Source organism: Aspergillus brunneoviolaceus (genome assembly GCF_003184695.1).
Source record: "Aspergillus brunneoviolaceus CBS 621.78 unplaced genomic scaffold BO95scaffold_82, whole genome shotgun sequence".
Lineage (NCBI taxonomy): Eukaryota > Fungi > Ascomycota > Eurotiomycetes > Eurotiales > Aspergillaceae > Aspergillus > Aspergillus brunneoviolaceus.
The window spans coordinates 1-63,833 of record NW_020290812.1 but is presented as its reverse complement, the minus strand read 5'-3'; the positions used below and the strand labels follow the sequence as shown (position 1 = coordinate 63,833).

General features: G+C 55.3%; 25 protein-coding genes across 25 annotated transcripts; 13 read left to right on the top strand and 12 right to left on the bottom strand.

Moving 5' to 3' along the window:
• Positions 1-591: 591 nt before the first annotated feature.
• On the top strand, positions 592-1,290 carry BO95DRAFT_373657 (Scytalone dehydratase; the record flags this gene model as incomplete). The annotated part of the gene is made up of 3 exons (XM_025583062.1): positions 592-616; positions 704-801; positions 883-1,290. 3 exons carry the CDS (start codon positions 592-594, stop codon positions 1,288-1,290), a joined length of 531 nt encoding a protein of 176 aa, XP_025437771.1.
• A 937-nt stretch (positions 1,291-2,227) lies between these two features.
• On the bottom strand, positions 2,228-7,716 carry BO95DRAFT_435932 (type I polyketide synthase; the record flags this gene model as incomplete). Its single annotated transcript, XM_025585203.1, has 3 exons — positions 2,228-3,478; positions 3,527-7,280; positions 7,331-7,716. The coding sequence occupies 3 exons, from the start codon at positions 7,714-7,716 to the stop codon at positions 2,228-2,230; spliced, it is 5,391 nt and encodes a 1,796-aa protein (XP_025437770.1).
• A 379-nt stretch (positions 7,717-8,095) lies between these two features.
• BO95DRAFT_373669 (putative metallo-beta-lactamase domain protein) lies at positions 8,096-9,096 on the top strand (the record flags this gene model as incomplete). Its single annotated transcript, XM_025583066.1, has 2 exons — positions 8,096-8,251; positions 8,314-9,096. The coding sequence occupies 2 exons, from the start codon at positions 8,096-8,098 to the stop codon at positions 9,094-9,096; spliced, it is 939 nt and encodes a 312-aa protein (XP_025437769.1).
• Positions 9,097-9,323: 227 nt separating this feature from the next.
• On the bottom strand, positions 9,324-10,171 carry BO95DRAFT_467990 (SDR family oxidoreductase; the record flags this gene model as incomplete). Its single annotated transcript, XM_025589327.1, has 2 exons — positions 9,324-9,458; positions 9,509-10,171. The coding sequence occupies 2 exons, from the start codon at positions 10,169-10,171 to the stop codon at positions 9,324-9,326; spliced, it is 798 nt and encodes a 265-aa protein (XP_025437768.1).
• Positions 10,172-10,599: 428 nt separating this feature from the next.
• On the top strand, positions 10,600-11,119 carry BO95DRAFT_507102 (nuclear transport factor 2 family protein; the record flags this gene model as incomplete). Its single annotated transcript, XM_025591228.1, has 2 exons — positions 10,600-10,806; positions 10,865-11,119. The coding sequence occupies 2 exons, from the start codon at positions 10,600-10,602 to the stop codon at positions 11,117-11,119; spliced, it is 462 nt and encodes a 153-aa protein (XP_025437767.1).
• A 334-nt stretch (positions 11,120-11,453) lies between these two features.
• Positions 11,454-11,950, bottom strand: BO95DRAFT_373666 (uncharacterized protein; the record flags this gene model as incomplete). The annotated part of the gene is made up of 2 exons (XM_025583065.1): positions 11,454-11,684; positions 11,744-11,950. 2 exons carry the CDS (start codon positions 11,948-11,950, stop codon positions 11,454-11,456), a joined length of 438 nt encoding a protein of 145 aa, XP_025437766.1.
• Positions 11,951-12,367: 417 nt separating this feature from the next.
• Positions 12,368-13,297, bottom strand: tpcM (methyltransferase tpcM; the record flags this gene model as incomplete). The annotated part of the gene is made up of 1 exon (XM_025589938.1): positions 12,368-13,297. One exon carries the CDS (start codon positions 13,295-13,297, stop codon positions 12,368-12,370), a length of 930 nt encoding a protein of 309 aa, XP_025437765.1.
• Positions 13,298-13,433: 136 nt separating this feature from the next.
• On the bottom strand, positions 13,434-14,844 carry BO95DRAFT_507094 (uncharacterized protein; the record flags this gene model as incomplete). Its single annotated transcript, XM_025591227.1, has 1 exon — positions 13,434-14,844. The coding sequence occupies one exon, from the start codon at positions 14,842-14,844 to the stop codon at positions 13,600-13,602; it is 1,245 nt and encodes a 414-aa protein (XP_025437764.1). The 3' UTR covers positions 13,434-13,599.
• A 1,426-nt stretch (positions 14,845-16,270) lies between these two features.
• BO95DRAFT_456741 (uncharacterized protein) lies at positions 16,271-18,583 on the top strand (the record flags this gene model as incomplete). Its single annotated transcript, XM_025588431.1, has 4 exons — positions 16,271-16,510; positions 16,560-16,988; positions 17,138-17,602; positions 18,464-18,583. The coding sequence occupies 4 exons, from the start codon at positions 16,271-16,273 to the stop codon at positions 18,581-18,583; spliced, it is 1,254 nt and encodes a 417-aa protein (XP_025437763.1).
• A 4,412-nt stretch (positions 18,584-22,995) lies between these two features.
• BO95DRAFT_435925 (MDR/SDR family oxidoreductase) lies at positions 22,996-25,986 on the bottom strand (the record flags this gene model as incomplete). The annotated part of the gene is made up of 8 exons (XM_025585202.1): positions 22,996-23,472; positions 23,554-23,877; positions 23,984-24,198; positions 24,388-24,443; positions 24,517-24,767; positions 24,810-25,241; positions 25,283-25,667; positions 25,913-25,986. The coding sequence occupies 8 exons, from the start codon at positions 25,984-25,986 to the stop codon at positions 22,996-22,998; spliced, it is 2,214 nt and encodes a 737-aa protein (XP_025437762.1).
• A 798-nt stretch (positions 25,987-26,784) lies between these two features.
• BO95DRAFT_485624 (alpha/beta hydrolase) lies at positions 26,785-27,626 on the top strand (the record flags this gene model as incomplete). Its single annotated transcript, XM_025590410.1, has 1 exon — positions 26,785-27,626. One exon carries the CDS (start codon positions 26,785-26,787, stop codon positions 27,559-27,561), a length of 777 nt encoding a protein of 258 aa, XP_025437761.1. The 3' UTR covers positions 27,562-27,626.
• A 1,449-nt stretch (positions 27,627-29,075) lies between these two features.
• On the top strand, positions 29,076-29,683 carry BO95DRAFT_435923 (uncharacterized protein; the record flags this gene model as incomplete). Its single annotated transcript, XM_025585201.1, has 3 exons — positions 29,076-29,359; positions 29,499-29,572; positions 29,646-29,683. The coding sequence occupies 3 exons, from the start codon at positions 29,076-29,078 to the stop codon at positions 29,681-29,683; spliced, it is 396 nt and encodes a 131-aa protein (XP_025437760.1).
• Positions 29,684-30,799: 1,116 nt separating this feature from the next.
• BO95DRAFT_467980 (uncharacterized protein) lies at positions 30,800-34,721 on the bottom strand (the record flags this gene model as incomplete). Its single annotated transcript, XM_025589326.1, has 10 exons — positions 30,800-30,823; positions 30,892-31,622; positions 31,698-31,992; positions 32,057-32,542; positions 32,609-32,892; positions 32,946-32,997; positions 33,052-33,188; positions 33,244-33,722; positions 33,782-34,351; positions 34,414-34,721. The coding sequence occupies 10 exons, from the start codon at positions 34,719-34,721 to the stop codon at positions 30,800-30,802; spliced, it is 3,366 nt and encodes a 1,121-aa protein (XP_025437759.1).
• A 583-nt stretch (positions 34,722-35,304) lies between these two features.
• BO95DRAFT_507070 (uncharacterized protein) lies at positions 35,305-36,150 on the top strand (the record flags this gene model as incomplete). Its single annotated transcript, XM_025591226.1, has 2 exons — positions 35,305-35,682; positions 35,736-36,150. A coding segment is annotated over exon 2 (369 nt), but the record flags the coding sequence as incomplete, so codon positions are not given.
• Positions 36,151-38,257: 2,107 nt separating this feature from the next.
• Positions 38,258-38,930, top strand: BO95DRAFT_507067 (uncharacterized protein; the record flags this gene model as incomplete). The annotated part of the gene is made up of 1 exon (XM_025591225.1): positions 38,258-38,930. A coding segment is annotated over one exon (615 nt), but the record flags the coding sequence as incomplete, so codon positions are not given.
• Positions 38,931-39,284: 354 nt separating this feature from the next.
• BO95DRAFT_275263 (uncharacterized protein) lies at positions 39,285-40,513 on the top strand. Its single transcript, XM_025581611.1, has one exon. The coding sequence runs from the start codon at positions 39,602-39,604 to the stop codon at positions 40,283-40,285; it is 684 nt and encodes a 227-aa protein (XP_025437756.1). The 5' UTR covers positions 39,285-39,601; the 3' UTR covers positions 40,286-40,513.
• Positions 40,463-41,634, bottom strand: BO95DRAFT_456739 (PIG-F family protein; the record flags this gene model as incomplete). The annotated part of the gene is made up of 3 exons (XM_025588430.1): positions 40,463-40,616; positions 40,723-41,009; positions 41,125-41,634. 3 exons carry the CDS (start codon positions 41,632-41,634, stop codon positions 40,463-40,465), a joined length of 951 nt encoding a protein of 316 aa, XP_025437755.1.
• A 540-nt stretch (positions 41,635-42,174) lies between these two features.
• On the bottom strand, positions 42,175-45,586 carry BO95DRAFT_373658 (putative Rho GTPase activator (Sac7); the record flags this gene model as incomplete). Its single annotated transcript, XM_025583063.1, has 5 exons — positions 42,175-42,228; positions 42,364-42,438; positions 42,565-44,975; positions 45,030-45,182; positions 45,427-45,586. 5 exons carry the CDS (start codon positions 45,584-45,586, stop codon positions 42,175-42,177), a joined length of 2,853 nt encoding a protein of 950 aa, XP_025437754.1.
• Positions 45,587-48,717: 3,131 nt separating this feature from the next.
• Positions 48,718-49,360, top strand: tim9 (protein transporter TIM9). Its single transcript, XM_025587554.1, has 2 exons — positions 48,718-48,789; positions 48,913-49,360. Exon 2 carries the CDS (start codon positions 49,054-49,056, stop codon positions 49,246-49,248), a length of 195 nt encoding a protein of 64 aa, XP_025437753.1. The 5' UTR covers positions 48,718-48,789; positions 48,913-49,053; the 3' UTR covers positions 49,249-49,360.
• A 1,378-nt stretch (positions 49,361-50,738) lies between these two features.
• On the top strand, positions 50,739-52,384 carry BO95DRAFT_447156 (bifunctional alcohol dehydrogenase/S-(hydroxymethyl)glutathione dehydrogenase). The gene is made up of 6 exons (XM_025587553.1): positions 50,739-50,831; positions 50,897-50,911; positions 50,976-51,090; positions 51,144-51,279; positions 51,332-51,969; positions 52,019-52,384. The coding sequence occupies exons 1-6, from the start codon at positions 50,811-50,813 to the stop codon at positions 52,231-52,233; spliced, it is 1,140 nt and encodes a 379-aa protein (XP_025437752.1). The 5' UTR covers positions 50,739-50,810; the 3' UTR covers positions 52,234-52,384.
• Positions 52,385-52,525: 141 nt separating this feature from the next.
• On the bottom strand, positions 52,526-52,940 carry BO95DRAFT_447155 (uncharacterized protein). The gene has a single exon (XM_025587552.1). The coding sequence runs from the start codon at positions 52,844-52,846 to the stop codon at positions 52,607-52,609; it is 240 nt and encodes a 79-aa protein (XP_025437751.1). The 5' UTR covers positions 52,847-52,940; the 3' UTR covers positions 52,526-52,606.
• A 31-nt stretch (positions 52,941-52,971) lies between these two features.
• On the top strand, positions 52,972-54,144 carry BO95DRAFT_321296 (putative 1-aminocyclopropane-1-carboxylate deaminase; the record flags this gene model as incomplete). Its single annotated transcript, XM_025581799.1, has 1 exon — positions 52,972-54,144. A coding segment is annotated over one exon (1,173 nt), but the record flags the coding sequence as incomplete, so codon positions are not given.
• Positions 54,145-54,231: 87 nt separating this feature from the next.
• On the bottom strand, positions 54,232-56,065 carry BO95DRAFT_274884 (inositol-3-phosphate synthase INO1). Its single transcript, XM_025581609.1, has one exon. The coding sequence runs from the start codon at positions 55,903-55,905 to the stop codon at positions 54,307-54,309; it is 1,599 nt and encodes a 532-aa protein (XP_025437749.1). The 5' UTR covers positions 55,906-56,065; the 3' UTR covers positions 54,232-54,306.
• A 1,821-nt stretch (positions 56,066-57,886) lies between these two features.
• On the bottom strand, positions 57,887-58,390 carry BO95DRAFT_467970 (uncharacterized protein; the record flags this gene model as incomplete). The annotated part of the gene is made up of 2 exons (XM_025589325.1): positions 57,887-58,026; positions 58,075-58,390. The coding sequence occupies 2 exons, from the start codon at positions 58,388-58,390 to the stop codon at positions 57,887-57,889; spliced, it is 456 nt and encodes a 151-aa protein (XP_025437748.1).
• Positions 58,391-60,129: 1,739 nt separating this feature from the next.
• Positions 60,130-62,988, top strand: BO95DRAFT_274945 (LIM domain-containing protein). The gene is made up of 3 exons (XM_025581610.1): positions 60,130-60,361; positions 60,420-60,548; positions 60,614-62,988. The coding sequence occupies exons 1-3, from the start codon at positions 60,250-60,252 to the stop codon at positions 62,767-62,769; spliced, it is 2,397 nt and encodes a 798-aa protein (XP_025437747.1). The 5' UTR covers positions 60,130-60,249; the 3' UTR covers positions 62,770-62,988.
• Positions 62,989-63,833: the final 845 nt, after the last annotated feature.

Below are 63,833 nucleotides of genomic sequence, written 5' to 3'. Positions count from 1 at the left end.
GAAAGGAAAGCCTCCCGTCCCGCCAAGTCGAACTTCCACCCTCTCTACATGCAAGCAAAGGACAACCGCCTTGGAGATGACAGCCAGTCTGTCAATAGAGATACAGTTTGATCGCAAGCCCTCGTGGCTAGGTGATGATGTATTCCTGATTCTACGAACCCATTTACATATTAACCCACGGAGGCAAACCAGTCGACCAGAAATGCCATGCTCACACAAGGACTCGGGCCAGCATCGACCGCCACGGTCGACCAGACTGCAATTGTACCTAGAACCCCTACTTCCTCAACGCAAGCCAGGGGAAATTCCTCTGCGGCCAGAAACATGAAACCCGGTGCAACCAGCCTCGGGCCAATACCATTGCACCACGCGAAAAGGGATTGGTGGGGGTCGCCAAACCAGAAATGCCCCGAAACCCGAGAACGAATGCGAATCACCCGAGCCTCGCTTCCCGACGCAGCATCCATCCACCACCAACCACCATCACCACTTGATACAAGTTCCCACAGAGTGGGAAGGTGTGTACCTCAATCTGAAAAACCACACTCGCACTCCCTAAGCCCAAGGATACAGTCCACGATGACAATCACAATGTCCAAGACCCCTACGTTCGAAGGTACTTCCCAACAACCACACCAGGTCACATGACCTCCTCCACCCTAACCCCCCGGCCCAAATCGCAGGATACTGACCAACCCCCCAGAGATCACCAGCTGCCAGCGCGCCCTCTTCGAATGGGCCGACAGCTACGACACGAAAGACTGGGAGCGTCTGCGGGCAAGCGTGGCCCCCACCCTCCGAGTAGGGCTTGCCCCTTTCCGAGCCCCCCTTCCTAACCACTGCAGCCAGTAGTTCCCACCCTCTGATTTCTTTTCCCTGTAGATCGACTACCGGTCCTTTCTCAACAAACTCTGGGACGCGATGCCGCGCGACGAGTTCATCCGCATGGCCTCCGACCCGCGCTTCCTGGGCAACCCGCGCCTCCGGACGCAGCACCTGGTCGGGCTGAGCGCGTGGGAGAAGACGGCCGACGACGCCATCGTGGGCCGCCATCAGTTGCGCGTCGCCCATCAGCGGTACACGGACGAGACCCTCGCCGAGGTGGCGGTCAAGGGCCATGCGCACGGGACGGCGACCATGTGGTACGCCCGCGTCGAGGGGGAGTGGCGGTTTGCGGGCGTGTGTCCCCAGATCAACTGGACGGAGTTTGACTACGATCAGGTGTTTGCGGAGGGGAAGGAGCATTTTGGGGAGGAGGGCGGCGCGGACTCGGAGGAGAATGGGCATTGAGGGGGACGGGTTGTGTGTGGATGGGTGGATGAATCGATGCCGGGATTGATGGCGCGAATGATCTTCTGCAGGTACCAGGATGAGGATGGCCAATGGTGGGTGATGATGTGTTCTTATTGAGGATGTGGCCGTCTGGACTGCGATTGCTGAATTCATTCATGAAAGCCTTATTCTTGAATAAGAAAGTTCTTCCTACAGGGCCCTTTGCGAGCCGGCAGCTACATAAATTATTACATAACTCTACTATCTGACTTTTCTCTAGAGGCTACATATAATCTAAGGTAGGGGAGAGTAGAAGAGAATAGAAACTAAAAATATCGAACTGATAGTAAGGACACAAAACATAAAATTATAGCCTAATTAGTACCGACTGTCCGTATATGTACATGTATTTTTCTGTTTCCCTACTAAAACAAGATATCGCATTGTTCGCATTCGAGGACTTTTATAAAGAAAAGACTATACCAAAAGAAAAATATGCTCAGACTCTAAAAGTATTTCTTGAAGAATACTGGTAGATCTTAGACGAGAAATTCTCGGAAAAGCAGATTCACAAGTATTTACAGCTGGGAGCCTAGGTCTTCCAATTATTCCCAATATAACAAGTACACCAGTGAATCAGAAACAGCTCTATAGAATATAGTTCTTGGTTATGACAGCAACCAAATCTACTAGGATGAAGATGTCTGCTATACAGCCGCCCGACGCAGCCACCAACCCACCAACACTTCATCATCCTGAAAGGATTTGGAGATAGAGGAAGTTGATCGTGAAACTATGCTGAGGGAATTAGGAATAACTAATGACCATTGGACTTTCAAGGCGATATTACACGCTCCGATCTGGATTCTGTAGATATATTGCAAATGATGCACAAACTGTCGCGCGGGAACCCTCACACATTCTTACCACCGAGATCAAAAAGCAAATGTTCGGTTTAACTATAATACTCCTCCAACCACGACCGCAGAGCTCCGATGGTAGGATACTCCAAGAACAGACTCCCGGCCACCACAATCCCCAGTTCCTCGCGGAACTTCTCGGCGATCACCAGACTCATCAGGCTGTCCACACCCAGATTGGCAAATGCTGCGTCGTCGGTGAGATCGGATGGGTCGAGACCGGCTTCGGTGGCAATCAAGGCCAGAGCCTTGCCGGATGTGCTGTCGGAGTCGACGGCCGGGGCAGCAGCAGCGGCCGCCGGTGCTGGTGTAGAGGCAGGGGTCGGTGCTGACGGATTGACCTTTGGGGTAGCCTCTACCACCGCGAGCGTGGGCTGCGAAACAGGAGCAGCAGGCGCCGGGGCAGAGACGGCAGGACCGGCACCCCCAGCAGCAGCATAGGACTTCGCGATCGAGGAGTCCGGCGCGGCGAAGAACCGGTTCATGAGGATGCGGGGGTAGCGACGGAACTGGATGCCGCCCACCATCCCGACGATCACATGGTCCTGGAAGACATACACATCCCCCAGATACACGGAGGGATCGTCGGCGGTTGGGATCATCTTGACATAGGACCGGTACCGCTGCCCGGGGACCAAGGGCCGCGCGAAGCGCATACTGTCCCATCCCGGGGTCACGCAGAAGGTGTTAGCCGTGTCGCTGGCGTCAGAGACGTTCATGATGAACCCGGCCAGATGCGCCACGCTGTCGATGAAGTACGGAGGCACGATGTAGCTCCCGCCGCCGGAGACGTGCTTGAGGGTGACGTCGGCGAAGGCCTCGAACTCGTGCATCACGACCGCTTGCATGCCCCGGTACTTGTCGGCGTACTCGACCAGGTTGTTGCCGAAGAGGGTGTACGCCATCTTGTGCGAGAAGCGGTTGGCGGTCCCCTCCGCGGCGAGACGCTCGAGGGTCTCGATGCGGCCCTGCACCAGGTGCGCGAGCGGGCTCCATGATAAAAGCCAGTCGTCCGCATCGCCGTACACGACGCGGCAGGTTGCAAAGGGTTCCGAGACGGTGCCGTCGTTGGCGACGCTCTCCCAGACGAAGTCGGCGGCACCGGCGTGGATGTCGGCTGTTGTCGCGGTGACGCGGAAGTATTGCGGGACCTTGGTGTTGCTTTGGGCCACGAGGCCCTTGGTCACCTTCAGGTTGGTGATGTTGACATGCACGGTCTTGGCCGTGGGGATGAGCTTCTTGTAGAGGTATTCACCGAGGGTGTATACGATGTCGCCATGGATGGACTATGTGGTCAGTAGAAGCCCGAGGCAGAAGGTCTGATAAGCACTTACAGACGTAACGACACCGCAGTTGTTCATCTTGTGTCCGTGCGCCGCGGCAAGGAGATCAGGCTGCATCAAGTCAGACTGCATGACGACCTTGCCGGACGATCCAGAGAAGTTCTCCTCAATGATCTGCTGCACAGTGGTGGTGCTGAGACTAGAGACCGGGACAGCCGGGGCCTGTCGATTGATACCCTTCTCCACATCGTAGAAGGTATTGCCCTTGGTGAGCGCCCAGTCTCCTCTATACTGAATCCAGTAATTTTTCTCGTTCCAGCTGTAGGTGGGCAGATCTAGAAGACGCAGCGCCGCCTCAAAAGGCCGATGGAACTCATCCCAGCGCACCTGCAGCCCCGCGGTGTGAAGCTGCCCCAGACTCGCTGCGAGAGTGGTCCAGTTGTCCTCCCCACGGCGGAAAGAGCCCACCGTTACCGGAGCAGGGTCGAAGCTGGCTTTGATAAATGCCACACAGACCGGGTGCGGCCCGACCTCAACCCAGACGGTGTCCTTGTCGACGATCGAGGTCTCCTGCGCGTTCTGCATGGCAGACAAGAAATCGACTGTTCCGCGCGTCGCTCGGCGCAAATACTCGGCATTGAGGGACTTTTCATCAAAGACAACTTTACCCAGCAAGGGGGAGACGATGGGCAGCGTGGGTGGGCGGAAGATGACGCTCTTTCTGGCGGTCTCCTCGAACAGGTCCAGGATGGGGTCGGTCTGGGCGGAGTGGAAAGCAAATGGGACATCGAGGAAGATGACCCTGTAGCCTTGTTCTTTGAGAGGGACCGAAACGGCTTCCATCTGCTCGGTGGTCCCCGACAGAACAGTCTCCTTGGGCCCATTCACGCATGCGAGGTCATACGGCAGGTCCCTGACCGCATCCTCAATCTCGCGTCGCGACGCCTTCACGGCCATCATCTTGTGCGTGCCGGCAGTACACAAGGACTCCAGCATCTGAGCACGCGACCCAACCAGGAAAATGGCGTCGCTTGCGGAGAGGACACCGGCGATGACGAAGGCCGCGTACTCGCCCAGACTATGTCCGGCGACGACTTCGGGTTTGATACCCAGTGTCTCCCAGTATTTGGCCAAGGCAATCTCCACGCTGGTGTGAGCCACTTGGGTGATGACGGGCGACCAGGCGTGGTCTTTGGGATAACTGCCATCGACGGCTGGGAGGAACGAGGGAAAGCCGTGCTGTTGACCCAGACGGTCAAGGCTTTCGAGCTGGGACCGGAAGAATGGGGAGTGGTGGTACAGCTGCAGGTTCATCGACTTGTCGGCGGCGCCTTGCCCGGTGAAGACAAATGCGACCGGCGGTGCTCCGGTTGTTGGAATTGGCTTCATGGTGTCGACCCCGTCCAGCTCGGAAATAAGTTGTTGCTTCAGGCTGCTCACGTCTGTAGCGGTAACGGCCACACGATGGTTGTGGTGATACCGTCTGGCTGTAAGGGAGTACGCCAGGTCGGCCATACTCACATCTTCATATTTCTCAAGGTAAGCAATTAGTCGCTGGAGATTGCCCTTGAGGGAAATTTTACTCTTTGCAGAGACGGTAAAGACATGACTGGGTCGCGGATCGGATCCAAGTCTGTCTCGCACTGGACCTTCCTCCAGCACAAGCGTAGTATTACCACCAGCTGCACTGAAGTTGTTCACCACCGCAATGCGTTTCTTCTCGGACGTCCTAGACCATGCAGTGGTCTCGAAGGGAATATGCAGGTTGCGCCGGTCCATATCTTTAGGAAAGCCCGGGTTGATGTCAGTTTTGATGCCGACATGAGGCGGAATTGCACCTTTTTGCAGCATAAGCAGGACCTTGATAAGCGCCGTCACACCCGCAGCAGCCTCTCCGTGGCCAACATTTGCCTTGACAGCACCGATATGAAGCGGCTGTTTGGCGGTTCGCCTTTTGCCCTTTATAGGGGCAAACACGTTGGTGATGGACTCCATCTCTTCGGCATCACCTGCTTGAGTTCCCGTGCCGTGGAACTCCACGTAGCTGACGTCAAGCGGGTCGATGCCGGCCCGCGCCATGACTTGCCGATACAGATCGGACTGGTGGCCGGCGTGAGGATGCGTGATGGAAACCGCATTGGCAGAGTGATTGGTCGCCGCCGCTGGAATCACGCCGAGGATGTTGTCGTTGTCCGCCAATGCATCGTCCAGCCGCTTCATGACAATCGAGCCGACACCATCGGCGCGACAGTACCCATCAGCCGTGCAGTCCCAAGTCTTGCAGGCGTTGGGCGTCTTGGTGAGGAAGTGGCCGTTACAGAGCCCGGCGAACGCATCCGAGTTGGTGAGCACATTCAGACCTCCTGCGACGACAGTGTCGACGTCGCCTGCCCAAAGTGCAGTGCAGGCCGCCTGGATGGTGGCCAGACTCGAGGAGCAGGCCGTGTCGCAGTTGAAACTGGGTCCCGCGAATTTGAAGAAGTAATTGATGCGCCCGGGACCAAAGGCGCGACATCCACCGGGGATGAAGTAGGTGCTGATCTCTTGACCCGTGTTGACCTCCCGATAGTCGTCACTGGCCTGGCCGTACCAGGTGCCGATGCGGTTGAGATTTGTCGCTGGCGTGCGGTTTGCCACATACCCGGCTCGCTCCAGGGCTTCATACGCGGTGACAATAGCCAAGCGCTGCATGGGGTCGGTCTGTTCCGCTTCACGGGGCGACATGTTGAAGAACGGTGCGTCGAAAAGGCCCGGCTCGTCGATGAAGCACCCGTACGCCGTGTGGCTGGTATTCATCCTCTTCCCAGTAGGATCGTGATGCGAGTCCACATCGAAGCGATCGGCGGGGATTCTCCGGTGTACGTCCAGTCCAGCTTCAAGGAGATCCCAGAACTTCTCTGTGTCCGTGGCACCACCTGGCATGCGACAGGACATGCCGACGATCGCAATCTTCGACTGCATGGAGCTTCCGGGCGAGTACTGTCCGTGGTCGACGTCGGTCCCGACCCACGCCAGAAGGTCGTCGGTATCGACCGGGAGATCCGTCATGGCGGACGTCAACGCAGTCGACAGCTGCTGGGCTGGAAGAGAGTGACGGAAGACCTTGATGTTGACATCGTGGACGTCGGTCTTAGCGACCCGCTCGGCAACACCACGAAGAACATTGTCCCACACGATTTGCTTGGTTAGAACCTCGAAAATCACCTGCTCAAATAGCTCTGCAGCACTGGAGGCAAGAAACGGCTGGCCGGAGCTGGTGGACATGACGGGCACGACGGGTTTATATCGCGCCGGTAGCGAAGGCGATCGGACGACTGCCTGTGCGTCTTCACGCGTGTAGAGATGCGCTGCATGGCATAGCCCTCCATAGACCGGGAGGTGCGCAAATTTGCGATCACGAAACGAGGCGTAATTGCGGAAAAGCGCCTTGAGCCGAGATGGGGGTCCGCTCACAGTGACCGAGGTTTCGCTGATCGCACTGACAAAGATCTTGCTGGCTGATGGGGTCCGCTCCTTGGCTTGGATGTCATCCAGCTCTGCCTGAGCTTCGTCGACAGTCATTCCATGGACAACGTATGCCCATGACTCGGAAGACTCCGCATCAACGGCCTCTAGGTTATGCGAGACGTCGGCCACGAACACGCCGAGGCGAAAGGCAATGCGCAAGACTTCCACACCAGCCGTGACTGCATCGTCCAGGGATGTGGAGACTGAAACGGCTGTCGAGACCAGTATACCCACACCCAAGCCAGTCAGTAAGCTGTTGGTCTCTGTTGCCCGGTCCTCTGGATAGAGCTCGCAGTGCCTGATCAATTAGTCTAGCACAGGAAGAACCAAAGGGAATGAGAGGCGTACCCAATGTACATCCCCAGCTGCAACACACAGAGCAGCACTCCATCGATAGATTGAGCAAGCGGTCCCTTGCGTAGCTTTGTCTCACCAGCCAAAGTCGTCACGGACTCGAAAGCAGGAACCAGCTGCCCCAGTTCCACGCGTAGCTGGCTGACCTCATTTCGCAGCACCCTCGTGGCTTCACTCAAGAACCGAGCCAAGATGGGATGACTGCTGTGCTTGCTGTGACTGTGTAACCGGCGCAGAAGGGCCGAAAGGTCATCTGTGGGAAACTCGTTGCTGAAGTACAGGACCTTAAGCTTGGTGGGTAGGTCTTGCGCCTCTGCTGGGGGGGTATAGGTTACCATGTCGAATGAGGCTGTTGAAGACGACGACGAGGGAGCCGACATGCCCTTGCTACCTGTACAAGCGGCAGCAAATATGTAAGTGTAGCGAGGTGTAGGGTAGATATCAGGCAAAAGAAGAGTGGAGAGTGTCTAGCGCGCACCAAAATGCAAAGGAGAGTGAATCAAACTGATTGATAATGGAGCCACATCGACTTGGATTCCCAGGATAAATAGTCCAGTCACTCCATGTATCTCCAAGTACTTGCCACCACATAGACTAGCAGCAGAGACAAATAGCCCGACTCCCGAGTCGGGATCCGGACAACGGAATACGCAGACGCAGCACCCCCGACGGGTTATACAAATGAATCTTGGGAATTTCCGGTCTGAATTGTCGATAACGCTTCCAAGCCAGACCAGACCATCGCATCCCAAGATCAAAATGGGTGAAGGAGGCTACCGACAGATCAACAAGACCCTGAACGCCTGCGCGTTCGATGACTATCTCGTCACCCAGCAGTCACGACTGCCCAAACTTCTGGATATCGAACAGCTCAGCCCGCGGGTGCTTCGAGTCCTTGGCCAGAATGCGGGAAAGGTATGCCCCTCACCGACCCCCCCCCCCCCCCCCGAGTTGATCGAACCTAATGGCCGGTGGAGTTCACGTTGCAAGGCACGAATACCTATATCGTGGGCACAGGCCAGCACCGCCTTCTCATCGACACCGCACAGGGCTACCGTGAGTGGGCCGATTTGATCGACGTCACACTCTCGAACCGATCGATCTCGCTGTCCCATGTGTTCCTCACCCATTGGCACGGTGACCATACCGGCGGCGTTCCGGATCTCATCCGGATGTATCCCCACTTGGTGGATGGTATCTACAAGAACTCGCCCGAGCAGGGCCAACACCCCATCGAGGAAGGCCAAATCTTCAAAGTCGAAGGTGCGACCCTCCGCGCAGTTCACGGACCAGGCCACTCGCATGACCACATGTGCTTTGTCCTTGAGGAGGAAAACGCCATGTTCACGGGCGACAATGTCCTTGGCCACGGCACGAGCGCCGTCGAGCAGCTGGGCCTCTACATGGACACTCTCCGGAAGCTGCAGGCTCAAGGATGTAGGACAGGCTATCCCGCCCACGGTGCCGTCATTCCCGACCTCAATCTCAAGATCGCCACCGAACTGGCGCAGAAGACCCGTCGGGAAAAGCAGTGTCTTGCTGCGCTGGGTCGGATCCGGAAGGAGAGGTCCACGGGGCAGTTGGCCAGTGTTACTGTTGGTGAGCTTATTGACGTAGTTCATGGCACTCGGGTGAATGAGGAAGTACGGAAAATGGCATTAGAACCGTTCATGGAGGAGGTCTTGAGGAAGCTGGCAGAGGATGGAAAGGTGGCATTCCGGGTGAGGAAGGGGGTCAAGACTTGGTTTGCTCTTACTTGACATTCTTGCCTTGACTTTTGCATTCTTTCACCGAGGCTTAGAGCTATGTTTCATGATCCAGAATCATTATCCGGGTCTCAGTCGTGTTGGGAAGGTTGACAGCCCCGCCTGGGACGTGTATCCTACCGATAGCTACAAACCATGCCTACGCAGTGTGACAATCGTAAAGTTCGTGCATCAGTGCAATATGAAGCTTTATTGGCTATCGAGCTCTAGAGACAAACTATCTAAGCAGCACCACCATCAATTCCAAGAACCTTCCCATTCACCCATTCGCTCTCGCTCGAGGCCAAGAAGCACACTACCTTGGCGATATCGACGGGATACCCGCACCGGGTCAAAGGCGAGACATGAGCCACAATCTATAATGTTAGTCTCTGTGAACAAAATGGCGCGGCTTGACGAAACTCACATCCAGGATCTGCTCTTTGGATAGCTTGTCCGCGTTGGGCAGATAGTCCTTGGCCGTCTCATGGAACATATCGGTGACGGTGCCGCCGGGGGCAACCGCATTGACGGTGATCTTCTTGTCGCCACAGTCTTTGGCCAGGCAGCGGACAAAGGTGTTGATGGCCGCCTTGGACGCGGAGTAGAGCGAGTGCTTTGGCACGGTGAACGAGTCGGCCGTGTTGGAGCTCATCAGAATGATCCGACCATTCTGGTTCAAGTGCTTGTACGCTTCGCGGGCGACGAAGAACTGGCCCCGGGTGTTGACGCTGAAGACGCGATCAAACTCTTCCTCGGTGACCTCACTCAGGTGTCCGAATGAGACGACGCCGGCGTTGGAGCAGACAATGTCGATACCGCCGAACACCTTGACGGCTTCCTCAAACAGCTGGACGGTTTGGGGCACCTGGCTGACGTCGGCCTGGAGAGCGACGGCGTCGGACCCCAGGGATTTGATCTCCTCGACCACTTGGTTGGCGGGTCCGGCGGATTTGCTGTAGTTGACGATGACCTTTGCGCCGCATCGGCCCAGCTCGACAGCCATGGCGGCGCCGATGCCGCGGCCGGATCCGGTCACCAGGGCGACTTTGCCATCGAGCCGGTAGGGGATGTACGAGATAGAACCCATTTTCAGAGTGTTGTGAGTTGTGAACTTCGCAAGAGCAACGGCACGACAAAGGATATGTTACTGGAAGTGTATCTTGCACCGTCGTGAATCGAGCGTACGGGTTGAACAAGATATTTGTTCCCAGTCAGGGCTATTTTTCTTTTCCGAATGCCGTCCGTCGAGGTGTCCGGGTCGTGAAATCCCCCGTTATTGCCCGACCCCATTTTCCGACCCACAAGATGTCCATCCAATTCGACTATTATGCGTTCTTTGTCTGTTGTCGCCTGGTTGCATTCACGGTTGAACTTCGCCTCCCATTGCCTCAACCTACCCAGCGAATATTTTGTCACTACAACCTCCGGGCCCTGAGGATATATTTCCACAACCGAGCAACCTGCACTGCCCTGCTAAACCACATTCACCATCTCTACCACGAATACATCCAATCAATGACCGCCCCAGCTTCCACTCAAGCCGCAACACTGCAGCGGTTCCTCTCCGCCTGGAAGAAATGGGACGCCCAGGAATGGATCTCCACCTTCTCCGACGATTTCCAACAAATCACCCTCCCCCACAGCCTGAACATGCCCGTCCGTACCCGCAAGGAAGTGGAGGTTGTTCTGCCTGCCCTCGTCGCGACGGTGAAGTCCTATCAGGTACGCATTCCGTCGCGGTAGCTACGTTCAGGCGGTCAAGCAATGTTAACTCCGACAGCTGCAAATCCACCACGTCATCCATGATCCCGACAACAACAAGGCGGCGGTATACGCGGCGTCGACGGGGACGCTTCCGTGGGGGGACTGGAACCTCGAGTACGCGGCTTTCCTGACGTTCACCGACGACGGAGGAAAAGTGGCCCGACTCGAGGAGATGCTCGATACCGCGTTTCTGCAAGAGTTTGGGCCGAGATTCGGGAAGTACCTGGAGGAGAATGGGGGGCCGGGGGCGGTCGCTGCGGGGGGGAAGTAGGACCCGCGTTCGCAAGCTTGATTTTGAATACTATAATGATAAATCGTTTCATTCCTAGAGAATGGTGTGTGGACTCGTGCATCGGGAGTCAAGATCGTGGTTTCGTAGAGATAGGGCGTATCTCTAAATGCGCCAGACACGAAGGTGTCGTTTCGGTGAGGGTTAACGAAGCAGAAATGATTCAGGGCTGGCCTCGGAAGATGTATTGTAAGTTAAGTTACCGCGACCACGATCAGGTTTACACACCCAGCCAAATAAGTGCAGCTGCGAGTAGAATAACTCCAATAATAAACACGTCACATCCAATGACTGTCAGATATCTATCTACCTGCGCTCAAGCCTCCTCCTGCCCCTTAATATACGCCTCCAACTTCGGCAAGAAGCTCTTCATAAACACCCCATCAAACATCTCCTCGATCCGGTTCACGGACTCGCCACTCTCATCGAACCACACAAAGCACGCGTGCTCGTTCTTGTACGGTCCGAAGGGCGAGTCGGCTGTGGTGATGGCATAGATGACCGCTTTGCTCTCCGCGGGATCATGGATGATGTTGTGTACCGTCAGCTGAATCGGTATTGATTAGCCCTTCGTGTGCCATTGATTAGCTGGGTGGGCTACTGTACCTGAAAGTTGGTCAGAATGGACATGAGCTTGGGAAAGAGCTTCTCGGTGATGGCCCGGGTGCGAGGCGGGACCCCCGAGCTGAATGGCAGAGTCACTTGCGCGCAGTCGTCGGACCAGCTGGCCAGGAAGCCGTCTGGCGTCCAACCTTTCCAGCCGTCGATGAATTTGTTTAAGGTGGCGGTTTGGGTGGCGGCGGGGGCGGGCATGGTGGTAGCTTTGTCACTGGGCAAACGGTCGGTGGTCTGGGTGAAAGGTAGAATGGGGAGAGAGGTATTGCAAGAAAGTCTTAAGGTGATCGTGATGGCCCATGGATAGTACTCGGGGCATTCAGTCAATCGGGAAGTCGGGCTTGAAGGGCCCGGGGGAGTCGGAATGGCTGGAGGGAATATCCAATGAGCAATTACCCGAAAGCACGCTTCAGGAAGATCGTTACAGTGGAAGAAGCCAAGAGAAAAGCGGGAATGGTATCATGAAACTAGTCATTCACTGATTTTCTTGGTCAGATGGGAATGGGGACATCGTAGGCGCCATCTTGAGACACATTACGTATACTTGGGGATACGGCTGGATGTTTCAAGCTTCAATAATCAAATTCAGCACAACACCACGGTTCCAGTCTGCAACTATCGCCTCGTAGCTAAGATAACCTTCGCAGGCCAAGTTCCCTTGACCTCATCGTCGCCAATGATCTCTTCCATCTCCTGCCACAACTCCCCGAAATGCGGATCTTCCCTCGCAAACGGAAACGACAAGACATGCTCCTTCACACCTTCAAGCCCAGTCACAAAGCTCCACCCATCCTCCTGCACAAAGGTCTCGACATCGTCCACGCCCGTATAGACAGGCTCGTCGACCTGCACCTCCGGCGGCAAGGGCGCGGTGATGCCGCCGTTCTCCATGTTGAGGTGAACGCGCTGCGCGCGGGGCAGAAACAGCCGCTCATCCAACGGGGCGACATTGTACTGGCCCTGCGTGCGGGCCATGACGGCAACCAACTTCTCTGGATCATCGGCCTTGGCCAGCAGGGCGCGGCCGCCGGAATGGTTGATGCGAGTGTAAACGTCCTGGATGCGGGGGTCCTCGAACTGCGCCGCGCCAAAAGCCGCGCAGGCAAAGGTGCCCCCGGCCCGGAGCTGGCGCGCGATCTCGCTCATCGCGAGCGGCTGGTCGCAGAAATGCAGGACGTTGGTCGCGAAGACCATGTCCACGCTGCCGGGGGCGATGTCGTCGCCCTCTTCGACCCGGGCTGCGCGGTAGCTGAACCCGTCCGTGCCCAAACGATCCTCGGCGAGGATCACGTTCTCCTGCGCGATGTCGGAGATGATGACATGCTGGAACTTGGAGCGCAGGATGTGTGCGTAGGGCCCGTTGCCGGCGCCGACATCGTGCACCGTCCCGAACTGGCCGCCGTGGGATTGGTGGTAGTGGAAGAGGCGCTGGAAGAAGGCGTCGGGCGCGGAGGGGCGGCCTTTGAGGTAGTTGTTCCAGAAGGCTTGGCCTTTGTCGAAGAGTTTGTCATTCGAGTCAAAGGAGGGGACTGTGGCTGTTGCCATGGTGTACGGATGCACTGGGGTTGGCTGGCGGATGGTCCGGTGGTGTACACCACCTTGCCTGCCACAATATTTAAACCTCAATTGACTCGCCGAGCTTCGGATCTCGGGGTTCGGGGGGTAAGCGCTCGGTGGTAAAGGCCAACTGCATCTATTCTGCATCTGCAAGTGGATTACAAACATAATGTATCACTGTGCATTGTACAAAGGAATCATTATCGGGGTCCCGATTTGGGCCCCTCCCTCTCCGGCCCCTCCAGGCCCAAGTAGCCCTCGATCTCCCTGTGCATGGTGCAGCGGGGTCATCACCTCCGCAAGCGATCCACAATAGCCCTTGACAGGTCACAAAGACGCTTCCGCAGATCGGCTTCCAGCGTGTTCACCAAGCCGGGCGAGAAAGGTTTTAAAAACGCGTGGATGCCTCCTGCAAGGGGGCCGGTCATGTGCAGCGAGGGGTCACAGGTGTCCGGCGGCTCCTCCCCGGCCGTTTCCGAGATGCGGCGCAGCCGCTGTGCCAGCAGATCAACGGATGCCTGGACGCCTGCGAGCTTGGAGAGGATGCGCTGCACGGCAATGCGCTGTTCATCCTCGCACGCGCAGTCGGGGGAGGAGGGGGGGCCTTGCAGGACGGGCTCGAGTGGGTCCTCGCCTGAGGCAGCCCCCGTGGCCGCGGTGTACCAGGCAATGACCCGGAAAACTACGAGAGACAGGGTGATCAGGAGGTAGCTGTCGTTGGTACAGTTGCATTGCAGAATTCTGCGGACGGTCTCGCTGGTCTGCTCGTTTTGGGCGAGAACGCGTTCGAAATCGGGCAGCGTGGGCGTGGCGGTGGCCCCCGGATCGTTGCCGCACCCCGGATTGCCTGGGGAGAGATCGGCTAGCAGCGCAAGAGCACGAGCCAAGCATTGGCAGGCGGCCGAGGTTGGACGGCTGATCGTCGGTGCTGCATCGATGTGAGGTCGCACTGCAGATGTGGGAGATGTCGGGTGCGTGATGAGCTCCGGTGCAGGGAATGGGCACGTGCGGGTGTCGTCGAGGGTGAAGTCAAAGAAAGTGGCTGCATCGTCTTGCTGTTCTAGAGGAAGTCCTACTGCCGAGGCGAAGAGCTCGTCCAAATCTGGGAAAGAACTCGCGGGGAGTGATGATAGGCAGTTCTCGTCGAGCGATCTCAGGGCTCCGAAGATGTCGGGATACGGCGAGCATTGTCTCTGGAGACCGAGCGACGGGGAGAGCCCACCACCATCCGGGGTGGACGGACTGGTGGTGTCACTTGCCTGTGCTGAGGTGAATGTCGGACTCGGTGACGCTGTGGCGGTCATGGTCGCTGTCATCGTCAATGCCGAGTCCCTTCGTGCCCTGGTGTGAGTTTTGCCCGATGTACGACCTGCACGCTTTGCAGTGCTATACACGCAGGGGTGATCTCGTTTGGCACACCGAGCACAGCTCGGCTTTTCTTTGGTGCATCCGACTTTGGTCGCCGCACACAAATCACAGGATTTGCGCAGTTTGGACGAGGCTCGTGAAGATGCGGTCGGCAGTGGTGAAGCCATAGTATGGACTGGCAAAAGGGCAGGGTGATTCAATCGCCGAACGGGAAGTAGAGAATGCGATGAGGGCGTGGTCCCATCTTCTTAACGCTGCGCAATTTACAGCTCTAGCGGACTGCAAGCTATGGTGGTATGGTGGCCACAACTTCCCAATCACGAGCTGTGGCTTATGTCGATCCTGTTAATCCCAGCTTGGACCAGTTTCCTGATTTATCAGGCGCAGAAAGAGTACCCAGGAGGCATGATGCTTCTCCTCTGTCGGAGTCACTACGAAAGCAGTCTACTTGATTCGTGTTCATTCATCGATAAAAGCCCTAGTCACAAGTAGCACCACTCCGTCCCAGACTAGCTAGGTATAGGTAGGCTAGTTCCAAAGGTAATAGCGATGGCGAAGCTCCAGCCAATGATCGGCGACTGTGACGTGCTGCCGATAATCAATCGGTTCCCTGATCTTATGCTGGCCTCCTATTGCAGGAGTCCCCGATATTAAGGCTTACCGCGCTTGGACCTGTTGATAAGCTCTATTTGAATTGATGCTGACGTGAGATCTTCGCCACTTATGATTAGCCTGAATGTAAGGGAGCAAGGATCAGCGGAGATGGCGTTGGTTTCTCGCCCCAGGAGGATTCTGTCCCCATATTGCCCCCAATCAGTTCCAAGGCTCAGATGCAGGATCGACACCACCCCCGAGTGGTTCTGCATGGTAGCAGGCAGCGACTCTAGACCCTCTAGGCGCCGGTGGGGTAATCTTCTCATAAACACCCCGGTCCCAGCGTGCACAGCTTGGAAGACTCCCCCGATCGTCCCCTTTCGCCATGATTTCATGCCAAAAAGAAGCAAACACCCCGTGGAGACTGCTTTGCTATCTTGTATGCCGGGATATGTTCTGGGTACAACGCAGAAAATGCTTGGTTCGCACCAAGTCTCGTTCATGCATTGGGCGGAGAAACCCGAAGAGTGGAAAAGCAAGCGCAATTGTTCAGTCATGCACACCACATTTTAGTGCTGACGGACCCTGACGGCGCGTTCCATCTAGCGTTGCAGCGCGTATCGCAGCTTTGCCTGTTTCTTATCCAGCTCCTGCGGATAGAATGTCCGACCGGGGCATTCTCAAAAACTGTCCGGGGATTCTAACTCCCGAGGCTAGGAATGAAGGCAGATACTCTGCAGTCCTGCAGGAAACAGCGCCACTTCACAGTTGTGAATATCCTCTGCAGCCCAGAAAACCCCGCCTTTGGCATGTGGCCCACAGTCATCCTGCCTCGAGCTCATTACAGCATCTGGCCAAATACGTTCTTCACGAGCTTGCATGGTTCGAAGGATCTTCCATCTTGCTACAAGCGGGGCATCGTGGCCACCATACGCATAAAGCTGTGAGTCTGGATTTGACGAGCGACCTTCAGCTCATTCCTGTCCAACCTCCCATGACATGGCGTACCTGGCTCAGTTGGAGGCAGCCTCGAGTAATCTTTCGGCAGCACTGGAGGAGCTTGCCTCGCATTACAGGAATGGCGGGACAGACAGTCTGGGTGCTCGACCACCACAGCTGCTACCCACAGAAGCACCTCCAGAGGCCCACAAGGCAAGAGAGTCGGCGTTGGCAAGTCTGACCAGATTGCAAGTCATGCTGGCCGGGCCGACGGATTTGCTGCAGAATCTGGCAGGCCAGGTGGTTACCATTTTTCTCCTCGCTGAGATACTGACTAACCAAGCGATAGGTGCAATTGCTGGCCTGTATACAATGGCTTGGCGACAGTCAAGTTCCTGCTTGTATTCCGTTGGACGGCACAGCCTTGATCAAGGATGTTTCCAGTCTTATCGGGGTTCCAGAAAGCCAGCTCAGTCGGGTTATCCGAATGGCCACAACCGGAGGATTCCTCCAGGAACCTCAACCAGGCCATGTGTCCCACAGCGAGGTTTCCGCGGCCTTTGTGACAAGACCGTCGTACCTCGACGCAGCCATGTTTTTGGCTGAAACGGCTGCCCCTGCCGCGTTGACCAAAGAGACAGGTATAATACAGGATTCCGACTCCGATGGGCGAAAGGATGAGAGCCCTTGTCTGTCATCCTTCGCCACTGCCAGCGAAGCCCAATTGCCCCGCCTACAGCGGCAGTGGCAGGCCTACCTGCGATATGGAACGGGCCATGTGTGCGACACGGCGACCGATGTCTTGACCTGTCTAGAGGGAATCCGCATGGCCAATGAGTCTGCCGTGGTTGAGGTAATCACTCCCCCCCCCCCCATATCACCCACCCGAAGCCCGCGTCCATGTCGCTGATCTAAGTCTGGGTGAAGGTCGGCGCACGATCCACAGAACGGGCCATCGCTCTCGCAAACCAATATCCATCGCTCCGCTTTACAGTCCAACTCCAATCCTCCAGACATGACCGACTGCGGATATCGAATCCCAGGATAACCATCTCCCACCGACAGCCAGGATCACCACAACCCATTCTCAACGCCGCACTCTACATCCTCAATTTCCCCATCCCCGTACCAGGATCCTCACCCGCCTCGGTGGCGACGCACCTCTCGGCTGAGCTTCGCGCACATCTACCTGCGTTGCGGCTGAACCGTTCGGCTACCTTGGTCGTCATTGCTCCCTCGACGTCCGATTCAGATGAAGGGATAAGGCTGACTCGGATCCGCGATCTGTCCTTACTACAACTGGCCAGACAACGCGAGTTGGGGTTGTCCGAAGTGATCAACCTGCTGAACGGAGTCAGCGACGGGGAGGGAAGACTGGTGCTTGTGAATCAGGTGCGATCTGTGGGAAAGTATGGGGTCACGGCGTTGGAGGTGAAGTATCAGCCTCATGAATTGGTGCGATAAGAACTTCTGAGTGTAGCCCTATGGAAGGGAATGAAAGCATTCGTCTCAGACCTACAAAATATGCCCAGTGTCTCTCAACGCCCCTTCAATGCTTGATCAGACTGCCGCGGTTGGAAAAGACCCAATTCAATCCAACGAACTAAAGCTCCATTGCTACTAGTGTCCAGTTATCCCAGATGAGCGATACTTGCCTAAATTCATCCAATGCTATTGCTCTGGGGGGTAAGCACAAAAACAATTTCTTGACCTCTTCCTTGGCACATCCGGAGCCAGAGTGACCGCATTTTTTTCTTTTCATATTCTAGTTCCATCCAGTTCAGGCTTTGAGAGGCAATGATCTGTAAATAGAAACGGGGAATTTGCCGAGGTTCGAGGAGCGCAGATATTGCAAGGGAGCTGCAGGAAGTCGAGAATTGGCTTCAGCGCTGCTAAACAGTCACAACGCAGCCGGAGAAAGCTGTGACTAACTGAAATCACGCTAATTATGCATTAATGGGGGGTGGGGGGGGGGGGGGGGAAGGGGGGCAGCATTTCCGGCCCGGGCTCAGACACCAATTACTTTCTGCTTTCAGTGGCCTTGGGACTCCTGTCTCCACTCCGCGTACTTTTTGTCGTATGGTTGGGTTGGCGCGCCCGTGGGAGCGGAGTTTGGGGTCGGTGCCGAGCGGGGGCACACGCCACCGAGAGTCGCCTGGGCAAACATGCTTGATTTCTTCAGTCTGCCCCTCACAGCAGGCGGCGAAGGTGTGGCACCTCGGGCACTAACTATACCTTGGAATAGGACTCCAGCATGACTTGCCAACTGCTAAAAGCTACTCCGCGCCCTCTCCCCGCCCTCTCCCCGCACGTAAAGCTATCTTAGGAGTAGACCTGGAATGTGGCAGTCGGACCAGGAGAGATGAAAGATAGTCAGTTATCTCCGTGGGCGCCACCGGACTCGGGCTCGAATTGATCTCCGCTGCGCTTCTGCGGGGGACCCTCATTTCTCAGTCGGGTTGGATTGCACGGCGCAGTTCATGCCGCGATAAGCAACCGGTCCCATTCACAAGTCTCGGCATCCGTATATTAAGGAACACTCAGGATTCTAGAGTTTGGGATAGAGGAAGTCTGGCAGAAAATGATGGAATGTGACTACACCTTTGGTGGGCTCGCCAGGTAGCTCTCTCAATCAAGGCTCTCCACCGAGAAGCATCGGGTACTTTGATGATGTGAAGGCTCGAATCAGGATCTAGCCCTAAATCGTGAGCCATCAACCGCTGCCACTGTTAGATAACGAGATTGAATGATGACTCGACCCGACTTCGTATTCAGGAGGGTGTGAAGCATCCCATGCACACGGTTTGTTTTACTACTGGAAGTTGCGTAGGCACCGCCGATATTTCACCACCGCGAGACTATGATGCCGACCTTCACTTACGTGTCTCAGGGCATGACTTACGAAAACCCCCGAATAAAGATCGAATTACTGAAACCACCCAACGGATATCTTCAGTATTCAACAGATAGACCCTCATAACCAGCCCGTACGAGACTAAGCAGCCTTGTCCGCGGGCATTCCCACTCGAGCATTACTTGCAGCTGAAGTCGGAAGAGTCAAGATGTTTAGATCAATGCAAAACACAGTATACTCCTGTAAATTCGAGATACTACTCCTTTATTCTGGCTGAGTGGGCTGGTACCTTTCAGTCAATAAACTGTATGACCTTACTCGAACGGCGATGCTCTGATAGGGAAAGTGAGAGCTTGATGCTATCTGATCATGATAAATCGTCCAACGCCACGGTCCTGTTTGGTATTGGATGATTGGCTGTTCATGCGGTCTTAGATTAAATGGGATACCAAAATATATGCGACGTCATCCACAGACAGCTGGAAGGCGCGGTCTAGACCATCATGCTTCTACGAAATAAGCTGCTGACGATTGACCGGGCCGAATCACTGCGCGCAGCACGGTTGTCGACGGGGCATCAAAATGACGACTACGCGCCTAGTCACCTGACCCGGCCAGGATTTCTAAAAATTCATATCGCTGTTTGAATATTGGAATATTGGAATTGAACCTTTCTAGCTGGCAAGATCTCCTATATCTACATCTATACCATTCTGTATCTTGCCCGCTGTGAAAAATCATTTCTTCATCCAATCACACAAGGACTCGGCTATATTTGGATATGATTCTTCTCACGTAACTCTTGGATTTGATCTCAGGCCCACACCACCACCAATCAGCGCCCGTCGTGGGCTCTAGTGCACCGGATAGATTATCCTGGAGCGGACTTTGGACGGGCCGCAGGGGGGTCTGTGAGGGGGAGGTTTCCGATGGGGCCCCCCTCTCGAAACTAAAATCTGACAGGCAGAACGCAACTAGGGTATGGATCCACCGCTGCGGTCTCCTCCGAGGTGGTGCTCCAATCACCTTTCGATCACAGGCGTCGAAAGTGCGTAATTGATTGAAGAACAAGGGACTGCATTTGGCTGCAGATGGAGAATATGAGCCCGGGTAAAGTGTGATGAAAGACGGACAGAAGCCGCGCTCACATGCTTGCGGGCCATATTTTCCCAGTGGATTTTCATCGTCACAGCATGTTGTGGAATTGACGCCGATAAGAGGGGACATGCTTCCTATCAAGCTGGTAGCGTTATGCACGCCCTATCTCTTCGCGATATTTGTGGGCGTGTAGCATCTGAGTGCAACAAACACATCCTATCTAGTCTATCGCTGAAAGCATAAGCCAGAGCCAACGCACGAAGAAGTGATGGGCGATGCCGCAACTCGCAGCTGGGACACAGTTGTCCCTTGCCAGATGAATCGAAGTCGCCCCTAATGCGCGTGGCTCGCCATCGACTGCATCCTAAATACCCCTGTTACTACATCTCTGCGCCTTTAAGCAAAGTACCGTTGTATGGTACGAGGCATGTATCTGCACAGCGCTCGGTGTAGAGATAAGAAATCCGTGTATTGTGCCATACCAGTGTCCGTGGGAGTTCGCTACTTGGTGTCTTCCGAAGCGGTGACCCGCACTTGTGTATTGATGCTTCTTGACTCTGCGGTGCTCCCGTTCGAAGGGGAAGGATGCCGGGCTGTTTCCTACACCTACACTTCACTGAAAAAAGCAATGTATCGCTGTAACATCTTTCCAACAGATTGTGGACCTCTGATCCCCCCCCCCCAAGTACAAGGGCGAATATACCACCTTCTACCGCCCTGGGAGAGACTATCAGTTGCACCGCGGGACAATACACTGCTCTAGTAAGAAAAAAACAAAGTCAACCTGAAAATTCAATCCGAAGAATCACGTATAAGAAACACAGTCTCCTTCGCCAAGCTAGCGGGGAACTCCTAGTCCGCACCGCTCCCAGGAATTCCGAACGGATCGTGCCGATCCAGGAGTGACGACGATGATGACCTGCGATTCGCATGGCCCCGGCCGGGTCGACCCACCCACTAGGCCTCACCAAAGCCCGAGGCTCTCAAGTCGGGTCGACCCCCAACCCATTTCCTAGCAGGTTTTGGTTTAATTATTTTGGACTGTGGAATAGATTTGTACTTAGATTTATAATCTATAATTTCTTAGTGGATATTTACCGATCAATAAGGATGTAAATACTAGAAGCGCCGATAGATTATAAAATCGACGTTGCATGTGACAATATAATATCAGTATCCAAAATGACCGATTATTCAAGATATTCGAACCATGTTACAGGAATAATAAAAACAACAAATATACTAAAGCTAGCTTTCTACAATCTATATATTACACAGGATAAGCAGTGGACTCTGATAAAAAAAAGATATATGAATTTGATTAAAAGCTTTAGCTCAGTCCTATAGAAGTTTTCATTATCATTTGTCTAGGTTCACGTCCATTGAAACTTTGAATTTTTGTTACATATGTGTACTGTTTTTCATCGACTATATACATAAACATGACTAGTCGAGAGTTCTGACCTCTTTATAACAGCGTAAGTAACCAACTTGACGATAAAGATCTTCTGACTGGCCACTCTCCCGTATCAATTCAGTCTGGTGGAAAGGATCTCACGTGTCTGGATCCATTTATCATTTTATCTATCCTTCTGCCTCTCGAATTGTAGACTCAGTCTCAAAATCATAAATCAATCCTTTACATATAGCCAGCTCCCTAGCCAACAGGCTATATGCCGCGCAGACATTCGGATCAGCCCCGGCCTGAAGGAAAAGTTATCATATACTCTACCCCTATATAGCCACCAAGTTGGCTGGCAGGGTTGTAAAAATAGGTCTCTATATACATATTAAGAAGAGTATAGTCTTCCCTATTTCATATATTAAAATGCTTCTTGTCTTCTTAAACGAGCATAAAGTCAACACAACCGCAGGAACAGCAAATAAAAAACAACAACAAAATAGGGCTCTATCGACCCCCACGCATTATATCGGAGCTGCACTTTCTCAGCCATAAAACAACCAGACCATCGGAGGTTTTCTTCGTCTGAAGGCAGAGCATTATACAAAGGCGCCGTCCGCCCTGATTGAGACTATTAAGATCAGCACTCTTTTGTTCGAGGAAATGCAACAAACACAGACTAGATACATCAACTTCGGCCTCCTCTTCGTCACGCCATCGGGCCACTCCTGAGAGGCGACAAGGCCCGCGGGCTGCAGTCGGTCGACCAAGCGTTGCACGGCGGCCTCACACCTCCAATATGTGGCTGTCTTATAGGCTGTATACAGCCTTCCGTCCTCACCAAGACGCCCTAAATACATACAGCAGAATTCATCGGCTGATACATCATCTTGGCCGGGGTCCACTTTTGTGTTAAGCAGAAGCTCTCTCCGTCCCGGAGACTTCAACACAACAGCTAAATGCAGCGGCGGCAAACAGATATCACCATACAACTCACAGCATTTCTGGTCGTCATCAAATCCGTGATATTAGATGGCGAGGAATATCGGGGCGATTGTTGTCAATTGCGATGTGAAGGGGTGTATCGGGAGCCGTGGGCAGATTTAGAGAATCTACAGAAGCAAGAAGAGCAGCGATGGCAGGCAGGTTGCCTATCCGGGTCCATTCTATAATTTCATGAATAGTTAGTATCCAACAACTTGCAATGCCTTTGAGGAGATTGGCTACAAAGAATTTGGAAGAATAAGGAATTATCCTCGAGATCAATCAATATCAAGAGGTGTAACCACTGGTCCTTGCAGTGAATTCCAACCACACTATCACCCGGACAAGTCCCTATCAGCCTTACTAGCTACACATGGGTGGCCTAAAAGGCACCCCCCCCCCTATCTTCCCCCAATCATCACACCTATGATTCTATCTGGAAAGTTCTCAATTTCGAAATCTAGTCTTCTGGGCCGCGGAACGACTCAGCTCCGCCAGAGACATATTGCCCAGGATCTCGAAGACCGCCACATCCGCCCCGATGCGCTTCCCGAACCAATTGCGCAGCTCGACCGCCACCAAAGAATTGATGCCGTTTGCATGCACCGACCGATCCACGTCGATCTCCTCCACGGGAAGGCCCAGGATCTGTGCCAGCTTAGCCACGACCCACTGCACGATCTGCGCCGCGGCCACCGCGACGGACGGGCTCGCTCGCAGCACGCTCGCGGCATCCGCACCCGCTCCGGCCTTCCCCGCTCCTTCTGCCGCAGCCCCAAAGGCTGAGGAAGGGGCGGCGGGATCCGGAGTCGGCAGGTGAGATTCGACGAGGTGGAGGGGCCGGAAATACGGCCGGTGCATCCAGTAGGGCGGGTCAAAGCCCTTGGCTTCCATCGCGGCGGGGCATTCGATGCCCACCACGACCTACGCTTCGGTGGGCGACGGCTGGGCGGTGGCGGCGTCGCAGTAGTGGGTCAGCAGCGCGTGCAGGTCGGCCGGGGTAACGTCCATGAAGTAGCCCAGACGGCGTAGCGAGTCCAGCATGCCGGCCGTCTCGGCGACGACCCCCTCGCCGAGCATCATGCCCAGGTCGATGGCGACGGCTCTCTCCCCGAGCTGCACCCGGTACCGCGCCAGCGCGTCCTTGAAGGTGTTCCCGGCGCAGTAGTTGGATTGACTGGGGGCGCCGAGCACCCCGCCTATCGACGAGAGGAGCACGAAGAAATTCATCCCCTTCGGGAGGAGAGCGTGCAGGTTCCATGAGCCGAAGACCTTGAGTCGTGTGCTGATGATGAAGTCCTCGTATGTCATGTTGGTGAATACGGCATCCTGAAGGGTTGGGCTGGGTGAGCGAATGTTTTCTTCTGGGTGGGGGGAGTTTCGAAAAAGAAAAAAGAAAAAAAAAAAAAAGAAAAAAAGAGTCGTCGTCACTCACTCTCAGCACCATGGTGCACTGGAGGCATCCTCGGATGGGAGGTAACTTAGAGGCATGCTCCTTCAATACATCGGCGAGTGAATTCGGCTGGATGATATCGCATGTCGGCGCCACCACCGTGACCCCGAGCACACCGAGATCCTGAAACAGCTGGCGCGCCGACTCGGACCAGGCCCCGGAGCGGGATAAAACGAGGAGATTCCGCGCTCCTCGACCTGCCATCCATCAACACATGCTCCGGCCCAGGCCGCCAAAGCCACCTGCAATCACATATGTCGCGTTCGCGTGGAACTGGTATTGTGATTTGTTGCGCATATCAGCCTGCACGGTGGTCAATCCATTGATGAGTTTGTTGTCTTTCATCAAACAAGAAAAAAAAAGAGAATTCTCATAGCTGCACTCACCGATACGGACTGCCGTGGGCCTAGATCTAGCACTACCCACCGGATATCTGACTTTTCTGCACGGTTTGTAGAGTTTGGGCAAGCTCCGAAGCCGCGAGGACTTTCAGCGGCGTCACCGGAACCACGGACCCGTCTAGCATAAGCTGTGACAGTTGCCGTAGAAGCTGCTGGACGATAGCGGGTTTCTGGCCATGGAGCTTAGTTACGTCCACGGCAGCAAGGGTGATACACCTGGACGCGGCGTTTCGGAGGAGACGGGGATGGTCATGCGGCCGATTGTTAGAAAGGTCTAAGCTGACCAGCGTGCCAAACGGTGCCAAAGCATCCAGCGATCCTTCCAACTCCTGGCTGTCGAAATTCAAGACCATATCCACCCCTCCCTGAGATAGCCCGCCAGATGCCATTGACTATCTCGAGGCCACCCTGGTGCTCGGAAAGGATGAACTCCGGGGAAAGGTTGAATTTTGCTCGCAAGATCTCTCGCTTCTCCTGGCTATGCTCTGTGACGAGGATTTAGCGCCCATGAGCTGAGCAAGCTGCTTAGCCAGCTGACCGACCGCGTTGGCTGCATGGCGCACAAGAACGGAGTCATCGGTCGAGATGCGTCCCAGAGTGCGTAGAGCATAAAGGGCCATCAATCCCGCCGTCGGGAGTGCGGCCGCCTCCACGAAAGAGATCTGCGGCAGCAAGGGAGCCGCAAACGCCACCGGCAGGCGCAGGAACGTGCGGCAGCAGGTGGGATATCGCAGGAAGACGCGGTCGCCGGCCTGGAACCCACTGCGCGAGCCCGCCTGCAGGACCTCCCCGGCACCCTCGGAGAAGATCCCGGTCTCGTCGTCGTCGTCGCCCGGGGCCTGCCCCGAGGCAATGAGATAGTTGGCGTGACCGACCCCACCGCGTGCACGTGCACGAGAATCTCCGACTCGTCCAGATTGCCACGCTGAGGCGTTTCCTCCATCTCTTCAACATTGAGCTGAACCAAGGGGACTGGATGTATATCCCGAAGGATAAGCGCTACTCCCTCAGAGTCGGGCCTCTCGGAGCAAGCATGAGCTACTGCTATCATTGCTGCCCCGCAGGCTGCGCATTGAACCCCACAGAACCGATTGACGATGTATCCTTCATGCGCGTTCGCCGTTCCATGCAGTAACAACCTGCGGTCGATGACACGGTCAACTTCTTGGTACCGTTTGCTGTGAATCTCCTCATAGCAGTAGCCGAAACAAAATGACTTGTTCCATAGTCCCACGGCAAATCTCAGTAACCATGTCAATCTATGCCTATGTCAGGTGTGAAGCTTACTATCTTTACCTGGAAAAGAAACATCAGCAAATGCAAGGTTAATGAACTCGGATGTTCCGTATGACGTCTAGGGCGGTACTGTTTGAACGGATTTCACTGGCAATACGCGGTTGCAATTCTTCGCATTTCGAAAAGCTTCTAAGAGCGTTGATAGTCGTCTCTTTGTCTTGAGGCCGGGGTCTAGTTCAGTCCTGCCGTTTAGGTAAAATCAAAAAAGGTCAACCTTTGCACCGTTTTGCCATCATCTGTACTTTGTTTGCACTGGACTTCGGTGTGCAACGCGTTGTCCAAAGACATCAATGATTGTACTAGCCCATCTTCGTTCACCAGCGTGACTGGGATTGTTATTTAGATTCTCGAATCGATCCGGCTGAGCCGAGGGGTCCGAATACCCGACCTCGGAGGCTCACGGGGGTCAACTAAGTTGATCCGCATCGGGTCTTTCTGTTTATTCAAGTATTGAAGCACTTATTTTTGCACATTAGACATGTGTTTTAGATCCTGATCAATATTTGATACATGAAGATTCTTGGGAAGATTAAATCAAGAAATATGATATGAAATATCGACCTTAGCGACCGAAATATCACTCAAACCAGTCGACATTCCCATCCGGCTTCCGCCGTAACCGGACCCGTTGGGGCCGTAAGCTGGGCGGGAGGGGCTTTACCGCAGTGGAGACAAGCACGGAGGGATGAACATGGGAGATGGCTTGGGAGCGTAATGCTCCTTCCAGCCGCACAAACCAAGGAGGCTAAGATTGGAGCAACAAAAAAGCGGATTCAGGTTGCGTTGCATTAGTCCTGGCCCTCATAAACCTATCCACTTGGGTTTTTTGTCTGTCGACCCATAGTTAGACTAGAATCCAACAACTACCCCACATACACTTTAGTTAAGCGACCAGGCCAGCCGATGCACCAACAAAAGATGCAATGTGAACCCCAACCAACTAACTCATAAGCACGTAACAAATTAGCGTCCATTTAGAGGCATATCCATAATCGTACCATCCCCTGACCCCAATGCAGTCCTGCATATAAAGCAACCGATCAAGCAAATTTCCCCCATAGCTTCCCAACCCTCTTACCCCCAAAGATGCCCACTCAACCCACCATTGTCCTCGTCCACGGCGCCTGGCACACTCCGGCCAACTACGCCCCTTTCATCATCGCCCTCGAGTCGCGGGGCTTCACCGTCCACTGCCCCCACCTGCCCAGCTGCACCAACACCTCCCCACCACCGGCCACCTACCAAGACGACGTGGCCACCGTCCGCAACCTGGTCACCACCCTCGTCAACAACGGCGACCGCGTCCTCATGATCCTGCACTCCTACGGCGGCGCCATCGGCACCGACGCAGCCCAAGGACTGGACTGGCCCTCGCGCGCAGCAGCCGGCCAACCAGGCGGGATTATCCACCTCCTCTACCTCTGCGCCTACATCCAACGCCCCGGCCGCACCGTCTGGGACGTGATCACCGAGGCCCAGATGACGGGCTTCTGGCCGCAGTTTGTTCGGGACCACGCGGACGGCTCCACCTTCCCCGTCGACCCCGTGCAGCTGTTCTTGGGGGACTGCGACGAGAAGCAAGTGGCCGCCGCGCTGCCGCATCTCGTGCGCAGCCCGTTGAGCGCCTTCCATACGCAGAGCGTCGGGGATGCGTGGCGGAGGCTGCCGGTGACCTACCTCACCACGACGAAGGATTACTCCGTGCCCCGCGTGTACCAGGATATCATGCTGAAGCACGTCGCGGAGGACGGAGTGACGGTCCGCGTGGTGGAGGTGGATACCGCGCACAGTGTGTTTTTGTCGAGACGCGACGAAGTGCTGCGGTTGGTGGAGGAGGCGGGGCGGGATGAGCGGAATCCTTGATTATGGGTGGTCACGTTTGTTTTGGGTGGTGTTAACTGCAAGTTGAGTTTGTAGGATCGGGGTACGGTTCTTGTCGTGTTGGGGGGATACGGCGGGTGGCAGCGAAAGCACGGGGGTCTATAGATATACAGTGGGGCGTAATGGATGCGGTAATTAGCACTACGTTATGCTTGATATGCCGCTCTAAATATTGAACAATATCAAGATATGTATCTTCAACAATCCCCAAAGGATGTTGGATTGATAAGCCACCTGTGGAACAATCACTAGCATTTTGAGCATCCATGCCCAGGTTGATAACCTCGATTGAGAACCTATCTTAGCTCCATGCCACCAATCACAGTGTCTGCAGAGCCCATCAATCAGGTTACATGTAATCATCACACCATAACCCTCAAAACGAGAGCCCTCTTCTGTCTCCCTTTTCTCAGGCAATCGTCTCTATCGCTACGGCAAAGCGCACACCTTCAAGAATTGACATGTGCAGCTATTTCTCACTGTCAATGAGCCGCGACTCAAAAGACGAACTCCTCCTTGCCTCTGCCCCCCTGCCCCGCCAGTTGGCGTCTCACCTCTGTTAGGGCCTTCAGGCCCGTTGGACTCTGGACAAGCAGTCTCCCCCATCTGCGTTCTAGACGGATCCTTCGTATAGCATACACAAGCGCACTCCGCACACGAGCCCGTTCGTGTTCGATATTCTCCTTCACCGTCAAGGGCCTGGGAGGAGGTCCTCACAAAAAGCACCACTGGCGGTAGGGACCCCCCGGCCACATTCCCGCCTATCTGGCAGTGACCGCAATATCCACCTGATGTTTTATCTTTTAGATCTTATACGAGAATTTGGGGAGCGAAAACCGCTCGATGGGGATGGATCTCGTAATCACATCTACTGGTAGTCTAATCCGGGTGGGGTTGTGAAGAGTTGGGGAACTACTTACATGTATGTATGCTTTCAGCTTCATAGCTCGGTTAGGAGCTCCACACCCGACATCGGGTATCCAATCCTAAGATCGGTAGGAAGCGAACATCTGCTCCAGCTAAAGAGTTCTCGAATCCATCCAGGCTGAGCCCCGGGTCCAAGCAAACACGAGGGCTACCGGGCGCACGGTAGCTCAAGATTGAGTTTCTTTGTTCATTGATCTGTACGGTGGCTTTTTAAATTCTTCCACTCGATTCCAAAGATTTGAGGCGATCTTCTCGTACAACGATGGATAGGTTCCAATCCCCCAACACTCTCTGCCAATCAAAACATTGCGTCTTCATCAATAGCCTGGACCAGTACAAACACATACCAAAAAGTCCCCGTCCAGCCAACAAGAAGATTACCTCACAGCGCGTGATGCAGAACCCCGCAAGCCAACCCCATTCCGACCCCCGAGTGGACTATAAAAGCCACCACGAGTACAACTCTGCAGACCGACTACTTACCCTACCCTACCAATTCCAGTCCCAACCCTATGCATATCAAGCCACAACCTTCCCACCATCACTTGCAACACCCTCTTTAAGAAATCATGAAGCCCACCACAATCCTCCTCGCAACCATCCTCCCCGCCCTAGCCATATCAGCAGCCGCCCCCGACCCCGACCCCGAACCCGAAGCCCCCGACACCGCGCCGGACGTCGATCTCAGCGAAAGAGCGGACGCCAACCCCCCCAAGACATGCAAGATCAACAAGGCGAATCCCCCGGATATCGCCCCATTCTGGGAGCTCCCCTGCGCGTGCACCGGGCGTGCAGGGCAGTGGACCCTCGGGACCGATATCAAGCTTGTCTGCCGGACGGAGGTTGCTGGGACGTAAGTTTTGGAAAAACATCCTTGCCTTTTCCCGTGTCCCCATCCGTCAGGGGGCTTTGGGTTTGGTGCATGGGGCATACTATCCCCAAACGGGGTTCCTCTCCCTCTCAGGGGTACTAATGAGTTCTGGTGATGCTAGGGATTGGTATAAGACCAAATCCGGGTTCTGGGTCCGGAACCTGAAGGCTGGAACGCCCGGACCGGGATGTAAGGGTAAGTAGAGACGATCCACCCACTCCTTCCCGGTCAGCCTCACAAGACCCTCATCTGATCGATTCATCAACAGGCGGGATCCCTGCGGGGCTGCCGAACTGCGATATCTGAACTTGGGTCACAGGGACAGGGACTTCTTCGAGGTCCTTGCCTGCTTGCCCCGGATCCCGGCGGCAGCCACTCACTCACTCACTCACTCACTCACTCACTCACTCACTCGCCACAAAATGGAATGCTGGGTCATTTCACCTGATCAGTCAACGCACATGAATGAATGTTCTTTTGATAGCGTCAATCAATCCAAAAGTGACCTACTTTGGTTGCAAGGTTCGGAATTAGGGCACTGTGCTTCAGTCACTTATGCAATATGCGTACTTGCTTGGCAGAATGTTACGTCCAGCCCATGAGAGGTATACAATCAAGCCTCGCATCGCATGACATCGCATCTATTCTGCTGTGTGAGATCCCATAGTGTTATCCTCGGTGAACTTGTTCGTTAGCTTGCACGGCAGCCTTTTCTCCCCAGAATGTCCTAAACGCTTGGCACAAACAGGATGATCCCTGGTTGTTCTAGCGCCTGTACGAGAAGACTAGCAGCCGAAAGAATTTGAACGCGATAGCGAATACCATTCGAGAACCCATAGGCAGTCAGTATTTCCAATCCAGAAAGAAGATCGACAGGATGGATTCTAGTCTGCACTACCCAAACCCGGGATAAATCATTATAGTTTATGCGCATATCCCCACGGAGTTATTTCTTCGCCGCACAGTTCCCTGCTGCTTTTAAGTACTGGTCTCCCCAGCTATTTCTCGGCGTGTATCGTGTCAGTCTCGAACGGGTGAGGACTGGGGTTGTGGAACTGGTCTGCGAAGCCGGAGATGGATCTCGTGGGTATCCTCGTATAGATGCAGGCGGATCAGAGGTAGAAGTGGGTCATGATTGGGAGGATAAGAGGGCGATCCACAGGATTGGAGACAGTCGGATCGAAAGAGAGTGTGTTGTCGGGCTGAACTGGCCGTTTGCGGCTGCTGGACTGCTGGAGCTGATCAGCAACGGTCGCCACTTCGCAAGTTACAACTACGTATAAACTAAGCGAAGTGGTTGCAAAGTCTTCGAAATTAAGCTGACCCGCGATGAATCGTTGCTTCTTGTTATTATCTGCTATGCCCAAACCCTTGTATAATAGATCTAGATCCATCACTCTGGTCAAAAATACCATGTCTCCTCTAATTCAAATCCCAGCATTGAGGCTACCGGATGTATAGCGTCAGTCACAGCATCTCACAATTCTAAACACCGATGCAGAAATATGACTTACCACGTTTTGAATCACCACGGTGGTCCCATCCGTCACCTGCGTCCGCACCAACTGCCGCCCATCCGTGGCGGCCGGCACGAATGGGTTAGGGTTGATGACCGGTCTGCCCGCAGTGCCCCCTGTGCACGGCACCACATCGCCCAGCGCCGCCCGGGGAATTCCGTCCGTTAGCCCGGCATCCAGCTTATACTGGTTGGCTGTGTTCAGGAGGTACGTCTTGATTGCTTGGGACATGCTTCCCAGCCCGTTGGCCATGAACTGCGCCCGCAGGTCCGGCTGGGACAGATAGTAGGCGACCATGCCGGCCGTGATGGCGGTGGCCTGGGAGGTGCCCGCCGGCTCGACCGCGTAGACATTCAGCTGCGAGGTGTCCACCCCTTGGTCGTTGTATCCCACAGTCGCGCAGTCGACGTTGGTGCCGATATTGTAAAGGGTGAGAATGCCGCGCTGCTCTTCGTCGCGGAACTGCGAGGTCGGGTTGCGACTGTTATCGAACAGAGCGTTTCCGACGACGATCAGGGGCGTGTCGGCGCCGCCCTTGCCCCGGGGGTACAGGTAGTTGAGATCCAATTGCGCAGGCTCACGTTGCTGGGTTGCATCGTTTCCCGCGCTGCAGATCACCGCAACACCGAGGTCATAGAACCACTGCAGATATTTGTCGAAGACGTCCCGATACGGCTCGTCAAGCGGATTGAGACTTCCGCCCCAGAGGAATGCCTGCCGAGGACCGCCTTTTTCATGAGGTTTAGGTTAGCAGGGAGAAGAAGGGTAGAAATAAGGTACATGAGAGGGAAAGGCAGACTTACCGAAAGACATGGAGATGACGGCGTTGCCCTGGGCGCCATTGTTCACAATATGCCGGTAAATCTCATGGAAGACAAAGGCCGCCCGGCGGGCGCGCATTTCCAGTATCACCCCAGATTTGGATATCACCAGCTCGACGGCGACGAGACGGGCAGTTTTTCCCATCGAGTGATACGCCCCTGTCGCGAGGGAGGTCATACATGTTCCGTGGCCATTCCGGGGTACGATCGTTAGCCCCGTCTTCCGAGTGCCCACGTCGTCCACGCCGAAGCTGTCATATAGCCGGTCGGTAAAGGACTTGATAGGGCAATGTCAGCATATACCGCAGGTTCTGGATATAGCTGTGTGGCTGACTACTTACCTCATGTCCAGCCAGGAAGGCGGAGTCAATGACATAGACAATGGGCGCGCCGTTGGCGTTCGCATTCGAGGGATCATTGTAAATCAAGTCGTCGAAGCTCAGATAGTCCCCATACAGGTTGCTGTACCGTGATACCTGAGAAAGCCATTGGAGATGGCCGGGGCTCTGCTGTTGGAGATAGAAGCGACTGTTGGCCGTCGGCTCGATGCGTGCCTGAAGGTGCGGCTCCCTTTCCGTGGCGTTCGGGTTGTTGTCATTCAACCACTCATTCAACCACGGCTCGTCAAGGTGATTATTCATGGAGCCAGGATGCCTGGACCCCGCTGGCGTGGCGCTATACGACCTCTTCTTCGCTGATACTGCGTCATTCAGGGTATCGTCGTTGCTATCCAGGTCAATTTCTCCATCAACACTCCACGCGTCAACGATGGGATTGCTATTGAACTCTTCGGCGGTGCATTGATCGACGATTCCCATGTAGACAAACTATAGTCACAATGCCTTGGTAAGTACGAGCCGTGGTAAATGGGGAGTTCAAAGCGAGAAGCTTACGTTCGGCTGCCACGACTCGGTAAATTGAAGAGCCTCGGGGTCTTTTGGCAGGGTTGCCACGAAGTCTTGGAACTCCTGAACGGTGGTCCCTTCCACCGTCATGATAATGACCGGGCTCGTGGTAGCTGTGGCGGCACAGGAAGTGGAAGAGGTAGAAGAGGTGAAGGATGTGGTGGAAGTCGCCGTGGTCATCATGGTGGTGGTGGTGGGCATGATGGTCGGTGCCGCGACGGGTGGCGATCCGTTACTTTCGAACAACGCGGCCAGAGTTGCCATGACGAGGACTATGCTAAATGAGTACCAGGTCCAGCACGACGGTTCTGACACAAAGGCTTACAGATTCCAGTTGCCGAGGCAGCCGCAGAGACAGGGAGTCCGATAGCATTGATCTGTCAAGGTTAGGTCAACATGTTCGTCGTTTGGGAGATATCACGCAGACAGACCGTTATCCTAAGTTGAGAAATACTCGCTGCGGCGTCGATGGCCGGGGCAACGCCAGCAGCAATGGCGTCAGAGAGCTCGACGAGATTGGCATTGAGATCACGGATCACCTCGATCATTTGGCTCTGGAGGGCATCCACTAGTGTCCAAAACTGTGAGAATGCTAGCCATGGCCATGAAAGAATCGAACATACCTGCATTATCCCACTCCTCAAACGCATCTTCCGACACGCGCGGATCGTCTTCGTTAATGGTATCCAGGCGCCGTCCCAACGTCAGCAACCTGTCACCATTTGACTTTGCTGCCGACAGACTACTCGACGCCTCATTTGCATCACTCTGATCTCCCATAATCTGCAGCTCAATCTGCTCATACTCACTCTGATCCGCACGCTTCACCTTGGCCGAAGAAGACTGCAACAGACCCTGCAGCGTCTCCAGATGGTTCTGGTATGATTCGAGCACTTGCAGCGCCTGCCAGACACTCGCGTTGTACTGGTGAATGGCGTCTGCCAGCTCCGCGTAGGTGGGATCCTCCCAGGATCGATCAGCGTAGATCTGCACGCGGTTTCCCCCGCCGCAGGTCTCGCCCGCGTTGCCGGAACAGGGCATGTTGCAGTCGCTGTCCGAATAGGCTGTTCCGTCGTGGATGGTGTTTCCGACGAAACATTGTCTGGGAGGTTAATGTTAGTCTGTCTACGACACAATGTATGAGGTTGATAGGGACCGTACCTGCTATATTCGACACCCGCGTATCGCCATGCACCGGCTTTGGCGATGGATACGCAGGCCTCGATCGTCATGCCCGTGGCGTCCTCTTTCGAGTCGGCTACAAGAACGCGGGGGCTCTCTTGGTCGGAGTAGCAGCCTAGGAAGGAGAAAGAGTCCACTTGGGCTGGTTGGGTCGGGGTTGAAGAGGCAGATGAGGTGTTTGTGGTCGTGGTGGACCTCGATGTCGTCGAAGTGGAAGAGGCTGAGGAAGTGGTAGTGGTCGTCTTGGAGGTGGTAGAGGTGGAAGTAGCAGTCGTGGTAGACTTGCTAGTTGTAATCGTAGTGCTTGTGGTGCCTTTTGTGGTAGTACTCGTCGTAGTGGTCGAGGAAGACACGACCGGCGGCAGAGAGGTCGTCGTACTCGAAGACGTCGATCTTGTAGTAGTCGTAGTAGTCGACTCAGCACCGCCGACACACTGATTACTACCACAAGTCTGGCCAGGGCTGCACACGTTACACGCGGTTCCAATACTGCACTGGATGCTGGGGAAGTCGCAGCAGACTGCGTCAGACGTGTAGCAGTTGCCATGGCTGCGCCAATCGTCAGCAAGAATCCCAGCCTAGGTATTTTCACACGATAAATCAAAGCTCACCAGCATAGACCACTATCGCAGCCAACACCTTGCAGCGTCGTAGGATTCAAAGCACACCACTGCAACCCGGGCGGCGCGCAGGCGTAGTTGCCCTCGAAATTGATGCACGTCTCCCCAGACGGACAGACCACATCGCTCGGGCAGTCCGACTGCTGGCAAAAGAAGCCTTCGGGGCAAGAGGGATCTGCCGACGACGTTGCGCGACGGACATTTTTGGGTGCTGATAGAGGGGCTCTTAGGGGACCAGCGGCGGAAGACGCCACGAGGCCCAAGGCATATAGCCAGGCTACTGCCCTGCCCACGGTCATCTTGTTGATGCGCAGATGACCCAAAGCCTATTGATACTCGGTCACTGATCCCTGACTCTGAAGGAATGCATTGTGTTCTTATAGTAGACCCTCTCACCAGGGAATGATGTCGGAGCAGCAACCCTGATAGGACGGGCTGCCACGCGAGCTGAACAACCGGACCCGCTATACAGCCAGAACTAATGTAGGGACATGGATTTTTCTTCACGCCAAGCCATGAAAACGAGGTGGTGACTATCCTCGTCTATTGGGGACCATCAGCCTCAGGGACACTAAAGGACACTAAGAGGCACTAACCCGCCGCTAAAAGAAGGGGTTTGTGCCTCATGATCCCCATAAACCCTCACGCAGCTCGTGTTCGGTAATTTGCTTACGCTCGGCAGCTGAAGTAGATTACTGATCCGTCTCCACTACTACGGCCCATGTGGTTTCTGCATGACTCGTCACTGCAAATATATAGTAAATAATGCCCTTGCATGTTCAGTTTGAGGGGAGCTTCATCTCACTCATTTGCCAGTTCACAGCCGGCCATGTCCCGGTTATACGCCCTCTTAGGGCTCCTCGCCTCCGCGGCCGCCCTCAACCCCTCCTGCAGCCCGGGGGCAACTTCGACCTCACCAAATGGAACCTCCAACTCCCCACGGGAAGCACGGGGAGTCCTCAGATGATCTCGGGGTCGTCGTTAGCCGGATGCAGCGGCTACAGCAGCAGCGTCTTCTACACGGACGGCTCGACCGGCGAGCTGGTCATGACGGTGCCGGGGGTCCCCGTCGAGTGCGGGCTGCGTCACCACGCCCAACAGCAAGCACTGCCGGACCGAGTTTCGCGAAATCAGCCCGTCCAGCTGGAGTCCCAACAATGGGAACAATCGATTGCGGGTGACCTTGTCAGTGCCGCAGCCGGACGACTCGTCGCATGGGACGGTGATCGGACAGATCCATATCGATGACTCGATCTCTTCGTGAGTACCAGCTTCCTACCGTTGACTTGACATGAATGCTCATTCGATTGCAGAAAGCCCGTCTGCGAGTTGTTCTACAGCTCCTCCGGCCAAATTACGATGGGGGTGGAGCGCACCCGCGCCGGCGGCGAACTGCTCTACACCACGATCGCCACCATCCCCGTGGGCACGAGCTTCACCTACGAGATCCGGTACGAGAGCGGCCAGCTCTCGGTGGCGGTCAACGACGGCGGGTTTGTGCAGCTCTCCCAGTACGAGCTGGCCAACCCCAACAGCTACTTCAAGGTGGGCAATTACAACCAGGGCGACTCGTACTCCGAGGTGCGCATCCAGTCGATCACCGTGACGCACGGGTCGGCCGCCTCAAACACGGGCTCCGCGCATCCCGTATCGACCATCTCCGTGGCCGGGATCGGGCCGCGGGAGGTTCTGTATGCGCTCGACGCGACGGTGAAGCCGTACCCGTCGCCGACGGGGGCGTGCGCCGCGGCGCCGACCAAGTACTCGGACAACACGGTCAACCTGCGGTTGTACTATGAAGATAACTGCTGCCATGATGTGGAGACGGCGCATATCGGGACATTCAACGTGTGCCATAACTCCGATGGTCCGTTTGCCTCGATTGAGCAGGCTGTCGGGGCGAATCTGTTCGACCGCGGCATCCATATCGTCGCCTACGATGGGCTGGACTGCACCGGGGGCTCGACCAGTTTTAGTTTGAGTAACAGCAAGGGGTGTCAGGCCGTGACCAGCGGGACCAGATACCAGAGCTTCATGATCAGCGAGCCGCAGACGTGTGCGGTGACGGGCCCGGCCATCGCGAGCGACAACACGGTGACGATGGAGCTGTATTCGGATGTGGGCTGCTGCACCACAGTGGAGACGATCAAGATGGGCAACACAGGGACGTGCCATGAGGCGGACGCGGCGTTTCACTCGTTCAGCCAGGCGGTAGGCACCAACGAGTTTGGGTGGAATATCCACATCCACACCTTCACCGAGTCTGGGTGTCAGGGCACGTACGACTCGTTCTCGCTGTCGAACGCGGCCACCTGCAACAAGAATGGGGTCGCGTGGAAGAGCTTCATGATCGCGCAGGACTGCACGCGGCACGATCTCACGGCCAAGAATGACAATACCGTGTCGTTGGCGCTGTATCGCGACGGCGAGTGCTGCGTGTTCAATGGCGAGGATATCGACCTGGGGACCGTGGGCAGCTGCCACAATGCCAACGACAAGTTTGGGAGCATCACCCAGGCGGTCGGACAGAACATGTTTGGGAAAAAGGTCCATGTCCAGCTCTTCGAAGGGGCTGATTGCACGGGGACGATGAAGGACCACAGTCTGACCAACGCGAACGGGTGGTGCAGCGCTGGCGGAGTGGATGAGGAGTTCCAGAGCTTTTGGATCAAGAAGCAGTGCGATGCGCACGAGCTGTCTGTGACTGGCAGTTATGAGGTGGCGCTGGCCTTCTGGCAGGATGGGAACTGCTGTGAGTATCAGACTGAAGCCCAGCAGGGCCGGTTCGTGATCGGCGAGTGCCGCAACACCGAGGCGCCGTTTGGCAGCGTCACGCAGGCCGTGGGCCAGGACGTGTTTGGGAATAACATTCACATCCAGGTGTACGAGGGTCTGGGCTGCACCGGGTCGAGCAAGCGATTCAGCCTCACGAATGCGGATGGGTGGTGCAGTGACGGGGGGGTGGCCGAGCAATATCAGAGCTACAGCATTGCGCCAGAGTGCGGGTGGAAGGATCCTGCGAATACCAACGCCAACACCGTCACCATCGAGTTATACTCCGACGTGTCCTGCTGCTCATATGTCAGCGAGACGGTTCTTGGTGTTGCCAGTACTTGTCATAATGCCCCATCGAGCGGTTCCGTGGCTGGGATGGGCATTGGGGCCGGTTCTTCGTGGGATGGTGCGCTGCTGGAGCTTTACGGTGAGAAGGATTGTGCAGGAGACTTCAAGTATTTCGAGTTGTCGGGAGACCTTGCTGGGGCATGTGCTGTTACCGGAGGTGTAGTTGCCAGCTGGCGTTTAGTGGAGAGTCAGCAGGTCAGCAGCTGATTTAGGATAGTAGTAGGAATAAAGGTCTAACCTTTGTAGATCCAAGACAGCCTACTGAGCCGGTAGAATCATGTCAACGAAGTATAGATGAGAACTCATATAGTGAGGTTTTGTAGAAGGTTGACTTTTTCACTGACTGTATGGAAGATCACTCATCTTGTCTTGATCTGTCCGCCCCGCACTATATATAGAGGTAGTCGTGAGTGGTGAACGAACCCAAATTAAGACAACACCCCCAAACAAGAACAGAGATTGAATCTTATAGATACCAGGGAAACCCCCGGACCTCCCTTGTCAAGACAGTTGCCAAAGAACAATCAGAACATCATATAGAATCATGGGGCTTTGAAGCTTTCCGGGGGGGAACCCCCGGACCCCCCTTCCTTATAGCCAAAACAGAACAACAGAGAGATAGAGCTGCACAGTATCATCAACAAAATTTCATTAATCTTATAAGAAGACCGCGGGCGACCCCAGGGCCTATGAAAACGACCTCACAAGACAATCACTCAATCTCCACAACCTCAACACCCCCCCTCACAGTCTCATTATTCCCCGGAACAAACGGCAACGCCCCCCTCAATCCCACCAGAAACCTCTCCACGAAACCATCATCATCCACCGGGCCCCGAATACACTCCACCAGCGCGACCCCCTCCCCCTCCTCCTCATCGCCCGACCCCAGCGACCCAGCATAATCCACCCTGTACCCGAACGCCACCTCGGGCGCCCCCTCCCACGCCGCGCCCACCGTCACCAACCCGACGACATCGACCCCGTCGCGCACGACCACCGGCCAGCACTCCCAGAGCACGCGCTTGCGGCGCGCCAGCTCCGCCTCCCGGCAGGGATCCGGGAGGAAGGTAGCGCGCTCCGGCGCGGCGGTGGGGTAGGGCTGGCGCTCCTCGCGGGGATGCGGGGTGATCACGATCAGGAAGATGCCGTGGGCGGGCGTGGCGACGGCCAGCTGGGTGTAGTGCAGGATCAGGTCGCCTGGGTAGTTGGTTTCGCGCGGGGTGGCGGTGATGGTGTAGGTTTGGGTCTCGGTGTCCGGGAAGAGGCTGCGCAGGCGGTGGAGCCATTCGGCGTAGCGGTTGGCGGGCCCCATTTTTGCGGTTGATCTTGGTAAGTTGGTTGGTTGGTTGGTTAGACGGTGTTGAGGGTGTGGGTGCTTTGTGTGGTTAGTGGGTTGGGGCTGTTTGTTTGTTGCTCAAAGGGAGGTAGAGAGGTAGACGGAGGTTTTATATCTTACTTCTTTGCTGGGGGTTGATCGAGATTGGAGGTTTGTTCTGTGGTGGTGGGATGGCTGCAAAGGACTAGCTGGTGAAGACCGGTTTGTTCTTTGTGGGAGGGCTCTGATCAGGACTGTGCTTTGTTGACTCTCTCTGTCTTGGTTGGCAAAGTCGAGAGAGTATCAGTTGTGGTGATGTGGATGTGAAGGTGTGAGTGAGTAGAATCGCTGTTGATGAAGATAACAACTTCACACTGGAGCTATGACCTGGGCCTGGAGACGGCTACGCAACAGTTCATCGGTGTAGCTTTGTTCCTGGTTCTTACTATACTAGGCTTGTTGCTGTTTGCTACACTTCTCACCCTCTGTATCGAACTCACTATCAAGTTGATATCAACTGAGAATCTCCCGCCAAACGTCCAACAGCCCAAAGAGCAAACAACTTGAAAGAGTACCACCACCCACAAAGAGCCACCGCTCCTCACACACATGTAAATAGCCCTCTCATATTGCCCCCGGAATGACCTCGAAACCATCATCAACCTCCACCAAAAACAAACCTACGACACACACACTACAGTCCACCACTCAAACCAAACAACAAACCCTCCCACGACAATGGACTTCCCATGGCCGCCCCCAAGCCCACCAAGCGGCAGCAACGACAGCCTGGCCGACGAACTACCAGACTACAGCACCTCACCCACCGCATGGCTTGCCGCAGTCGCCAGGAAGGTCTACCCGGCCTCCGACTGCTACCACGAGTGGGACATCCAAATCACCACCGAGGCAGCAGCCCCGGCCTCCTCCTCCGAGGACCACCGCAGCACCCCCCGCTGCGACGTGATCACGATCTCCCATTCTGCGTCGCGCACCGTGCTGATCCTGGTCGCCGGCCCGGACGATGATGAGGTTTCCCTCGAGTCCCCGCGATCCGAAGCAGAAGAAAAAGCAGACGCCGCCGTCATCATCTGGCAGCGCCGCCGGGCGTGTCTGCAGCAGCAGTGGGAACGCCACAACCTGGGCGACGAGTCCGACGAGACCAAGGCGCCGTCCATCCACGGCGCCGTGCTCGTCCGCGGCCAGATCATCTTGGGGAGTACCCGGGCTCTGCCAGCCCATCGTGGGTCAACACCACGGATAACGATGCCCCGTTGGAGCCATGGCGATTGTCCGAGAATGAAGGCAGGGCCTGGTTTGCCGATAAGCTGCTGGAGATCCGGTTGTCTGCCGGGGAGCCCCGCTATGAGGTGGCGTACTGGGTCTGGACGAAGCTGGGACTGTCGTATGCGGACTGGTTGAATCTTGGGAAATACGACCCGCTTGAGTTTGAGTAAGCAATTCACCTCACCCACCCCATTTGTGGTTGTGTCATGGTCTGAGGTTGTCATAGTCTGAGGAAGATTTCACAATTGAATTTCAAAGATATTCTGATATTATAAGTCTGATGCATCGTAGTAACCACACCTTACTGCAGCTTTATTCCCTTTTCTTGTCCGCGAGTTCGCCCTCCTCGGCGAACCGCAGGCGCTTGCCGTACACCCACTTGGTGCGGCCGAGAAGAGTCCCCGCCGCGAATCCCAAGTACGCGCCTGCCAGAATGGTGATGGGGAAGGCTTGCCACGGACGGTCCCTATGGATCATTAGCATGTCATATGAACCGACTAGTATCACCCTTGAACCCTGCACTGCACGCCCAGACACTGCATCCCACTCAAACAAATAGGCAATGAACTCACCAGTCTAATGGAATAGGCACCGCGCCCAACCAAGCCCCAACGCAAGTCCCCAACGCCGCCCCCCACACGGCATCAGCCGGCCGACCGGCGCCCCAGACCTCCCTCCAGACCGCCCCATCAACCCCATGCACGTAAACCAAGGGCACGGCCGCCAGGAGAGCCATATGCGCCGCACAGAGCGCCGTCTGGGCATGATGCGTGGTGAACGGGGCGCCGAAGAGAACGAGGAGGATGGCCAGAACCGGGGTGGCCAGGAGGGCCGTCAGGATGAGGGCGAGGAGTGAAGGCTGGACGAGGTCGCACATTAGCATGGTCTTATCTAGTACATCGTAGCAGTAAGCGTAGCATAGATTCTGCTACACTTGCACGTGTCACAATAATCTTGCAAGAAAAAGCACTTACAATAACCTTCCCTCCCAATCCACCCAGCACCCCACCCCCTACGCCCGCGCCCGCGCCGCCGCTTCCACCACCACCGCCCTTGCGACGCGCAGGCCGTCCCGGACGGAGAATGATGTTGCTCGAGCTGGAGCTTGTTCCGGAAGGGGTCGCACCGGAGGAGCTGTTGCCCAGGGTGTTGTCAAGCGACCCGCCCGCCGGTGGGAGACAGATGATCGCAAACACGACCTGACTGGCGGCCAGGAACGGAAGCGCGTTTAACATCTCCGACACGGGATCGTTGACGAGTTGGGGGAAGCGGACGGCGAATCCCAAGAGAACGGCCGCGGGGTGGGCGAAGGAATAAATGCGCGCGAGCTGCGAGGGGAGGATGCGAACGGGGGGTGAGGACTTGAGGATCGGCGGGGGGCCGCCGCCGCTGTTGCTGCTGCTGCTATTGCTGCTGTTGTTGTTGTTGCCGTGGATAGCGGACATTGCTCCGGTCGTTGTGGGTGAGGGAGGAGAGGAGACCATCTTGTGCGCCAGAAATTGACAAGAAACAAAGCTGTCAAGATGAGGTGGAGGCAGCTCGGGGAAGAAGAAGCTGGGAGAAGGAGAGAAGGGGAACCCCCGGAGAAGGCGGAAGCGGAAAGAATCGAAAAACGGGGCCGGGTGCCTCAGGTGTCAACACCTCGGGGGTACAGTAAAACAGTACAGTACAAACAGTACAAACTAGTTAGTCTAACCACTGCATCGCGCGCGCACATTGACCACAAACCAGGTAAATACAACCTACACTGACACAACTCTTTTACTCTTCTACTCGTTACTCATCTACTTATCACACAGCGAGATTCTGTACGTCTACATCGTTTTTATTCAGCGCTACCCTTTCCCGAACTAATCAATACATACATCAGTCGTAACCCATAAAGCATCAGGCGCAGCTGCAGCCAAAGTATGGCAACACATTCCTCCCTGCACATCCTCATACATAACTTCGCCTGTCTCATCTAGGACAGTTCTCGTCATCCAAAATCCGGAACATAACAAAGGAAAAAGTACATAGAAATTCTATGACGGTACACTAGGCCCCGGTCCGGACTCAGCCTTCTCTTCGTGAACCGTCTGCAATGGCTCGGAAGGAGGCGTTGCCGCTACAGCCTCAGCGGAGTCTGTGGGGTGATCCGTGGGTATTATTGGTACAGTAGGCTCAAAACCGGCCACTTTAGTCTCCAGAGGTTCAGCGCCCGGCTCAGGGACAGAGTCAGTGCCAGGCGCAAGGCTAGGCTCAGCACTAGGCTCCGTACTTGGCTCAGTGCCAGGTTCGGTGCTGGGCTCAGTGTTCGGCTCAGTGCTAGGCTCAGTGGAACTGGTCTCCGTAGGAACAGCAGCTGGGGCATCGGAAGCGGCCGGGACCACGGAAGCCTCAGCAGCAGGTGCAGGGACAGCAGACGTCATAACTGGGCTCTCAGGCATGTGAGGCTCTTCGGGAATCGGTGGCGGGAGTCCAGAGCCAGGCAGAGGTGACACCGGAGAACCGACGGTCGCATCCTTGGGCTGGCTAGTCGAATCGATCGGTGCCGGTCGGTGTCGCACATCTGTAGCTGAAGGTGAGAGCGGTTGCGTTGAGATAATCGAATCCACGTCGTTCACAGGACTGCGCGTGCGATCGCGCTCCGTGGATTCCTTGACGCCATCTCGCACTTGAGCAACCTTGGCTTTGAATTTCCCAAACAGACTACGCTTTTCCGGCTCCGACGCCAACGACGCTTCTCGCGAGCCCCCGGGGTTGCTGACTTCGGCGTCGAGACTTAATGGTTGGTAGCTCGGGTCGTTGGCAAACTGCTGCAGGTCTGACGGGGAGCTCCTGCTGGCATGGTGCCAGCTGCCGATCGAGCTGGTACTCCGGTCTGCGCCCGGAGTCGACGCCATGAGCGGGGGCGAACCCAAGCCCAGGCCAATTTGCTCATTGCTGCGCTTGGACGACCGTGGGAATCGCCAGCTGCGGCGGTGTTCCTTGCGTTCTGCGCGCGACGACTCTTCCGCCGCATCTACATCCGAGTAGTCCGTGAACGACGACCGGGAGTTCATCGACGGGGTGCGAGATCCGTAGGGTCGGAGCGAGGTGTCGCCCATCTGGCCGCCCTCAGTCTGCGAAGCCTGCTTTTCGGGCCGACCTTCTCGCGGTGGGCTCAGTTCATCGGAACTAGTGGTTTGGGGAGGACGAGGAGTTGCACCGCCCACCTCATTGCCAGCATCCGTCGACCGAGGCCCATGCAGAATCGCGGCCAACCCAGGCTCGGATGTCGCGGCTTGCAGCGAATGAGAAGAGCTCTGCGCACTCTCGCTCGCGCTGCCGGGAATTCGTTTCTTCTTCAACCGATTCGGCTGTCGGGGTTCCCGGCCTTCTCCGCTCGGCGGTGGTGATTTGGAGAAGAAACTCGACAGCTTGCGCTCCCGCGTCGGAGTCACCACAGCGGGTGGGGGAGATACCGTTCGCGCAGCGGGAGGCAGGCCTTCATGCAGTACCGGTCGCTCTGTGACTGGTTTTAGTGGCACGGGCTTCTCGGTTGGAGTTGACCCATTTTCAACGTTCGCCCTGGGTATCGGTCCATGGGTCGACGAGTGAACATAGACAACCCCCACCCCAGTGCCTGTCGTTGCAGGTGGAGATTGGGGGTTGCTGGGCTGTGGGCTAACCGCTGGTTGAGGGTTGCACAGTCGTGGGGGAACTGCTTGCTCGGGTACTGCTGGCGCAGGGGTCGATTGCACGGGAGGCCGGCCTGGCATGAGCTGCGCAGGGATGGGCGGCCTAGACGCAGGCTGCGCTTCGCTGGGTGGAGGGACAGGAGAGGGCTGGGTGTTATTAACGGTGGTAACGTTAGGTGATTGGATGGTAGTACTGGAGGTGCTGGACGGGGTTTTGTCCTCCTCCTCAACTGTGGGTGGCGCACGGCTGGACGATCGGGAATGTTGCGCGGAGGTGCGATTCGACGAGTTCAACCCGGTCGACTCAACAACCCGTCCATAGCGATGGGGAGGAATGGCTGGGGACATCTTGGAGGGCAAGGTGTTGCTGCGATGCACACCCGCTCCACTCATCGAGGGTGGCGTCGCCGGGCTGGCGTTGTTCGAGTTGCGCGAATTCCGCGACGAGACAGACACATTCCTGCGAAGGCTTTCGTACTTGCGGAAGCTCTCCCCGCCGCCACTAGCACTCGAGACGGAGCGTCGGATGTTGGTGGAATGAGTAGTGGGCCGGCGCGTCACACCTCCTTCGACCTCCTTGAGTGTTTGTTCATCAGCAGCCGTCCCGTTCATTCCGAACAAGAAATGGTCCTGATTCTCAATCAAAAAGATCAGCACATCCTGGCTCAGCTTGTATTCGTCCGGCGACATGTCGTGTTGCGGATGCGACAGCAGCCCGGGCTGGAAAATAGCGGACAGGTTGGCGGAGGTCATGCGGTTCTGGTCCGATTTCGATGCGAAAACCGCGAGAAGATCCAGAATGTAGAGGAGCAATTGCTTGTTCAGAGGGGGCAACTCGCGGATCAGCTGTTGGTACGCAGCAACGGCCTTCGCATGATCAAAGGCCTCCGACTCGTTGGGAGGGGCATTGTTCTGCATTTGTTCTTGAACTTGTCTTTGGTAGGTGCGGAGCGGCTCGCGGAAACGTTCGTAAAAGTCCAAGGGGACGATCGGCTCTGGTAGTTGGTTCAGGTAGCGTCGCAGCACGTTGGCTGCGTCGTGCACTGTGTATCCCGTCCAGTCGAGGCCTTTGCCATATCGCTCGGGGGAGTCGAACACCTCTTGAAGGTCCTTGATGCGTTTGGCAGACCCGCTGAGACGAAAGATACCCTCAACGTCGGTCGCTAGACCCCTGGATCAGTCCTGGTCAGAATCAGCGAAGAGCAAGACCGGCATACCTTTCTCCTTCAAGAACACTCCACACTTGGCCACCACGATAGGCACATAGCCGTAGATGAAGCTCTCTCCGTTATCGTTGGTCAGCGAAATGGCGACATTGGCGTACTTGATGCTGACGTTGAGCGGGACGCCGAAGATACCCTGCGGTTTCTCTATAGATTCATGATCAGCGCATGACCCGCAAAAAAAAAGACTCTCGGCTAGAGTAATGGAAACAGGGAGTCGGACTCTGTCCGATGCTAAGGGGAGCAGACCGGGCCTGGACCGGATGCGAGTCATGGTGTCTCCCAGCAGTGACGCAGATCAACAGCAGATGACCGCATCGCATCTGGCACCACCCTTGCACTGCAGCCTCCCAGGCCTCAGCCTCAGATGTGTTCCTCCACGCAAACATACCTTTCGGTTCCTCCTTGCGAGTGTTCCTTTTGAACTGCCTCCACCAGGAAGCCAGATCCCGTTTCGAAGGCGGCGAGGTTGCGATGACGTCTGGCTGGGCAGTCGGGGGCGGAAGTGGGTGCAGCGGCTCCACGCCCGCGTGCGATTTGCCCGTGACCATGGTGAGGAGGAAATGCGCGACGAAGACGAGGGTTGGGAGAAAGGGGGGGAAGAGGGGCGAGATGCGACACTGGCGGTATTGAAATAGAGAAAGTAGCGACACGACCAGACCAGACCAGACCAGACCCAGCTAGCAAAAAAGAAAAAAAACCGAGGCTGCTGTCACCGCCCTCGCGTTGGCGCAAGAAATTCCGGGGCTGGGAAGCGTTGCTCCCAAAATAGCACGAGGGCTAGTCAGGCAGCGGATTAGGTGCCGCGCCGTCGGGGGGAACAGCGTACAATGGGAGGGGAAACCCGGGGAAATGGGCCCAGGTACGTCTCGAACGGTGTAGGGCGGCCGAGGGGAAGGGAAACGAGAAAGAGAGAGAAACGGGGGAGGGAGAATGTGAGAGGGGTGGATAGAAGGGGGAGAGAAAAGAAATCAGGAGGAGGAGGAAGAGGAAGAAGAAGAGGAAGAAAGGGAGACGAACAGGCAGGGATGATAGATGGGCGGGCGGGATGAAAGGGGAGCGAGCCAGAGCGTCACAGTTAGGTAGAGTAAGTTAGTTAAGTGGTAAGTGGTAATGAAGTAAGAGAGGGAAGCCACAAAAGCGAATCAATCGATTTCTCGATAGACACGGGGACGAAAAGCTGCACAACCCTGTCAGGTGTTGAATTTTGGGAGAGTGGTTGTTGTTGGAGGTGGGCTTTTTTTTGGTGTTTTTCTTTCTTTTTTTTTAGAGGTAAAGAGAAAGGAGGTAGGTAGAGAGAGGTACTGTACTGTAGGTGATAAAAAGAGGGAAGATTATCACACTCGACGTTGTCGTCGTCGTCGTCAGTTTTGCACACACCCACACTCTCACTCGTTCCCAATCACTAGCAGACCACGCACACACAATCCACTTCAAGAGTGGACTGACAGAGAGAGGGCTGACTTTTGGACCCTCCGACAGGGTGTGCGTGCTGGTCGATCCGGGGATGAAGAGCCAATGACCATCATCGGCAAAAGGGGGGCAAACGGAGGAAGGAGACTGGACCAGAAGAGATCGTCAAAGACCAAAGACGGACACGAGTCTGGTACTGGACTGGATTGATGATGGTGATGGATGGGGGGGGGAATGAGGAAATTGGAGAATGAATGAATGATTGATTGTTGGTTGATGATTGATGGACGTCAGTCAATTAATGGGGAATAATAATAATTTGGAGGGCGGGACCGGAGGAAGAGAGAGCAAAAGAGAATTGACAATTTTGACAGAAGGAGAGTAAGTCAAAAGGTAAAGGATGGGGAACAATAATGCCCGCCCCTCTCTTTAGGATTGATCGCCTATCGGATGTGAGGTATGTAAATTGGAAGAGAGAGTGCGTGTGTGTGTATGCAATTGAGTATAGATTAGTTAGTGAGTTACTTGGTCTAAGTACTGTACATAGCACTGTACCGTAGACTTAAGACTATCAATTATCAAAAACGAGGGAGGAAGGAAAACGATTAAATGTCAATAATTCTCCATCTTATTAATCTTCCGGAGCGGTGCATCGAAAAGATGTCGATGATTATCATTCGAACCCACTTCGAATGGATGTCTCCTCGAACCAGTTCCAGGGATCCAGGGTTTCTGGCACGAAACGACAGAAGCACAGGGGGGGTCCCTGGGCTTTCCCTTTCCCTTTTTTTCTCCCGTCTACCCTTTTACCCTTTCCTTCAGACCCATGATCCGACGGTTCTGGCCCTGGGTCTAGTCAGTCTACCAAGTTAGGCGGTTCTTCAATCATTCCGTTACGACGGTTGGATTAATCTGCTGCTAACTACTGCAGATCGAGCCACTAACAGGAGGCCCAACAGAGTGAGACACTCAATCCATCTAAACTGCTAGTCTACTAGGTAAGCAGTCTAGTCAAGCCCACCAAAAAGGGACCCCATCCAGTCTAGTCTGGTCTAGTCCTACGTGGTGAAGAAAAACACCAGACTCGGTGGATGACTGATGCAGTTCGCAGTTGACTCCACGCGAAGCAAGAATGAAGATGACCAACTGTTCGTTCGTTGTGAAACGGTCTGGGCCAGGTTGATACATTTCTCGGTAAGAGCCACGCAAGAACGCAAGAGAAAAGAAGGGGGAAAAAGGGAAAAGCCCCATTCTTGTTCTCTCCGTCTCCTACTTTCTGTCTTCTAGGCCTCCAGGGCGTGTCCTAAAAATATGAATGGGCCAGGATCGTGGTGCCTGTCGGTCTGCCTGTCAGCAGATGCAACCCTTGGTAGTAGTAGTAGTACGTAGTCAATACATTCGGTAGTTGAATGGCTCCGTCACTGCTCCGTCCCCTTCAGTTTCCCTTTCTTGCCCCTCCCACAGAAACAGTAAAGGACCACTCCATGACGAACTCTACCGCGGTTCACCCGATCAGCAACTGGCTTACTCTGTACTGTATACTCCGTACTATACACCCCAAAGGTTAGGTGGCTGTCAGCCCAAACGGCCCGACACTGGACCTAGGCGGACGGATTATTCAGCGGGATCGCAAGTGTTGGTGGAAAACAATAAGATCTTCTTCTCATCCCCTCTTTATTGTCCGGTCATGCCGCTGCCGATCCTGGAATTGAGAAAGAGACGCACGGATTGTATTGTAGACCTGGGGGAGGGAGGGGAGAAAAGGATTGGGTGGACTGAGGCGGTACCTAGTAGAGTTTCGTACGGGGCAGGGGAAGAGGATATTTCCCTTATTCCCTTTCATTCCCTAATGATCGAGCATCGACCGTCGTCCAGATCCCAGGGTGGTGATAGTGCCAACCATGGTTCTTGGGGCCAGCCAGACAGTAGGTCGGGGTCCAGGACTCCCCCAGCTGGGCGTGTGCTTTTTTTAAACTGTGCCGCAAAGGGCTGACGGTTGTCTCGTCTTGTACGGCGTAGCGTCTCATCCACGGTCGCCTCAGGTCCTGCTCGATGGAGCAACCGACGGAACCGAGAGGTTCCGGATTTCAGCTGAGTCAGACATGGTTGCTTCACGTGATGAGACGGGTAGGAGACAGCCGACTTCACGTGATTCACGCTCAAGTGATGACACGTGATCGCCGCAGAGCCTGCGGTCCGCTGTGAAGCTCCGGAGCTGGTCGTCATCGAGGACTATCAAAGTTGCTTGCTGTGTGCATTCCCTGATTTCCTGAACACTTCTACCATTCACCCCAACTTAATATCACCATGGAAGGGTACGTGTCAAGACATGCATCTGCGACTTCGAAAATATTATTCCCACAAGATCATCTGCTGACCAGCCTAGACTCAATGCCTCGGAACAGCGCGAGCTCGCTGCCCGCATGGAGAGAAAGCAGCTGAAGGAGTTTATGACTGTACGTACCTATCTTATCCCAAGGCTGTTTCCGATTCGATTCCCCTCGCAGTTTGCCCTGTGACCGTGCCAAGCTCTACCACCGCCTACGATAAACTTATCCCTAGCTACCGCTTTCCACCCAGTTACTGACCCTGCCGGTCCTTCCAGATGTACTCCAAGCTCGTGCAGAAGTGCTTCGACGACTGCGTCAACGACTTCACCACCAAGTCCCTGATCAACCGTGAGGAGAGCTGCGTGATGCGCTGTGTTGACAAGTACATGAAGGGTTCGGCCCGGTTGAACGAGCGGTTCCAGGAGCAGAACGCGGCCATGATGCAGCAGGGCCAGATGCCGGGTCGGTAAACTGGTGCTTTGTACGATCTTGTCTTGCTGGGTAGTTCTTGCATTCGGTTTGGCGAACTGTGTATAAAATCTTTAGAATTCAACGACGAGCTCCTGGTTTCGGAAGATATATGATGTTCTGGGAATGCTGTTGGTACGATCAGTGCTTTAGATGCGTGGTACGAGCCGGCGTACAGTGTAGTCTGAGCTCATGCTTGAGTGCGCACCAACTCGGATCGAATGAGCCATGCAGCACACGATGGTAGGAGGATAAAAGCCTCGTGAATTGGATCTTGTCGAGGCTGCACACCAGATCACCTTAGTCATCCTACCAAAATAAGTCTCATATCGATGGAGCAGGCATTGTACACGTAGGCTCAACTCATGAAGCTCTTTCCGGTCAATTCGTAGGTCCCCTCGTCTGCCGTCCCGTCATTCCTCAATCATTCGGTTGCTGCGCAGGTCCCAGACATTGTTCCTAAGGTGTCGAGAAAGTATACAATCAAATGCTTGCTTTGGTACATTGTCGTCAGCAAAATGAAACCCCGAACAGACTTTCAGTATGTCCGGATCATGAGTACAAGCTCGTATCTGCCATCGACCCCTAACCTACCACGCAAACTCACCACGACGACCAACCTGCCTTGCTGCCCCCAAATCAGGAAGCGGTGGAGCAGCCGACATCGGGTCGACGAGAGCGACCCATCCCGTACATAGATAAAGTAGTACTCGAGAGCAATCTTTCGCACTACGAAAGGAAAATGTCTCAATTGGATGTCTTTTGGAGATAGGCCGAGACTTCGCCGATAAATGTATCTCTCTGGACGACGATAATCGATAAGGGCGATAGGTACCCCCTAGTATTGGTGGCGACGAAGGAATCGGGCACGGTGCCAAGCGGCCGGAAAATATTGCCCTTTCTGTGAATCCACACTAAGATGACTCAAAAGTCTCAAAAGTCTCAAATGATAAGAGGTGGTGGGGACGGACTGGACGGAGTGGGGACGGAGCTTACTGGGTACATTTTGGCGTGTTTGCATAGTTTGCAGCATGACTAATCCCATACTGCATCTGCTATGAACCTTGAAAAGTACGATTGAAGGATGCGATGATGCGATGATGCGGAGAGAATGAGGGGCATTCCGTGGCTATGCATGTTGAGTTGCACTCACTATCGGCTTCACTGCTCCTCTTATCCTCCGCCTCGGATGCTCCTCCGAAGCCATAGCCTAGCTATAGCCTAGCTATAGCCTTGAGTGTTTTGCAGGTAATTGAGTAAATTGTACGTATAGTAAATACCGTGCCCCTCACGCCTTCTCCTCTTCTCTTCTCTCCTCCTCTTCTCATCCCCTCCCCTCCCCCTCATCGGCAAAACTCCAACTCCACTTCTCCCACTTCTCCCTGCTGTCTGTCCGGTTCGAGCAATTTATTCCCGCCCGGACCACTTTACTTTCCACCGCTTTCTTTTCATCTTCCATCATCTCTCTTTTCTTTCTTATATCCTCCCCCCCCCCCCCCCACACCTGCCTTCCCTTGGGTCCGTCTAAGCTACCATCTTTGACCTGATACCCATCGTCATCACAATGGCTGACACCGTAGGAAAGGTGAGCTACCCACCCCTCCATAGCTTGGTGTCACCCGCGTTCTCTCGCTAACTTGTCTTCTCTAGACCATCACCTGCAAGGTGGGCAGCTTCGTCTAACGGACCCAAATAGCACAATCCAATTGATTTGATCTCAAAAATCTAGGCTGCTGTCGCCTGGGGCGCCGGAGAGCCTCTCTCCATCGAGGACATTGAGGTCGCGCCTCCCAGGGCTCACGAGGTTCGCATCCAGATCCACCACACCGGTGTCTGCCACACAGGTCCGTAATATATCTACTGCGTGGATTTGCTTTGTCCAACTGACCCCCGTCAGATGCCTACACTCTCTCCGGAAAGGACCCGGAGGGTGCTTTCCCCGTCGTCCTGGGTCACGAGGGTGCCGGTATCGTCGAGTCCGTCGGCGAGGGCGTCACCTCCGTGAAGCCCGGCGACTATGTCATTGCTCTCTAGTGAGTATATCTGCCTCTCATCAATTTGACCTCGATTTAACCACCGGGTCAGCACCCCCGAGTGCCGGGAGTGCAAGTTCTGCAAGTCCGGCAAGACCAACCTCTGCGGCAAGATCCGCGCCACCCAGGGCAAGGGTGTCATGCCCGACGGCACCTCGCGCTTCAAGGCGCGCGGCAAGGACCTCCTGCACTTCATGGGCACCTCGACCTTCTCGCAGTACACCGTGGTGGCCGACATCTCGGTGGTGGCCGTGACGCCCAAGATCCCCACCGACCGCTCGTGCCTGCTGGGCTGCGGTATCACCACCGGATACGGCGCCGCCGTCGAGACCGCCAAGGTCGAGGAGGGCTCCAACATCGCCGTGTTCGGCGCGGGCTGCGTCGGGCTGTCGGTGATCCAGGGCGCGGTCAAGAACAAGGCCGGCAAGATCATCGTCGTGGACGTCAACGACGGTAAGGAGGCGTGGGCCCGCAAGTTCGGCGCCACCGACTTCGTCAACCCCACCAAGCTCAGCGGCAAGACGATCCAGGAGCAGCTGATCGAGATGACCGACGGCGGCTGCGACTACACCTTCGACTGCACGGGTAATGTCGGGGTGATGCGCGCGGCCCTGGAGGCGTGCCACAAGGGATGGGGCCAGAGCATTGTGATTGGTGTTGCCGCTGCCGGGCAGGAGATCTCCACTCGCCGTAAGTTTCTCTGTCGGTGTATCGAGGGCGATGTGCTAACCTCGTGCAGCATTCCAGCTGGTTACCGGCCGTGTGTGGAAGGGATGTGCCTTCGGTGGGATCAAGGGCCGCACGCAGCTGCCTGGCCTGGTTGACGACTACCTGAACGGCCAGCTGAAGGTGGACGAGTTCATCACGCACCGGGAGAAGTTGGCGGACATCAACACCGCGTTTGAGCAGATGAAGCAGGGCGACTGCGTTCGCTGTGTGGTTGATATGTCGTAGATGAAAAGTTATGACTGAAATTGAAGCTGAATATTGAATGCCATATGAATTACCGAATCCACCCATGCGCCGACTGCTCTACTTCCGGCTGTGCTGTATATATGTTAAGCTGTTCCGCAAGGTCCTCATGAGGACCTGGTAGACAAGCAGCAAAATGAAGATCAGTCTGTACCCCGCCAGAGACATAAGACCATGCTCCCAAGTATAGAAGAACACACCACCGTCCAAGCAAAGAACATACGTTATAATCTTCCCGACCAAAGAACAACGTACTTAATCCCAGATATCATACATCTACCACAAATCCCCACCCCTATCTCCAAACGCACCCATTATCTCCTATCCCCCCACACCCAGATAACAAACCCCTCTATCAAGACGAAAGTCGGCCAACTTCCGATGGCCCCCTGCATAGGCCGTATCCGACAGTACCCGCCCACGGCAGCAACTGAGGGGAAGAAGAGGGGTTGAGTTCGAGTACACAGATAACTGTCGACAACGCAATAGTATTGTATCTCCGATGACGGAGTCCAGTCCCCAGAGAACTACCTCCCAGCATCCAACCAGCTATATAACCAGCACCAGCACCAGCACGAACACACACACAACACATACCCAAACACCAAAACCAACACACTCAGTCCCAAACCCACCCACCAATCGACACACCACACCCTCTCACCTCCACACCCGTGACCCCCAAGAACCGAACCCAAAATGCCTCCCCCCAAGACCACCGACCCCATCCCCCTCCCAGCGCCCTTCTCCTCGATCCCCCGCCTCGCGCTAACCCTCGGGCCCTCCCCGATCCACCCGCTCCCCCGCATAACCGCCGACCTAACCACGCCCACCAACCCCGTCCACATCTACGCCAAACGCGACGACCTCTCCTCGCACCTGGCCTACGGGGGCAACAAGACCCGGAAACTGGAGTACATCCTCGCGCCCGCGGTGCTGCCCCCTGCCCAACAAACCAACCAAACCCCCTCCCCTTCCACCACCACCACCACCACCACCACCACCACCTCCGGGGAATGGCGCAAAGCAACCACCCTCATCTCGATCGGCGGCCTGCAATCCAACCACACGCGGCAAGTGGCGGCGTGCGCCGCGCACCTGGGGCTGAAAGCGCGGCTGATCCAAGAGAACTGGGTGCCCGACTACGCGGCGCACAGCCGCGTGTACGACAAGGTGGGCAACCTGCAGCTGTCGCGGCTGATGGGGGCGGACGTGCGGATCCACCTCCCCACGGAGTTCGGGATCGGGGAGAAGGAGACGCTGCGCGCGCTGGAGGAGGAGTGTCGGGGCAGCGGGGAGGTGCCCTACTATATTCCGGCGGGGGGGTCGGATCATCCGCTGGGCGGGGTGGGGTTTGCGCGGTGGGCGTGGGAGGTGAAGCACCAAGAGGAAACGGTGCTGGCGGCGGGGGAGAGGTTCGACACCGTGGTGGTTTGTGCGGTGACGGGGGGCACGTTGGGGGGGATGATTGCCGGGTTTAAGTTGCTCGAGAAGTTGGATCCCGAGGGGGAAGGAGGCCCGAAAAAGAGGAAGGTCGTCGGCATTGATGCGAGTGCGAAGCCGGAGGAGACGCGCGCCCAGGTGTTACGCATTGCGAGGGTGACTGCGACGCAGATCGGGTTGACCGAGGAGGATATCGCCGAGGAGGATGTGGTTCTGGTCGAGGATTATCATGCCGGGCTGTATGGCGTGCCTGACCGGCAGACCTGGGAGGCCATTGAGTATGCGGCCCGCATGGAGGCGTTTATCACCGATCCGGTCTACGAAGGGAAGAGTTTCGCCGGGATGGTGGATTTGATTCGCAAGGGGAAGATTACGGGCAATGTGCTGTATGCTCATCTGGGGGGGCAGCTGGCGCTGAATGCGTATACGGATGTGGGCGAGAGGCAGGAGGGGGTGAATTAGGCTGACGTTTATGGAGAAGACAACGCATGTCAAGCTATCAATCAGCGATCCAAGTTGGTTTGAAGCAACGCATATCAATGTATTAATGAGTGACTAAAGTTGGCTTAAGTGATGAGCTATGGATGGTAGTGGCAAGTAAAAATACTACCCCTACAAAAGCTTGTGCTCAAGAGTCATCTCAGACTCAGGCTGCAGGCCAACACACGCCCGGAAGATGTTGGTCAAGGCGTTGCGCTGCTTGGCCAGCGAGTTGACCACCGGAGTGCCAGGGGGCGTCAAAGGAGCCTTGAGCATGTAGCTCAGCACGCTGAGCACGCTGTGGAACCCACGGTACTCCTCAGCCTCATCCGCCTTCCAGCTGATGCGGGTCATCATCTCCGCCACCAACACCAGATCGATGATCAGAGGAGACGCCAACAGCGAGTCCTCGCAGATGTTGAACAGACTGATCGTCTGGTGGCCTCCCATGAAGATCTCCGCGTAGTACTCGTCCAGCGCACGCTTGTTGTCGCCAACAGCCGGCATGTACTTGATCACAACGGTGTGGTCAGGGTGCTCGTCCTCCGCATACAGGATCTTGTTGGCAGCGACCATGTCGTCCACCACGTTCGACTTAGAGATCTCCTTGGAGCGGAACTGCTTCTGCGAGCTCAGGTTCTTGCCGTCGTTGTTGCCCAGGTGGTTGTAGCTGGCAATCGAGGTGAGCTTGATACCCGCGTTGATCAGGAAGTCGACAAGGGCACTCTTCATCTTGGTCTGGCCAGACTTGAAGTCGTCGCCACCAATGAACGCTCCGTACTTCTCCGCCAGCTGAAGAGCTCCGGGAACGAAGGTGTTCTGGGGAGAGCCGTTGATGAAGGGAATATTGTCGAGGATACAAGCAACAGCAAAGACAGTCGAAGGAGAGACCTCGAGGTGTCCATCCTTGATGGCCGCCAGCAGGTTGTCGGCGGTGTCATTGACGCCCGGCACAATGTCGGCATACCGCTCAGTGTTGGCAGTCCACATGACCACGACCTTGTCGAGACCGTTCTGGGCCTTGAACTCACGCATGTCCTTCTGGATCTGCTCCACGTGAGCCCAGCAGGCCTTGGATCCCTTCAGCACGTTGTCCGCCCGGTCTTCCTGGTTGGCAGCAATGAAGTCCGGGTAGTAGATACTGGGCAGGGGCTTCATCTCGGCCATCTCCTTGCGCACCAGCTGCTTGAGCCCAGGCTCAAGAACTTGGGCCCGGTCCATCGCGTCCGCCAGGTTCATGCTGCTGATGTCCCAACCACCAACGACCAGGTCATTGGGGTGCACCATGGGCAGCATGTCGTGGAAAGGGATGTTGATCTCCTCGCCCGTCTTGGCGTCGGTGCCCAGCTTGATGGTCGATCCCATCACCACAGACCCATAGTAGTTGGAGGCACGCATGCCCTCGCGGGTCTCCCAGCTGAGGCCGCGGCGGTTGGCAATGAGACCGGCAGTCACGGTGGAGCCGTTGTTTCCACCCCAACCGACCATCATCACACCGACTTTGCCCACCTTGCGGTCGACCTTGAAGTGGTAGTTGGTAGCCTTGGGAGTGGCTACCAGCTTGTTGTCGGCCGAGCGGGTGACCTCGGTGGTGTGGTACACATACTGACTTTTGATCTCGGAATCGGTGTACACGACATTGGGCGAGTTGACGGTAAACAAAGGAGCGGTACGCGCAGACCCGTTCACGGCGCCATTGGCAACAACATCCGAACTAGCGTGGGGAGCCATTGTATTGACAGAGGATCGGAAGCGTTTCGGAATAGAGAGTGGTTAAGGATGGCAAATTAAGCGTTTATTGAATGTGATATGCGCAGTCCGATGCTCCACCACGGTTGGATGAGCGCCGGCCGTTGAACGGGTGGTGCCGTCTAGAAAGAGAACTGTTAGCTCTGAACCTGAATTTGGAAAAGTGATTGTGGACGCGAATTGCTCCAAGGGAAGGACCAATTGCTGTTCCGGGCAACACGATGCTGCTGCAGTGCCAGGTGCCAGGTGCCCGGTGCCCGTTGACAGCAATCCGGGGGTGGGGGGCGCGGGCACTCACGAGTTAAGAAGTGTGGAGAAAATTTTGACGGTGGTATGAGATCACGCCTCGGGCAGAGTGTGATCGAAGAAAGGTTGAACTTGGGAGAAGTTGGTTTACGAAACGAAGATATGGAAGTTTGACGGTGGGTGGAAAAGAAAAGGGAAGGGGAAACTTTTGGAGGGGAGTTGCTCTGGGTTCCTTCTTATAAGACAGACAAACCAGGTAACTTACGGACGGAGCAGCTCGGCTCCCGCTGGGCGAGTCCGCAATCGTCCGCCCTCGTCCGCCCGTCCAGCTCCGTCTCTCAACAAGTTCGGGGAAGCGACCCTCATAACTTACCCACTACCCACTACCCACTACCCACTACTGCTCGCGCTAGTTGTCCCAACTTCGAACTACCAGTATCTACCGGACCAATTCAGGCGAGTATGCTTAATTGAATTTCTCCGGAGGTACTTATTCTAGATGTGTTGGCAGCCTGCAACAGGAGAATTTCCTCCCAGAGGTTGCGGTGAGCCCCGCGGAGACCAACCTCCCTGCGAGACAGCTGTTGCGCCGATTCTTTTAATGTTGTGGATCTTTACTGGATGATTTGCATAGCCAGTGGATAGCCAGAGTCATGAATCGTGCGTTATGCAGACACTTTTGGAGTAGTAATGACTTAGGTATACTGCTTGATTGACTGTGTACTGCATATACATAGTAAGTAGATCGTGGTCAATTTGCCCATGCTAATCTGCCCGCACGTGCTCCTCAACCATAAATTTCAATTAGTCCGGCATGCTACCCCTGAGACCGCTGGACTCGTACCCATTTCCACGGAGGGGACATCACCTCCCAGCAGCAGGCATAGTGGACCATGGGATGGCAGGTACCCGCGGGGCTCCGCTTCGCCGACAGTTCATCGACATACTCAGTAAGAAACCAAGTTCCTGGGGAATCAGCATTACGCAGTCTTCATCCTGCACCAGTACCAAGCCATGCTGCTGCTGCAAGCCAGTCTTTTGGGAAGACGCAATGTTGCGGTGAGCAACAGCCAGCTCGGCAGAAGTTGTTCCATGGTTGCCAACTCGGCCCCTGAATTTATGCATCGGTAATGCTGTTTGCGGAGGCTGCGGAGTGCTCTGCTCCTCTCTTATTGCCTGATCGCCTCGCTTAGCACCCGGCACCGCGCACTTGGAATTATGCTGCCTGCCTGCGAGGTCTTGGGAGTTGGGACACGACATCAGTCGTACGTACCCCCGACTGCCCTCTAGATTAGTTCATGTAGGGTTTGTGCTAGTCATCTGGTGCTGGACGGACAAGGGATGGTTTAGGGGGGGTGGGGGGGGGGAACTATGTCAGGTGACCATTCCCCGCTGCGGACTTTCAGGCACCACCGGCTCACAGCCTGTAGTGCCTTAGGCCGCCAATCGTTGCCTCCAGCTGAGGGCAGGGGAGGCGGCTTTTCTCTCAGCATCCTCCACCAATAAATTAACCATCCACCATCTCAAGCCGGGTGCTGACCTCTCGGCTGGAGGAACCGGGCTGCAGTAGTTGCAAGCAGGGTTCCTTTGACCGCACAACGATGTGATCTCACTTTTGTTCTTCCGTCGATAGCCAGACACGGCACAGCCGTTGGCCCCCAATTGAGGCTTTTTGTTTAGTCGAAGTCTGTATACGAAAGATGCTACCCTCTACGCACTATAGCGACCTTTTGTAGACTGGTTCGGCGCTAGATAGGATGAGACGGCACACGCCGGAGTCCGGTCCCGGGTCCTTCGCTTGTGCGCAGGCATCCTCGTAGTAGACGTCCAGGGTGCCAGCATCCCCAGAGGTGAGTTCTAATGGTCAATCAGTCAGCATCTACCCGCACGCTGTGTACGCCTCACGGTCACACATTCCAGCCATTGACGATGACACGCCGTCGACTGACTTCATGAGCAGCATCAATTGCCATAAACCTGGAAGACTCAAAGTTGAGCGTGATGTGCAATTGCCGACCACCGCATTCACTGCCGTCGTCGACACGAACCATGGGACGGGGTGGTTACCGCTTGTTGTGGCCTCCAAGCCTAGGATCAACCTGGCGCAGTGTTGATCTGCGCCGCAAGACGGGATAGCAGCACCTGGAGGACCGTCTGAGCCAGGCACTAGTGCCGACTCGCCTGATGGACCACCTCCTCTGCCCGCTCGCGCGACAAGCATTGTCTGTCACAACGATCGGCGGCGGCCTACCAAGGGTTGACACTCAGCATTTTCGGTATCGTGACCTCCCGGCTCCCGGTCCACTGCCCCAGACCTGGTCTCCCCTTGCATTCGCGACGGTCGGGAATTAATGACATTTATGGTTTGCGCATGGGATCTGCCTGTCCTTGCGGGGTTCACCCATCTTATCCATCGGGGGGTAGTTGTGTGGTTGTAATGAGCCAGACAGTCGAAAGCAAGGATGCAGTCCTGAGAGTAGAAAACCCCATTAGGATCGGGAATGGACAATCGCACGAACTTTAATGCTGGGGATAGATCCCAATGAGATCACTTGGAAACCAAGCCCAGCGTCACAGGAGGGAGGCTCGTGCACTGAAACGAACAAGCTGCAAGTCGGGATCAAAGAGGCAGCGTTCCCCGTGATCCATGATCATGAAACCACAAGGCTTTTGGGTCGTGAAGTAGGTGGGTGGGTGGAAGGAATGGGGCTAGTTGTTGCAAAACATAGAGACCAGGAAGCAGAAGAGGACGACAACTAACCGTGTAACTAATGGACCCTTTGCATCAGACCATGGGGTGTGCATAACCCCTGAGCCACGATCGGCAGTGGAGGATGACCGGTTCAGGGGGGGCGAAGATGACGGACTGATCGCTCACTATGATCGGAACCAGTTTTGCCTCTAGAAAACTCAAGAATTCCCCTGGAATCACTTTGTCTTCGTGATTGGAGGGGAGGGAGGTTGGACAATCAGGGGTAATGATTATAGTACGGAGTAGATATTTAAAAATAAGTCGTCAAACACTGATGGAGATAGTCTACCAAACATAGTCAGTCTCCTGATGCTGGGACTCGTCACAGTGCGTACGTCCAGTAAGGACTGTTCGAGATAGTTGTATGGTGGATTGCATGGTTGCAATGATCCAGACCGAGCCAGAATGGCCATGGAAGCATGAGTGAACCACCAGCCTCACTATAATGGCTAGCAATTATGATTGTTGTGCACAGTCTGTGTACTGTACAGCCCGGGAGTAGAGTCTGAGAGTCATGCAGAACGCAATGTTGGATATGAGGGCCAATCACCGTCCACTGGATGGGGCAGGGTTCGTGGATCTTGATAGGAAATTCATCCCATGAAAACCCACACGAGGCTTCATTTGGAGATGCTTTCCTTTTTCTGTGTCTTGTGCGTTGCGAGGATTGCAGGGGAAGGCAAAAGCACCAAGTTCACGGACAATAAAGAATAAGAAAGAATAAACAAGACAATCAACTTAGTTCCATGTTCCAATTCCACCTCCCAAACCAACCTAATCCACCTAAATATCCCAACTCGGACTAGTGTTGGTTCCTTAGGCTGACGGCGACGGGATCAAACCGTCCAAACCGTCCAAACCAGACCCAGACCAGAGACGCTCCCCCAAATCCCAGATAGTCTAACGAAAAAAAAGGACTGGACAAACCGACCAGCTCAAAACTAATTCGACTATTAGTATTTTGGATGGGCCTTTTCCACCCAACCCAATCCCCCCCCCCCCCCTTCTCCTCTTCTTTTGTTGACAATGAGTGGTTCCTGACCGACTTACTTCCCTTTGGTGTTCCTGCTCCCTCCTCAGTATCCATGCGTCTCTAACCCAGCGACTTTATTCCCCCTCCCCCATTCTCCAGATCGTCTCTTCTATCGTACCCATTCACCATCAGTCTCCGGGGGTGAAAAACCACCTTGGGTTTCTCATTCGACTTCTCTCAATTTCTCTCCAGTTTGAGAGCGGTCTCTCCGTTGGTCAGTCCAATGGTCTAACCACTCGCGAACGTTGCGTGTGCCGTCTGGTATCATAGACCCCGTGAGATTACCGTGCCCAGCATGGCTCCCAGCATGGATAGGGGCTTTTTGCCCAAGATCAAATGCTCCAATTGCGGGATCGATGTTGAGATCTCCGCCATGGGAGACCATGTGTGTGCCAAAACAGATCCAGGTAGCACTCTCCCCTACTTACCGCGTCATGTACCACTTTTTAACTTCTTAAATGGTAGTTCCCCCACAATCACCGCCTCGCCCGCCTTCGAAATCGAGCATTGGATCACCACCCAAAGCAGGCAATGCGTGGGCTGCCAGAGCTGCGAGGATGAATCCTCCGCCACGCATTGATCCTTCGGTAGCCAGTATGTTGTTCCTCCAGACCTGACGACGAAACCACCGCTTTCTCATCAGTGATACCACTTTGCAGATCGGCCGTTCCTGCGCCCGCACAGTCCCCTAGACAACAAAGACCTCCTCGTCCCCTCTCCTCTCTCCACCGCTACTTCAGGCGGGCCACGCTCGCCATTGCGTCCGCTTCAACGTAGCCAGACCTCACCTCTGCCAGAAGAACCACAATCCCCAGACTCAATCAACATGGAAACTGCATTTGCCTCCTTTCCTCTGCCCCGATCGATGTCGGATAGACGTCCAAACGTCGGTCCAGACGCCATGGGAGCAGGAAGGGTTGCTCCTCTCCAGCCAGCACGTCATGCCAGCAGCTTGAGTCGAGATGGTCAGAACGCACCCGTTGAACTGCCGGCCGATAACGAAATACCACCTCCTCCACTACCTAAAGACGGCCCTCCTCTCCCCGGCGCCTCCCACAGATATGGTGCATCAATTGATAGCAAAAGCAGCTATCGAACCTCGGTGGCTAGCACGCGGTACAGCGACCATCGGGCCTCCAAACGATCGGCCTCCATGTCCAGCCGGCGCCCCTCGTTTGGCAGCGTATCCCGCGAACACCTACAATTCATTGACGAAGAGGCACCCCCGGTGCCGCCCCCAGCACCTCAGAATCTGCTACTTCCAGCACGACTCTCGGGAGCCGAGCTTGCCGAGAAGCCGGAAGGACGAGGTGAAATCTACAGTGGATTTGATTTCGGTGTGTCAGCCCGGCCAACGAGTGCCAAGGCTGAGATCGATCATGTTGGGGCCGGGTCGCTTCGAGTATCGTCGCACACAAATCGTAGCTCTGACAGACTGAGTAGTAACCGCGGGTCCGCGGAGCTGTTCTTCCAAAGTCCTACCCCGAGTCCGAATGAGGCTCCCGTTGATTTTGAGCTTCCAGACGAGCCAGCCGCCCCGTCCAGCGTGGAGTACAAGGCTTTCAACCCAGTAACTTCGGAACACCTGCAGCCGGCCGATGCTGAATCCGCAAGTACTCCAGAAGAAGGCAACAAGCAAAGGAAAGATTCCGATTCCGCAAGCGAGAGCAACATCTCAGTTTCCAACTTCGCCCGGGCTCTGGGGCTCGATGTTCCGGATCATGCCGCCGAGAGCTCAATCACGTCGTCGGATTCATCGCCATCTGACACTCGCAGCGGCACTTCCTTCTCTAGTCTACCATCCGACGCCAGTCTCTCGCGGAGGCAACCTTCGGACCCCAGCCGCCTCGGCTCGGTGGTAGAAGAGCTCAAGGGTGGCGCGCGCGCGAAGGAACCCGTGCTGGACGAGCCTGCCACGGAAAGTCCGATTGATCTCGAGCCTCCTCGCATTACGGAGCACCTATTCAGCCCGGATTCGCCGACTGACCCAGCCATCTCTCAGGGGAGCTTATCGCTCGTGTCGGAGAAACTGCCACGAAAAGCAGACGATCATCAGCCCGAGCGACCCACTATGCTCCGCTCTGTGACGGCACCCGCCCCATCCCCGGCCCCGGCCCCTCGCCCGTCCCCACGCCCGAAGGGGCCTTGTCGCGGTTGCGGTGAGATGATCTTGGGCAAGTCCGTGTCCTCGGCCGACGGCCGTCTCACCGGCCGGTACCACCGTGCCTGCTTTGTCTGCTTTCAGTGCAAGACCCCTTTCCAGACTGCGGATTTCTATGTCCTTGAGGACCGACCTTTCTGCGCTCAGCATTACCATGAACGCAACGGCTCCCTCTGCGCTACATGTCACACTGGTATCGAGGGGCAATATCTTGCGACGGACGAACGTCGCGGCCGCGGTCCGGGCGACCGTCAGAAGTTCCATCCCGAGTGCCTCAAATGCCGCACATGCGGCATTGCTCTGAACGGGGACTATTTTGAGTGGTATGGCCAGGTTTACTGCGAGCGCGATGCTCGACAAGCAGCGGCTGCATCGATGGCTCCCCCTCGGCCCCCTCGCTCGCCCATGCCCATGTCTCCGATGGGACCCCCTGGTGGTCGGGGCTATGGACCACCTCCGGGGTACGGTGGTCGCGGTCGAGGCCGACCGCCTCCTGGCCCTCGTCCTGGCTCCTCTGCCAGCCAAGCTCCTCCCATGCCCATCCCAATGCTGCGTCCTCCAGGGCCTGGGGACGGGCCATATGGAGCCATTGGAGCCCTTCCCAGCTCTCGACGATTCCCTGAACGACGCACCACCAAATTGATGATGATATGATAATAAGTACATTGATGGACGTGATTCCAGCCAACATTCGTAATTTCTAGTTTTCCTCACTCGAGAGGGACCCTCGCCTCATGGTTTTCACTGTTCGTCGCTCAAGCCTTGCCCTTTACTGCGATGACCCTAGACTCTCTTTGCTTTATACCCTTTTCGTGGTTTTCATGTTGATAGAATATTGGTTTCTCGATACCATTGTGTTCCCAGCTGCCTGGCGTTTAATGCCACTGGCTGACTGCTGTCGTTTTCTGTCTACATATTCACATGTACTATATGATGTCTATCTGGAATAGTGCTGTGATATACAGTGAATTGTGTTCTTATTATGGATATTGGTGATGCGAGCTTTCCTGTGATTGCGAAGCATGTTAATAGCGAAGCACGTATGTGCTGAGCCCTACGAATTGGCCATCGGGGGACGAGTGATCAACTACGCTAGTAAGGGATTGAAGCCTTTTGCAATTTATATACAAGCAAGTGAGTAAGGCCTCTCGCAACACCTCTGCAAGCAAGCACACGTACAAGTAAGCAAGGAAGGCTTTATAAAGCACCTTTTCCACAGATTAGATGATTATGTAGTCTTGTTTATAATTGTCATCGACTTAAAAGTTTCTGTAGAAAATGAATGGTTCGATGTATAAGTTGTATATAAAATTAGCAGCTGTTCCGGAAGTGCGTCGCGTCCTCTGTTAGGCATTATTCTTATCTGGGACAATGCAGAGGAATTGTACCTTTCTTTGTTGACCTATAATACCATACTTGCATTGAATTGCTTATTCTAGAGTGAAGATTGAATCTAGCCATACCTCGCCTTTTCCTTTTGTGTTCTGCATCTCCAACTTCATGTGGCTTTCCACCCTGACCCTTCCTCGTCCCCTCGCCCAGCTCCAACTCTTATTTTAGGTCCCTTCTTAGCGGCCAACAATACATATCCTACAAGTTCTGTATCAGAAAGAGTCCATTCACAAAATAGATCTAGTTCATCCATTACATAAACCCGGGAGAACACCCAACGGAGAGCAGCCAGCAACACCATGCTCCCCCCCCAATCCCCTCCCCCT

Bases quoted from the DNA above. Each gene is read 5' to 3' on its own strand.
- BO95DRAFT_274945 (XM_025581610.1), top strand. From the start codon at position 60,250: ATGGCTCCCAGCATGGATAGGGGCTTTTTGCCCAAGATCAAATGCTCC. The intron at 60,362-60,419 runs GTAGCACTCTCC...CTTAAATGGTAG, and splicing joins GTGTGCCAAAACAGATCCAG to TTCCCCCACAATCACCGCCT. The intron at 60,549-60,613 runs GTATGTTGTTCC...ACCACTTTGCAG, and splicing joins CATTGATCCTTCGGTAGCCA to ATCGGCCGTTCCTGCGCCCG.
- tim9 (XM_025587554.1), top strand. From the start codon at position 49,054: ATGTACTCCAAGCTCGTGCAGAAGTGCTTCGACGACTGCGTCAACGAC.
- BO95DRAFT_447156 (XM_025587553.1), top strand. From the start codon at position 50,811: ATGGCTGACACCGTAGGAAAG. The intron at 51,091-51,143 runs GTCCGTAATATA...GACCCCCGTCAG, and splicing joins CACCGGTGTCTGCCACACAG to ATGCCTACACTCTCTCCGGA. The intron at 51,280-51,331 runs GTGAGTATATCT...CCACCGGGTCAG, and splicing joins GACTATGTCATTGCTCTCTA to CACCCCCGAGTGCCGGGAGT.
- BO95DRAFT_275263 (XM_025581611.1), top strand. From the start codon at position 39,602: ATGGACTTCCCATGGCCGCCCCCAAGCCCACCAAGCGGCAGCAACGAC.
- BO95DRAFT_274884 (XM_025581609.1), bottom strand. From the start codon at position 55,905: ATGGCTCCCCACGCTAGTTCGGATGTTGTTGCCAATGGCGCCGTGAAC.
- BO95DRAFT_447155 (XM_025587552.1), bottom strand. From the start codon at position 52,846: ATGTGTTGTGTGTGTGTTCGTGCTGGTGCTGGTGCTGGTTATATAGCT.